Source organism: Cryptomeria japonica, chromosome 3, assembly GCF_030272615.1.
Source record: "Cryptomeria japonica chromosome 3, Sugi_1.0, whole genome shotgun sequence".
Lineage (NCBI taxonomy): Eukaryota > Viridiplantae > Streptophyta > Pinopsida > Cupressales > Cupressaceae > Cryptomeria > Cryptomeria japonica.
Window position 1 is genome coordinate 293146887 of NC_081407.1, and position 72089 is coordinate 293218975.

General features: G+C 36.6%; 1 protein-coding gene across 1 annotated transcript; it reads right to left on the bottom strand.

Moving 5' to 3' along the window:
• Nucleotides 1-17961: 17961 nt before the first annotated feature.
• On the bottom strand, nt 17962-47398 carry LOC131062669 (uncharacterized). Its single transcript, XM_057996377.1, has 2 exons — nt 47212-47398; nt 17962-18134 (listed from the first exon to the last, which is right to left on the bottom strand). The coding sequence occupies exons 1-2, from the start codon at nt 47396-47398 to the stop codon at nt 17962-17964; spliced, it is 360 nt and encodes a 119-aa protein (XP_057852360.1).
• Nucleotides 47399-72089: the final 24691 nt, after the last annotated feature.

A 72089-nucleotide genomic window follows, 5' to 3' on the forward strand; every position in this document is an offset into this window, starting at 1 on the left:
GTGCATAACCTTTGTAGACTAATCTTGCCTTATTGCGAACTACAACACCATCTTCATTTTACTTGTTTCTAAACACCCATTTAGTACCTATAACATTCTTTTTTATTGGTTGGGGTACCAAGGTCCAAGTGTTGTTCTTCTCAATTTGATCCAATTCCTCCTCCATAGCTTTAACCCAATGATCATCACCAAATGCCTCTTAGCACTTCTAGGTTCAAAGGTGGAGATCATGCAAGAGTTCTCTATTATTCTCCTTCTAGTTAGTACTCTAGCATCCTTATCCCCAATAATCTATTCAAGACTATGATTCAATCTCACATACCTAGGAATAACATGACCATTCTCTTTAGGTTCAACTTCTTCATTATCATCTTCTTTTGTAATTATTTTTTTGGGTTGAACAAGTACATTAGGATTTGCTATACTGGTTCCTAATTTAATAGTTTCAGGTTCCAAAATCAAAATTCAAGGATCTTCATCCTTTTTCTCAGAACTAGTTTCTTCCGAGACTTCAGGACATTCATCTACACAAACATCAACACTCTCAACAATTCTCTGTGTCTAGTTGTTGAATCACCTCTTTTAATAAAACAATTTCTTCCAAATATCTTAAAATAGCTAAGATCAAGTGATATCCCATACTAGTATTAATAAGGGGTCTAGTCCTTACCTCTTTTCACCAGAACTCGGTTCATTATGTAGATAGTTGTGCTTAGAGATTCTTTCCAAAAACAAATATCTACACCTCCTTGTATCAACATAGTCCTAGCTGCTTCAACTAGTGATCAGTTGTTTCTCTCTGCTATACCATTCTATTGTGGTGTCCTTGGTGCAGAAAGCTTCCGCTTGATACCATTCTCATCACAGTACATAGTGAATTATTCAAAAGTAAATTCACCTCCTTGATTTGTTCTTAGATATTTCATATTTTTTCCACTCTCTTTCTCAGCTAAGGCCCCAAATGCCTTGAATTTACCCAAAGATTCATTCTTATCCTTCAAGAATGTGACCCACATCATCCTTGAATAATCATTAGTGAATATCATGAAATATATGTCACCTTGAATGCTTCTTGTTCTTATTGGTCCACATAGATCTGTATGAACCAAATCTAACAAGTGCTCTATTGAGAAGCACTTTCTCTTGAAAGTTGAAGAAGACATCTTTCCTAACTGACATTCTTTACAAAGAGAATTCACCGGTTTCTCTAGTTGAGGCAGACCTCTTACTGTCAAAATTTATATGACAAAATATCCTATTCCAAAGCCCACTATCATCTATTTTTTCAATCAAATAGTTTCTAAATTTAGGATTAAGATGAAATAGATTACCTTTGGTCTCTTTCCCAGTTGCAATCAATTCACCTTTATTGTAAAAAATTTTGCACATACCATTTCTAAACTCCAGTGGGTATCCTTTATCGTTAAGTTGTGCCACACTCAAAAGATTGTGCTTTAGGCCTTCAACCCAATAGACATCATCAGCACTACTATTCCCATTAAGAGAAATAACTCCCTTACCTTTAACCATATAGGGTGAGTCATTGCCAAATCTGACAACACCACCATCAAATTCCTTCAGGGAAAGAATTTTTCTCTGATCACCTATCATGTGATGTGAACAACCACTATCAATGATCCAATCATTAGAGTTATCCATCTTGGATACTAGTGCCTTCTGATCTGATATTTCTTCCTTAATAGCTACAAAAACAATATCTTCACTAGCATCATCATCAGATTCTTCATCAGTAATACTAGTGTCAAAAGCTACTAGACAATCTCTCTTTCCTTTACCCTTATGCTTCTTAAATTTGTCTCTCTTGTATTCATTTTCACCATTAGGGAAATTAGCTTCTATATGACCAATCTTGTTGCATGCAAAATATTTTAAAGGTAGCTTACCTCTATATTTACTGGTGCCTCTAGGCAATCATTTTGCCAACAATGCTTCAAGTTCCACTAAGTTGTCTTCATCATCAGCATCTTAGTTGGATCTATATTCATAGCTATTGTCGGTATCTCTACTTCTTCTCGCAGATGGGTTAGAGACAGAAGCTTTGAATGCAGATTCTAATTTTTGTACACTACTATCATAGCCATTTAATTCAAAGGCAATAAGTTTGTCAATAATAGAGTCAAGAGTTACCTTTGTCTTGTCAATGGATTTCAGCTCCTAAATATCTGCAACTTGGATAGCATAGACTGGTAGCAGGGTTCTCAGTACCTTACTAATCACTATGGCATCCTCCACTTTCCCTCCTACACTCTTTATTTCACCAACTATCTCTTTTATCCTTTGACCATAATTCTTGATATTCTCACCTTCAAACATACTTACATCATCAAACTTTCCTCTTAGACTCTCCTCTTTAGCAATCTTAACATGTTCATCACCACTATAAATCTCTTCAAGTTTTTTCCATACTTCATATGTAGTTTCATGGTCATGAACATCTACATATTTAGCATCAAACATGGAACTAATAATAGCCTCTAATTCTTGATGATTTTCTTGTTGTTCTTTCTTCTGATCATTAGTGAGGGTTCTAGTCGGTGTAATATACTTAGTTTCTATATGATGCGAATATTGACTACCAAGACTCTTAATGTAAATCTTCATTCTCTCACTCCATATTCTATAGTTATCTTTGTTGAACTTCAGACCTTCTTTCTTCATCATGATCGACAAGATCTTTTCCTCTAGATGTTAGGCTTTTAGATTAAAGAGGACGTGAGTCGCTCTGATACCAATTGATGGTATGATGGAAGAATAAGTATCTGGTAGAATACTAAGAGGGGGGGGCATGAATTAGTATACTGAAAAATTGATACAAATTTTCCAAACTCAAATTCAATCACACAATGTAAACATATTACAGTCAAGATCAATATTCATAAGAAGACTTGACATCAACCGGTTTGATTGTTATGACAACTTAACAGTAAACAACTCCAATCTTGTGAACATCAACAATTCTTAATCATATCTCAACATATTCATCTCTCAATGCTTCTAGTTATCATGCCTTATCATAAGTTAATCAAATCAACAAATAAGATCATAACCACAAAAACATTCACCACTTGACACAAATGTTTATACATGGAAAACCCAAATAGGTAAATCCATGGTGAGATGAGACTCACAAGGATAGCTATTTGAACTCTTCTGATGTTTCCCCTGTTAGGAGCCAAGCTTGTTAAGAACTAATTCCGGTTAGGAATCACCTGGTTAAGGGATTTACAAATATGCCTTGATGAAAAGCACAATACCTTGTTATGAGTAACCTTGCCAGAGGATTTAAGAATCCAAGCTAATGGACCACCTTATTAGAGGATTTAATAAGTAACAAAGCTTGTTAGAGCTTACCTGGTTAAGGGATTTCACTTCTGCTATAATTCTTAGAAAGCAACAGGTTTTCTTGATTTGTCTGAATAGCACTATATTTGCTTGATCAGATCCTTTTAAGCTTCAATCTACCTTTACTCAAAGTGCAGATCCATTCACCGGTTAGGCAACTACACACTCAATGGGTTTTTGCCAATCTTGTCAACAACTTTTACAAACACCTTCATCGACCTTAAATACAAATCAATAAGGTCGGTAACACAATAAAAACCTAATTCTCATCATCAAGATTACAAACAAGTCAGTATAATCTTGACCATTATAAATCATAACAATCTCTTCACATTCTTCAAGAAAATTCCACCCGCTCCATGATCACCGCTTCATCGGACTTTGTAACTCATCACGCATTGTGCAGTAGATGCAATCCACTTTGCTCCTTCCCTAGACAACAAACAAACATGCCAAAATAATATGAAATTATCCTTATACAATGATCACATGTGTCTCCATCATTACCGCTCATCAGATAATAAACCAACAAACTTGATCAGTTAGGGTTTAACAACTGATGGGGTTTACCTATTACATTACATAGAAAGGTTGAACCCTTTACAACGGTTTACTGGTTCAACTCACAAACTTAACATACCGGTTTACAACATCTTCCACAAATCTCTTCCTACTAGTTACTAGCCAATATCAAAAACAACAATATCAACAATAACATGAATACCATTACTAGTTGAATTGATATCAATGACAACATATCATTAATGCAATCTATATAAAAATTGCCAACAAACTAAAAAATGCCAACAATTTATATTGTAGGTTTAAAAGGTACCATTCTCAAACTTTGGCTATGCTCAACCATTTTAGGCACTTTTTAAAGATGAATTTTCTTTCTATAATTTCTCTCCCCTTTCTTATTCAGTTGTGGTGGCCTAGTGAAAACATAATGTGTTATCCCTTCATCATGGATTTTCCCTCAAATGACAATCATCAATGCACTACCAAAATAAAAAAATATTGAAACCCCTACTCAGTCTTAGAAGGGGGAGAGTGTTGTTGCTATTATGGATGAGGAAGTCATTTAAAATGACACTTCTTCCTCTTGGTCCACTTCCTTTGAATGGAACCTTGATGATTCCATTCCTAATGCATCTAGGTTGGCCACCAATCCTTTTTCATTGGTCTGAGTCTCCTCTCCTCATTCCCTTATTTTTTCTTTCAAAGAGCTTGGTTTAGAAGAGATTTATAATAAGATGAATGAGTTATGCATTTTATATAATAAATTTAATGAGATCATTAAATGGCTATTGGCTCAATTAACTACTATGAAAGATAATATCAATAAGCTAGAGGCTATGGCTAAAGAAGATTCTAGGTCTATGGATGGGTCCTTTGAGGATAAAGATGAGGTGGTGTGGGATATGGATAATGATCTTGTCGAGAGACTCAATATATGGGAATCCTTGGAAGAAGATGTTAATTCTCTAAAAGTGATAAAGAAAGAATATGGAGAGGTCTATCTTTGTTCTTAAGGATATTGAAGATGCACTAAAGAATAATTTGGATGAGATTGTTTCCTTTATCAAGTATTTGGTGAATATGACAAAGGCATTGATACGGATTCTATAGTAGGAGCTAGATAGGAAACATTCCAAGAGAAAGAGGTCTATTGATATTGGTGCTAGAATTTTGGAGTTGTCTAGTAAAAAAGATTATGAAATGGTGATTTCATAGTTGTTACTTTTTCCAAGGAGGTCACTAAATTAAAAAGGCTCTCTTTTGGGGATAATCTTAATATACTTAGCCACGAATGAAAAGTTGTGAGATCCCCTAGTTTGTAAGAAAATCTATTTGTGTCTCCTGGGGGATATTTTTTTTGTTTCGATTCTCAGTCCATTTTTTGGTTTTTGTCTTGTTGTAGCTTTTTTGCTTGTCCTAGGCCTTAGTGTTGGTCTATCTCATAGCTTGTGAGACCCCTCTTTTATACTACTAGGTTGCTATGTAAGGGTTCAAGCCCTTTCCCAGTTAAATTGATCAAAACAACATAATGTAAATATTGCAAATCTAATCATTAACCAAAAAAAATTGATATCTATTTTTGACAAAAAGATACTATTATCTCTTTTTTCGTCAAAACACCATGTATTGTATATTTGTCTTATTTTTTCTCATTCATTAAAATTTGGAAGAAATTTTAATATTTTAAACTAGACTCTATTTTTTTTACATTCAAAATATTTTTTAAGTTATTTTTATTAGTTCCCAAAGTATTGAGGGGGTATATGTCTCTTTTTATTTTATTTTTCAGGATGTATCGAAATTAAAATTTTAGTAAAAACTTATGTATTCATTGAAATATTAGAAAACAATCAAGCATAAAATGCATGGTGTTAGCTAGTTTTTCATTAAAGAGATTTTTGAAATATAAAAAAGGTTAATATTTAAAAATGGGGTCCATACTAGATGCAATGATATATTTCTACTTATAAAACATCAGAGCACTTTTTATGGTATTTGAACCCCTTGATCTCACCATTACAAAACATATTAGTTGATAAAGAAGTTCTACAGAAATACAACTCTTGTTATTATTGTACATCTCAAATTGTGTGCATAACTATCCTCAATTTCTTATCAAAGATTGTTTTTTTTTTAAATGGCTATTTAAGACCCTCTTTTGGTCCCTTATTTCCATGCCCATACCCTTTTACAATATTTAACACTTATGCCAATGTTATGGTATCTCCCTTGGTGATTCTCTAATGAGGTGGTAACTTCCAAAACTAAAAATAATAATAAAAAATAGGGCTACTTGTAGTACATACATAATGTCCTTGCATCAAACTCCTAGGGTTTTAAAAATGTGAGTGATTTCTCTTTATCAATATTATTCAATTACAATTCATATATTTGATGCTACAAGTTATCTTGTAGTTGAATGTCTTGCATTCTTCTTTTCACTTTTGTTCTTTCAACACAAGTTACTTCTTTTTTTAGTCTTCTTCATATATCCTATATACTTTATATAGTCAATGATCATGAATTTATTTGTTCCCCTTTATCACATGCATATGATAAACAACTGATCATAAATGTCTTCAATTTAGCCAAAAGATTAAGTCAAATTTCTCCCTCATCCATTCTTGATTCACCTTACTTTATACATTATTTTATAATGGTTTATGATATTAAAACTACCAAATAGTTTCTCCTCTTGGATACCTTTTCCCTTTTTTGCAACATTGCAAATAGCTCTATATATCAATTACAAACATTGAACTTCCTTTTTCTATTATTTAATCTATATCACTTCCTAGACTATAGTAGTTTTCTCACGATGAATTATTTCCTTACGATAAATTTTTAATTTATTTCTCATTTATTCAACTCCATTTAGCACTTCATTTCTTATACATTTCTTCTCTATGTATTTTCTTAGTTTCTATAACACATCCCTTCAACCTAAAATCATTTTCTTGACTTAATATTAAAAGCATTATAAACTTAAACAACCTATCTATTAAATCTAATTTCTCACCACTAATTTTTGTTGCATCACTACACTTGTTAGTGTCGTCCAAATTGAGCACCTTTTTCTGAATGTGTGCCCCCCTAAATTTAACACGTGTTCACAATTCTCATCATTGCATTCTTCCAACCATAGGTTTTCCATTATTGAAACAACAACTTGCATTTTTATTTTGCTCTTCCCCAACTTATTCAAGTTTCACCTATCAAATTTTCTATATTAGAAAGTCCATTTCTAATATAACGTATCTTGTCTACCTATAGCATCATCCCACCATCACACTTTCCCCTTACTTCTACCACTTCTTTTTTAGCATATACTATAATTATTTGTAACACCTTATACAAATCATCATGCATCCTCTCCTCTTTTTGCTCAACACTTAGTAGTTCTTTATTTCTTATTGTATCTACTTGCAACATTATCCTTATGGCAATTTTCTCACCCTTATAAATTACATCAACTATAAATATGATTTCATTACCACTCACTACTCCCACTTGTAGCACAATGGAGGTCCAATTATCAACATGTCAATCTTCATAGTTCGCTTCATTTATTACATGCACTTGGAATCTGCTTAACTCTAAACTCCACTCAAACATAATCTATTATCAAAATTTCTATAGTTCTTTTGTAATCTTACTAGTATCAACATCATTCTATGATTTTCTACCACTCCAACTCGTAGCACCTTTGTAACTACATCAAATTCATTTATATATTGATGATTTCATTTTTCCTTTGTTACACCTCTTTGTATCATCTTTTGCATCATATCTAAACCCTATTCTCTTTGTTTCATTCATTTGCAAGAAAATTTATGCACCATTCATCATGTCTGTATTGCTCTTTTGTAACTTCCTCATGAAACTCTTTCTTGCCTTTCTCCTCAAGTGGAAAGATCTATTGGAAAATACTAGCAACTTGTATAATTTCCCTAGTTGTTACTTCTCTTTCATGCTCCTCTATCTGCATAATTATCTACTCCTTTTTTGTCAAATATCTCTCCATCAGATCAGTACCCACATGTGCCCCATTTTAAAACATAATTTAAATCTTTAGAATTTATAATAATATTTTAAAATTAATTTAAATATTTAATTTTTAAAATTGTAGACTATCTTATTATTCAAAACTAATTTTAATATTTGATCTTATATTGCATGTTTGGAACATTTTTAAAATTTAAGTTGTAGACTATCTTATTATTCAAAACTAAATTTAATATTTGATCTTATATTGTATGTTTGGAACATTTTTAAAATAAATTTTAACGCTTATCTGACATCACTGGAAGCCTACTTTCGTGAAGACATTGATTATGATGTCAGAGCCTACTTTCAGGAAGACATTGCTTATGATGTCAGAGCCTACTTTCAAGAAGACATTGCCTATGAGGTCTGAACCTACTTTTAAGAAGGCATTGCTTATGATGTCAAAGCCTACTTTTAAGAAGGCATTGCTTATGATGTCAGAGATTACTTCGGGAAGACATTGCTTATGATGTCAGAGCCTACTTGGGGAAGTCATTGCTTATGATGTCAGAGCATACTTTTAGGGAACATCACTTATGATGTTAGACCCTACTTTTGGAAGACACGACTTATGTTGTCAAGAGCTTGTACTCGGGTAGACTTGATCCCTAGTGGATTCATTAAAAAAAAAATCCAGTTCACCTTTTGAAACCAAGGGCCCATTGACTAAAGTAATTTTAACATTTAAACTTAGAATGCACATGTGGACTCTCTCATTTTTTTATGTTGTGAATCTCCATATTATTCAAAACTCATTTAAACATTTAATTGTAGGATGGACATGTCATATTTAATGTTGTGGCCTATCTAGTTATTTAAAGTAAATTTTAATACTTAATCTTAGAATGTACTATGGACCATATCATTATTACTACTTGTGTTAGCTAGTACTATTGCAATCACTTTTTATTAACTAAAAAATTTATTTTAACCAATTAGAATGTATTATTTTTTTATATTTCATTATTAAATTAATTTTTTGTATAGTATATATGCATATTTTTAAGTTTTAAAATTGGCAAAAATAATTTGTGGCTATTTGATTGGCCAAAACAATTAGATCCTAAGTGAATTTCATGGATCTACTACCAATGTGTAGTTTATTAGGCAAACACTATTGATGCAAAGTTAAATGAATGAGTATAACTCACAATGGGAAATTTTTCTTAATTCCCAGTTTGATTGGTTTCTTGTGCATTTAAGTGGATATATACTTGCATTTGAGTGTTTAGAATAATATATCATTGTATTATATTACATAATATACTATTTTTTTTTTTAAATAAATATTTTTATATAGAACTTTATTATTTATTTTGATAATTATAATTTATTATAGTCCAATTATTTTTTCATTTAAACATAAAAAAAATTGATATGTAAAACATGCAATAAAAATATTTGAAAATAAATAACATATAATTAATATAAATATAATTTGATTAAAATATTAAATTAAATATTACATATTATTATTATTTACTAGGAAAAAAATGGAGAGCAAAAAAGTAGAAGACCTTGTGAATCACCAAAAGGAAAAAAAACATACGAATTCACAAAAGATAGAAGATTGAGCTTGTGAAACTATCAAAATGGGAGGAGGAAGAGGCAAACCACAAAGAAATGAGGAATGCTCAAGGTCAGAACACACTAGTTATGAAACAATTTGTTTGATAGATGAAATCTCTATAGATCTGGAATCTCTAGAAGATTTGATAATCATTTGTAGGTTTATTGGGCCTAAAATAAATCATACAAAAATAAGGGTTTGTATCTGTTGGGCCCATATAAAATTTCCATTCCATATGCATCCTTGTTTGAAGTAATGCTTATCTAATTCGCTGGTCAAGAAATTTGCTTAAATTTTGCTCATATAATTCGGTCATGGTTAAGTTTCACTCCATTGAACTTGAACCTTGAAATTGAACCTTTTTCGTTCAAGGTTCAAAGTTCAACAGGCGTTGTTTTGAAAGTTTTTCCTCCCACGCGATTTTAAGCTTTACTAGTTCTTGTCGGCATTTTGCATTCTTTGAACCTTGAACTTGAACCTTTTTGGTTCAAGGTTCAAGGTTCAAGATTTGTCATGTTAGTGTTGTGTTGTGATGGTTTCACAAGGCACGGAGTTTTATGTATAGGTTTCTTGGAAGACATGTGACTTGCCACATGGTGATGGCGTGGACTTTTAGAACATGATAAATGGCCACCGAGGAGAGGAATATTATTTCTCCAATTATTTGAAATTTTCCATTTATGGCAAATATGTGTGAGGATCTATTGTGTCAGAAGTGATTTGACTTAATATTTAAGGCATGCTTTAGTGCAATCATTTCAAATTAAGGTCACACGAACAAGGAGTAATGAAGGCAGCTTTAGTAATGATTGGTAAGATTTTCTTGGCTTTAAAACTAAGTGGTTGTCTCATCAAGGTTATTATTTTCTTGAGAAGATTTTGAGAAGGAGTTTTCAAAGAGGGATAAATAGGCTACGATAGAGGTTTACAGAGGACAAAGGAAGGTATGTTCAACAACTTTCTAAATTGTTGCAGTTTGTTTTAAAGATCTGGGTATTCTGTTAGCTTCTTGTTTCTATTTTCACTTTCCTTCTTCGCCTGGGATTAATTTGGGAAAACCATGAACTAAACATGAGGCCTTTTTTTCCCAAATTGATGAGCTCATCTTCCCTTGTAAGCTCTTTACTAGAGTTAGGTGATACAGCGTTGGTTCAACTAGATTTAGATGTCTTTCTGGAGAGAGTTAAGAATTCAACCGCAGACCCCTTGATGAAAGATGTAGCATAGACTAGATTATTAGAAGCGGTCACCTTTCCCACAGCTGCTCCTTGCCCTGAGCTAGTCTTAGAATGTATGAATCATTATGACAAGGGTAATAGATGCATAAGGAAAAATGATGGTGAAGTCTTGTTGTCCATTGATAGATAGATAGTAATGGCAGCCATGGGTATTCCACACCGGGAACCCTATGAAGATTGGACCATTGGTAAATCCTACGGAATTTTCTCTGAGAAAAAGCAGTATTATAGAACTGTTATTGCACGAAATTGGCTCCTAATATTTCAAAAAGGGGGCTCGAGGCTGCCAAGACCTCTAACCCATGAACATTTAATTCCTGCAATCTGAGACTTGGTAATACTGTTGAGCAGGGTAAAGGGTAATTCCCACTCTTTTTATTGGGAGGATTGGATGTATTTCTTCATCTAGGTCACTCTGGATAGAAGTCGATTCATTGACTAGGGAACTGTCATTGTAGAAAGGTTACATGAAGGTTTGAGTAATTATCTGGGAATGCCTAATTTTTATATGTCATCCTATTTGTTATATATGCTTTCCTATGTGAGAGAATGGTCTGGGTTGTCTCATGTAAAATGGGTTCAAGGCATGAGAATTTATGAGTATCATCCTAATCTGACTTTGAAAGGGCATGTTGATGATTATCTCCATTGGAATAATGTTTTCGCTGGAAGGTTGACCTTTGAGTTATAGGGTAATTTGCATAGAAGAATGTCTGCAGAAGCAGTTGAGCTTGTTAACATATATGGTAGTTTCTTTATACAGTTCAGCCACTTCACTTACCTAAGAGTTGGAGGATTTAAAGGCAAACCCTTTATACTTCCCAGGTATGTTTCAGACTCCTGCATTTTGATCAAAGTTTCTAGACAGCTTGCTTATGTCGCAAAATATTATGGTGAGGACTCCGACACAAGTGGGATTTTTCCCATTGATTTAGGCCCTTATAGTTGTAGGTCAATCTTTGATGCACTGAATCTTGAACTGGAATTTAAAAGGTTTCATTTGAAGACCTATGTAAAAAGGGATAACTTTGATAGTAAGGGTTTCATTGCTTAGTATGTGAAGAAGATGGTGCCTAATTAGCATGTTCCTCAATTGGGGGATTATTGGGAGGGTTGCCAGGATGAATTTGAAGTACAGAGAAGGAGTTGGTCTAGATTAACTTTGAAACAAATTCATGACATGAAATTGCCAATGGATACCTCAAGTGTCACCACCGATGAGGAAGACATACTTGATTCAGAGTTTATGAAGTAGGTCCATGATGAACCTCTTCCAGAAGTGGATTGGAGAAAGAAGATGGGGGATAGTATGCAGACACACACCTTCAATGTAATTCATAGGATGCAAAATTGGCTTAGGAGTTGCCGATTTCATCCGACATGAGCAACCAGTTCAAGAAGAAAAAGCGGGAAGAGGAGTACCGCAAGTAAAACTTCTGTTTTGACTAACATTCCCATTTCTTATGCAAGAAAAGGACAGGCAAGGATTAAAGAAGAGAAACTTGACATTGGGGTTGAGCTTTCTATTGCTGGTCGAGTTACCAGGTCAAGGTCCAGAAGAGTTTCTAGCCACCGACTTCTCATCTCATTCTAGATTTGGATGCAGAGGAAACACTGAGAAAGATGACATCCCCTATTTCCGAAGCAGACAAGGTTGCAATTAACATAGATACTATTTTCCAGGACCCAGGGACACTCGAAATCTAGTCCCATATAGATCATGCCACACCACCATCCTCAGCAGGATTTCCACCCATGCCTTCAAAGGAACTGACCCTTGCACCAAAATGGTTAAGTGATTGGATCACCAGGAAAAGGAATGTGGTTCCAATTTTAGTATCAATGAAGGACACTGTGAGTAAATGTCTGGGAAGGTCTACAAACCCCATAAAGTTAAAAACAGAGGCAATGATTGATTTTGATGAGAGCACGAAGCATTGGACTGCAGACATTACTAGACCCGAGTCCAACAAAGATGCTGTTACAACTTCAGAAGAAGACTATGCTATTGAATGAATTGATTTGGGGGTTGCAACCAAAGCCATAGATGTGAAGCATCTGGAGACTTCCACTAAACAAATTATCTCCCATACTTGGAAGGATGAGAGAGACAAGGCTAAGTTGAAACAAAGTTTAACACAAATGGCCCAGTATATTCATGCTTTGCAGAACAGCCCGTTGCCATTGTCCCAACATTCAGGACCTTTTAGTCCAAAATCACCTACCAATCAAAAATTCTTCGATGAAGTTCAGCGAAACAAGATAATTGCTGAGCTAAAGCTTGGATAAAAGGTCTCACCCCCAAAATCATTTTTTTCTTCTAGACTATCCTCCAAAATAAGATCCTTACCATTGACAACCTAAAAGGCAAAGGTTTTTCCCTTCTTAATAGGTGTGTGTTGTGCTTTCAAGAGGAAGATACTGTGGACCACCTTGCCCTCCACTATTCCTTCTCAGCCTCAGTTTGGGAAAATTTCCTCAAGAGCTTTAGTTTAGCTTGGGTGTTTCCGAGTAACATCAGAGATTTGTTCTCCTCCTAGAATATTCAATGGACTAACTCTTTTTTGAGATGTATGTGGCAGCTCTCTCTTCCTCACATCTTGTGGGGTCTTTGGAAAGAAAGAAACAACCGAATCTTCAGGGATGTTTCCCTGAATCAAGATATTGTATTCCAAAAAATTCAAAGAGCTATTCAGGAAAATATGGGAATCATGGAGGGTCCTTGTTACTCAAATAACTCACTGGAGTCAAATATCTTAAGGGTTTGGAATATGAAGATCACCGATGGTCCTAATCTCAGCTACAATACAAGGCTTGAAGTTAAATGGCAAACCCATTCCCAAGCCTGGCTCAAAATCAATTTTGATGGTGCAGCCAAAGGTAACCCAGGTCCTTTAGGTTGTGGAGCTATTCTTAGAGATCATAGAGGAATTTGCAAATAGATGACTGCTATCCCTATTGGAACCCAAACAAACCATAAAGCTAAAGCTATGGCAGCTCTTCAAGGCATAATCCTAGCCAAAAAATGGAATTGCCCCTATCTATGGATAGAAGGGGACTCAAATAATATAATAAAGTACCTCAATGGGACCTCAAAACCTTCATGGTCGATTCACAACATAATCACTTCCGCTATTGATATTATTAGAACCTTTAAAAAATGTCACATCTCTATATCGAGAGGCCAACTGTTTTACTGATTGGGCTGCCAATGTGGCAGTTAAAAGTGAGACAATTACCACGTGGATGGGTGAGAGTGGACTCCCCGAAGATGTCAAACAAATCATAAGCGATGAGCGATATAGGAGTACCCCAAAGACTCTTGAGTGACAGGGTAATAATGAAAAGTACTGATGTGAGCACTTTGAGTTATTTCTATAATGAGAAAATCACTCATTATAACATCAATGCCATCGACTCCCACGCTTGCTAGGTAATTGTTTTAGCTCCGAAAGGCTCTCTGTTTAACCAGCTCTGCAAGTTTCAAAATTTGGCTGTGAAAAGAGACATCATGGGTGGAAATAGGAGACGTTATGAGCCAAGTAGCTGCAAAGAGTGGAAACAGAAGGAAGAGGTGTGGGGTATTTTGTAGAAGGGCGGTCTCTCAAACTTCATAGAGAGACTCCACAGCTGTGATGGAATGGTAACTAGCCTTTTCTACAAAAACTAGAAGAAGGGCATGTTAAAAATGGGTGACCAGATGGTGGAAATTGATGAAGATTTAATTGCTAAAGCTATGGGTCTCAACAGGGAAGGCTGCAACTTCTACAGAGATAGGAAGTTTAGCAGGGAAGCCATTGAAAGGTACCTAGTTACTGAGAAAGAGAAAAAATGACTGGTAAAGTTGAGAAAAACCTACTACCCACCTGGGGCTTTTGCCAAACCCTGGTGAGAAATTCTTTTTGTTTTAATGCAATATATAACTCTAGATGGTAGGTTTACGAAAGTCTATGGGTATCATTTTGTTTTGTTAAACCGTTTTAGGCATAATGATAAGGTGAATTTTCCTTATTTCTTGCTTTGCTCAATGAATGCTTCCCTTAAAGCCTACAAAGAGAATCCTCTGGGCGATACAACAATGCACCAAGGCCTAATGGTCTTAATTTATGACTATTTAAAGGCCAATCAAATTAACTGGATGTAGCCCTCTGTGGATTCTGAGGAAGAGATGTCTGATTCTGCTTTTTCGGAGGAGGAGGAATCCAAAAATAATTCCTCATCTAATACTAAGGATAGCTCTAATGATTCAGAGTATGAGAGTAGTAAGAAGAGGAAAACAAGACCCTCATCTTCCAAGGGCAAAAAACTTCAAACCAAACCCTTGATCAGCATCTCTTCGGAAGAAGAGGATTTAGATTATTTTGAGGAGAAGAAGAACCCTAAAGGGTTGCTGAAGAAGAAAATCAAAAACCAAGCCCAGATCCAGAAAAAGTATAAGAAAAAAGAGGAGACTGGCAAGGAACCGGAAGCAGACAAGCAAGCTAGGACCCTGGAAGCCGAGCACAACCTGGAAAAGGAGGCAATGGAAGAGACTCTCAGGGCTGCCAACACTATCTTCACCCTCCATATCCCTAAATATGAACAGGTAACCCTTGGAAAAGTGACTCCCCCAGAAGGCCCCCCTCCTGAGGGCTTGCATGGTTTTATGAAAACTATGGAATGGCTCATTAATGGTTACAAGAAAGCTGTGGATGAGTATAAAAAACTATGCAACAGAGTCCTTATTCTGGAGACCATTAATATAGGGGAGGGGAATACAATGGCTGACTCCATTAAGGATCTGAAAAACACTATTGCTAAAGCAGAAGATATTAGAGATGCTTTCAACCCCAGGTTTGAGAAGTTAAAAAAGGAGATGCTGGATAGAAAAAGCCTTGTGGAAACTAGTGAAAAAACACTCTCGGATACTGTCACTAAAGTGGGAAAAGTTGAGGAGTGCCTTAAGAATATCATGGAGCAGAGCCTTAGTATCCTGAAAGTCTCGGCCAATAATACTCATACCCTCATCAGTAAGCTTGATGATGACAAGGAAATCTAGGAAATTGACTTGGATGCTAAAGGTACAGGGGAAGCTCAAGGTCCCAGAACCCGCACCAGAAGCAAGAGGAAGGAAAAGAAAATGAACAAGGATCTGGAAGAGCTGAAAGCTGTAGGGGCTACCTATGATGAGTTGGTGATAAAGGAAGAGGACCTGCTAAAGAAAATTGCTGAGTAGCGTTTCCCTGGTTTCTTTGCTATGTTTTGTTGTTTTGTTCCTTTGTTGTTCTTTTTGTTCGCTGGTCTTCTGGCCAGTTGTTATGTATGCAGACTTTTAATCCTTTTGCTACTCTTTATCTTCCTATGATGTAAAGGTTTTGGGTCCTTAAAACCTATTTTTTAATCAATCAGAACAGGATAATTGCTGAGGTTTTCTCATAATGGCTCACCTCGATCATGCATCAGGAAACTAATTACATAACGGATTTGGTCGAGATTTTCAAAGATGCCAGTGAGGTTACCAAAGCATTGGACTCTGACTTGGTCTCATGGCAGAAGGAGAAATCTAAGTGGGTTGTGATTTCAAAGCAGATGCATGATATTCAGCGTTATGGTCTAATGAACTTTCTTTCTGAAAATCAAGTGTCAGCACTAAATGAAGATGTAATGTTCATTTGCAAGGAGAGTATTGAGTGGCGCAACCAGATTATTGAACAGGGTTATAATGTGTTGGCCAGTCTGCATGGTGAATTAAAGGCCTTGAGGGCAACCATGCAGAAGGACTTACACTGCGTGGACGTTCAATTACTTAAAGAGGACAGCGAAACTCTAGAAGACCTATGGAGATGATTAACCAGTTTGGCAGCCACATCAGACAAATCAAGATGGAGAAATCCTTGTCCGTGGAAGACTTTACGAGGATCTCTAAGGTAGAATTGATGCTCACTGTTTGCCTCGATCACCTGGATTCCCACAGAGATAAAGTGCAGATGGTAAAGAGAAAGAAGGAGCTCTAGAAGTAGAGTAATTCATATTAGTTTGCCACACGTAACTGTAATCCAGGAGTTTTCAAAAGTGCATCAAGATTGGAGCATGGCCAAGGTAGTGATGGTGTCTGTCCAAGACACCAACCCAAGTGCTCACACCGGAACTGAGCAGATGACATGACTAGCGCTACTGGCAGTTGTTTGCCAGCGAATCTAGTTATTCTCTTTAAGTTTCAGTTATATAGTTAGGGTTGCTTTCTATTAACTCTTACGAGTTAATTTTACTTTGGTTAAAAAAAGAACTATTGGGTCTGGTGACCTATAAATATCTTTTGTAATGACTTTGAACAGGTTCACTAAGTTTTAAGAAAAGACTATCTTTAAGATTGGCTAAAGACATTTTGTGTATGTAGAAAGTGGATGACCATCGATGAATGCAAAATCATGTTAACAGCTATTTTCAGTTTCAAATATGTGTGTTTGATATTTGAAGTTTGATTTCTATGTAAATCTATTTCGAAGAAGGGGTTGTTATACTTTCTATGTGTGCAGAAATCTATTGGCAAATTTTATCTTGATAAGCTTTTTCATTTTGTTTTAGTGTTCGTATGAAGTCTCTCGGCTTTATATAAAAAGTTATATATGGATCAGTGCTTGCATTCATTTTGTATTTATCTTGATAAGATCTTCATTTTGGCTTTATATAAAAAGTTAAACTAGGAAGAGTAATGCAAATAAAAACTCAAATTTGTATAGTGTTCATATTATGAAGCATTTTGGATTAGGTGGCTTTATATACCTAATACTGTAGATACATTAAAAGAAATTTATGTATTAAAATATAGAATGATTTAAAAAAACTATACAAAATTGTAGTTATATAGGATAAATACAATAATTGATTTTTAATAGAAATAATTGTTATATAAAATAATTTTTTAATTTTCATTTATATTTAATTTAAATTTAATAGTGTAAATCAACTCCTTGTAAAATAGCTAATTCATTTAATTAACTATATTTTTAACTCCTTTTAATCATTTCAAATCAAAATATAACAACATTTTTAATTTTCAATTTATTACTAGATACAATCAAAAGTACTTACTCATTACAATAGTATTGCATAAAAGCAAGTAGTAATAAACAAATATTACTACTGAACAGATTTTCTCAAAATATATATGAACTTAGCTAATGCATGCATGATTGCAAGCATTTCCTTGTCATAGATGGAGTAGGACCTTTCAACACCTCTTCATTTTCTGCTCTCAAACACAATGGGATGCTTGTCTTGCATCAAAACAGCCCCAACACCTTCTCCAGATGCATCACACTGTAACTCGAAGGGCTTGGAGAAATCTGGAATTGCCAAAACTGGACAAGAGCTCATGATCTTCTTAAACTTATCAAAAGTAGTATGAGCCTTTTCTGTCCAACAAAAAGCTCCCTAATAATAAATTGTATGGAAGAGGAAGGTCCAGAACTTGACAGATGATGTATTTCACCACAGGGCCCACTCGAATTGGTAGCACCACAACTCCTTTGGATGAATGCAAACATCAAATCAGGTAACCTGCTCAGCAATTTTCCAATGACTAGTACTTTTTTAGAAGAGGACTTTGTAATCCCTGCCATCACTGGGGCACCCACTATTATCACAGCCGGCCCTCCTAATGCACTCACTGTTATACTCTTGCTTATTTCATTTCATTCCAAATCATCAAATTAACGATATTATTGAATCTGACATTGTGTACCCATAGAATGTATATCAAAGAGGATTGTGAACCAATTAGACAGCCTCAGAGAAGGATTAATCCTTCCTTAAGAGAAATAGTTAAAGAGGAACTGCAAAAATTGCTTCATGCAGGTTTCATCTACCCTATTTCAGATAGTCAATGGGTTTCTCCTCTGGTTATAGTTCCCAAGAAAGGAGTAAAATGGAGAGTTTGTGTGGACTATAGGGAGCTCAACACTGCTACTAAAAAGGATCATTCCCCATTGCCATTTATAGACCAAGTGTTACACTCTTTGGTAGGTAAGCAGTACTTTTCATTTTTGGATGGATTTAGTGGTTATAACATGTCCATGTATGTACAAAAGAGCCAATTTATCCTTAAATAAAAGATTTAAAATCAAATAAAAGAGTTTCTTTATATAAAGGAAGATCTATAACTATTAATAATATGAATTCCTCATAAATAAATGTAAGGATAAACAACGAGGAGAGAACCTGGTTTATCGGGGCAAATTACCATCACCCTTATAAAATAAAATAGGATTATACAATATTTAGTTACTAGATGCCTGTTACAATTGTGAATTGTCACCAAATATTGTTGAATTGTTAAATAAGTCATCTACTATAAATATGTCATGTACTATAAAGTAAATAACTTCATGTGCTTTCCCAAATTCTACCTCTACTCAAATATATAAATGCGAACCACTGTACACTTCAAGACACTCAAAAATTCTATCTCTGCTCAAATATATAAATCCATACTATTGTACACTTCAAAACTCGTAAGGACTTGTGTTCTGCTGTTTTAAATGTCGACATGGATGGGGAAGTAGATCTTGAGGAAGAAATCATTTGTGCCTTAAGTGAAATCAAGAAGCTTAAGAAAAGAAATTTCAAACAAAAGTTTAAGTTATAGAAATATGAAGAAGAGGATAGTGATTCAAGAGCAAAGCAAAGATGTCATTCAAGAGCAAAGATGAGTGTATGCAATTTCTTTTAAGTGCTTTCTGGTGAAAAGCATTCTATTGATTGTATGTAATTTGGAGCTGAATGAATATTTACTAGAGGGAGTTGTACCTTAATTCAGAGGTTAATCAATTAAATGATTTTCCAACTATTTGGTAGAAATTTTATCTGCCTTTCTATGACCCACAATGCTTAAAGATTAAAAAAATAAGGAAAGACAAATCTGTTTACCAACAATATCAAAAAAAATTTGAAGATATAAGTGATAACCAAATTTATGTCAAAAAGATTCTTTATTGTTATTTTTGCTAATAAGGAAGAATGGGAGAAGGTAAGTAGGATTGAGGTCGATTGAAATTACCCATTGTATATGCAAAAGTGGTTCCCTAATTTTAACCCACTCACTTAGATCCTTATCACTCCCCAATTTGGATTCGATTGCATAATTTGCCTATAGAATATTGGTCTATAGAATGTTTGGAAAAGGTCAATAGATCATTGGGATATTAATCGACATTTATGTACACCTAGTTGATGATGATGCATACCTCTATGTAAACATCAAGGTGGCAACAATAAGGTGAATACCAAGTGATGTTAGGTTTGTTTGATGATAAACATTGGATTAAAAAAATTGAAATTGAAAAGGAAACATTGTTTTGTCTTTGGTGTAGTCAAATAGATCATAAGATAAATGATTGTAAAATAATCCCAAAGACAATAGAGAAATGGATTCCTAAAAACAAAAATCTTAACAAAAATTTGGGACCCAATATAGTAAAAGAAAGAGTAGTTCAAAAGGGAAAGGAAAAGTTTATACAAATAGGTTTGGGTGGAACAAAGAAAGTTGATGAAACTAATGGGAGAAATAGACAAGATAAAGATGCATGTCCTAAGGATTAAAGGATAAAACCATTAATTAGGAAAAAAACAATATAGATTTATGGGAGGGGAAGGATAGTGCTAGCAAGGAACAATGAGGAACAGATGAAGAAGGAACATAAAATGCTTCATAGTTGGCAATTATGGATCCAAGATGTATTAGTCACATGATGACACAATTGCTAGGGAAAGAAAATGGAGGAAGAGGAAGGAAAGCCAATAAATAGAAAAGAGAGGATGAAATAGGGGAGACAGGATTGGAGAGCATCTAAGCAGTTTTGACAAAATCCAATAGTGCAAAGGCCTCCCTTGGAAATAAATGGGGCTCCTCACGTGGAATGTTAGGGGCCTTTTGGCCCCTAAAAAATGACACTTAATCAAGCACCATTTGGATAAAGTTGTAGTGGATGTTGCAATACTCTAAGAAACCAAAATTTTCTTAGAAAAAGGGCCCAAATTTGTTAAATATTATTGTAGATGGGAATGATCATTTGTGAATGCACGAGGAAACTCTAGAGGCATGGGTTTTTTTTATAGAATTTAGATACAATGTTGGTAAATGTGGAGATGGCAGAATATAACTAGATGATGTGTAAGGTCAGGTGTCAGGTTTCAAATGAGGGATTCTCATTAATTAATATCTAACATCTCACTAAAATAAAAGAAAAAATATTGTTGTGGCAACCCATCCTACATGGCTTTGAGGATTAGAAAAAAGGTAAAATGATCCTTTGTGGGGAATTCAATGCCATTATGGATTAGTGTTAAAAAGTGAATGATTTAAAAAACTAAATCGATCTATGATGGATTTTAGAACATGTATTGAGAAAGTGGAAGTTGTTGACTCCAGCAGGGATAACTTTAAGAAACCACCCCTCGGGCAACTGTGTAAAATCCTGGCGAATCGGACATTATTTTTAGGGGAAGAATTTTCATAATTGATGGCAAATTTTTTTTTTAAATAGGGAAAACAATTATTTCGTATTGGTGATTTTTTTCTAGGGTACGAAAATTCCATAAATTTCAGGAGAATAATACCTTATTCTATGGGAAAAATATTTATTGTGGGAGGCAAATATTTTTGTTAAAAGGAACAAATATATAATTGTATGAGCAAAAATGTTTACTTCAAAGGAAAAATTATTTAAATGTATTGGCGATTTTTATCCACCGCTTGAAAATTATTTAAATGTATTGGTGATTTTTATCCACCGCTTTAAAATTATTGAATTTGTTTTGGCAAATATTTTGTTATTTATGAAAAAATCTATAGTTTATTGGCAATTTGATGAATTCATTGCCATTAATAGCAAGGCGCATCACATCAGATCAGTACATCACATCACATAAATTCTTAATACGTTGAGTCCGAACTCTGCACGATGTATCAATAACCATGGCCTCTTTGACATGTGAAGGGTGACACATACCTAAAATCTATCAATGATTTTAAACCATTTGATGATCGTAGATCAATGGCTGAAGTTTTATTTCGACCCAATTTTCTGAAGAAAACATAGCTCACCAAAAGGTGCCCGGAATGGAATTGGATTTAATAGACACGTATCAAATGTCATGAATCACGGTCAGTAATTTCATTCATTTAATAAATATCTTTTCAATAATTGCAATCCACTTTGTCCCCACAACTTCCAATGTGATACTTGCCAACTTGGTACTGGTTTATAGCTGTTTCCATTTTCACACAATAGTGCATTTATGGGAAAGATTTACAGAGATAAGAAATATTTTTAAAAATTTAAAGCAATTAATACAGTTAAAGAAGTAATTATTACAATCAAGAGCTTCAACTATTTACAATACGATCTCTTCTTCTTTCATCTTCAATTAGCCTTTGCCATTTGGTAGATAAATTGTTAGAGTTGTATTTAAATTCTTGCTCTGGTTTACATTTATAGGCTCAGGTTGTTTAATTTGTTAATCTATTTTCTCAAGATGGACACTCCCATCCACTTGAGAAGCACTTCTGCAGAGGACCAGAGGGCCTTTCTAGGCTCTGTTAGAGACCCAACCCTCCAATCAGTCTGCAAGGAGGTTAGGTCATTCACCAATGAGGCTTTGCAGATGGTGCTGGGCAGAGAGTTTCTGCGAAACAAAAATAGGTATCGTGTTAACATGGACATTACATCTCATTTCTTAGTGTCTCTTCTGGACCTCAGAGGAGACAAGGTGGATATGCTGATGCAGTTGAGGAAGGTTTTTAAGGAAGACTTCCTTGGAGATGACATTACTATTGTCGTCCTTGTAGAAGTAGGGGTGGGGATCCCTTGGGCAAGTGAATTATCCAAGCTTCTCCTCCCTGACCAAATAGTGTTAATGGCCAGGAAACTGTTTCTCCTAAACCTAAATGTGGAGCAGTTGATGCATCACAGGAAATGGGCGTGGATTGGCAGGGACTTCCTCTAGAAATAGTTGCTCCTAGATGACTTTCCAAACTACAATTGGCTTGAAGAATTCTCGCAGCTTATGTTGTCTAAATAATTCTATATGGAAGGAGGGTCAGATTCTTAGTACAAAGTTGTAAATCATCCACTACATGTGCCCTAGCCCTACCCCCTGGGCCCCTAGTAGTTTTTTTTTCCTATGTCCTCGAAACCTAACAAGCTCAGTGGCTTACACATTTCGGCTTTTAAGTTTTTGAGTGTCTCAGACTTGAGACAAAAAAATTGTAAATTTCCAAAGCATAAATATTAATGATAATTTTTCAAATTCCAATTTGTTTCAGTTTGCCTCTTAGAGTCTTATGGATATAAAAATGATTTCTATAATTCTATTTCATTTTTATTAATTAATTTCTTTCAAATTCTTTTTGTATATGAGCTACGTTATTTCAATTATTTTTTAAACAATGGAAATAAATTTAATACTATGATCTTTTTTATGTAATGCTATTAAAAAAATAATCAGTTTGTTCCATTAATTATTAATTATAATTTTATAAATATATAGTCATTCAAAATACAAAATTTCAAAAGTTTCAAGATACAAAAGTTTATCGATAAAGGTTTTTTTATTATATTAATTCAAAAGTTTCAAGATACAAAATTTGTAGTCATTCATACATAAACAAAGATAGAGAGAAAACCATACTGCCCACAGCTTATAGCAAGCAGACAAAAAAACCAGTTCATTGCTGGTTATCCATAACAAATGTTTCAACAGTAATAAATCATTTAGAAGCAAATTAAAAAAGATTGGCCGATACAATAGGCCGCTCACTCACTATCCCCCTGGGTCGCCTCCTCCCAGTCCCTTCCCTCCTCGAAGGTTGATGCTTTCCCTTTTGCCACTTCAACTTTCATTTTTGGAATGCAGTTTAGGCACCCAAAGTCAGGGTCGCCCTCCAAGATTGCCAATAGCTCTATGGCCCTTCCTTCTTTAGCCCTATCTCTCAATTTCCTACCAACCTCCATCCTTGCCACCACATGCAAAGCCTTCAGGAATTCATCCACCCTAGTTAATTTCACAATGAGTTTCATCGCTTCCCACCTCACTCGGGCACGTTCACAACACTGGTATTTGATTTCATCCTCTAGGCCATGAATAAAAGGAAGCAACTCCTCCTAGTCATCCCCTTCCTTAATTTGAATGCCAACGCTCGGCACCACCCACTCCAAGATTGAATCCAGGTTAATAAAAAACTCCACATCAATCAATATATTTAAATGATCCATACATCAATAAAGTACAACTTAAAAAATCAGTTAATAATACAATTTACAATATCCTTACAATAGAAAAACTCCTTCCTTTCCCTTCTTATCTTTTCAAGAAAAAAAATACAATATTACATTCTTTTTTTTCTGCGACTAAAGTAATTCCAGCAACTCCTAGCTTTCCTTTCCAAGCAACCTGCATTCAAACTTAAGGCTGTGACCATGGGGTGCTCACCTCCTAGCCTAGGCTTACTAGAAGCCACCCCCGAGCTTGGAGGGCCATGTCATAGATGGGTTACACTCAAGAAACACAAACAAGCAAGGCAAAAAAAAAACTCAACAAACACATTCCCATACCAAGGCTGAAACTTCATCACATAATATTGTAAAGCGGAAAATCGCGATCGAACACTAGTTGCTCTCCCCTCTTCCAACTCCAAGGAGAGAGAAGGGAGATTCACTAGGGTTGATGGTTTTCACTTAGGGGAGAGACTTTACATTCAAAAGAGGGGTTGAAACCCACAAGATCCAATCCCACGCAATGCAAGATTGGATGCTAAATGTGTTTCAAGGGTTAAGAAAGCAAGGCTACCCTCTTTTGTAAAGAATGTTGATAGAAGAATTAAGCTAGGAATGCGGAGAAAGTGACAAAGATTCATTTATAAACTGAGATAGGGATATAGGATGAAGCTGCGGACCTGGCATTAGCAGTAAAATGTCGATACGACGCTGTCCTGCAAATTTGAGCAAAAGTTGCCGGGACGATGGCGCCCGAGCGCCATGGTCCTCTGAAAAATCCGCGAAACGAAGGGGGATCTGTTCGTCTCTGCACAAGGATTCCAGATCTTCAATTTCAGCCGCGTACCTGCAACCTACACATAGAAAAGCGAAGATGATTGGGGGGTTAGGGATTAGGGGTTTGCCTTTAGGTCAAACCCCGGTTTTGGAATTAACCAAGAAATGAGCAAGTGCTGTAAATGTAAATGTCTGTAATGTAAAACAAGTACTAATACCTTGTTGTAAGGATGTTTGTATCCTTATGTGCAAAGGTATAGATGTTGTATATTGTATGTTGTAGTAGTATGTTGTATGTAGCATGTAGTATGTAGCATGTAGTATGTGATCTCCTCTTCAATGGTTGAATCCTTGTCTTGAATGCAACACTTAGCCTTGAATGGAGACTTGGAATGAATGCTTGAATGTTTGAATGCTTGAATGCTTGAGTATAGTTTCCATGCTTTTACACATATGTCCTCCTCATGCCAAATGAGAGAGAAAAATGTAGTTTATATACTTGTCAATTAGGGTTAAAAGACTGATTTTCCCGACCTTAGGCCGACCAGGGAATGTAATTTCCAATTTGCAAACAAAAAGACCCGAGACCCCTTAGGAGACCGGGCCCAAAATAGGACTAGGAACTAGGGCGCTGGGCGCCATGGTCCTGGGGGACCAGGGTGCTGGGCGCCCTAGTCCTGAAGGACCAGGGCGCTGGGCGCTCTGGTCCCACCTCCCGGGATAGCAGGGTGCAAAGGAGGTTCAGGCCAGGGTGCAAGAAAATGTAGTTTTCAGTGTCATAATCAGGTTTCGAGGTCTCCATTCAAGTTGTGTGTTGCATCGCCATCGTGAAGACCGAAATGCAGTTGAAATTGCAAGTGTCGCAATTTTAGGATGCTACATTTAGCCCCCACTTTAGCGGGAGTATGTATGCTCATACTTCCGGTAAAGTACAAGGAACAATCATTGAAAGACTTTCACCACGTTAAGGAGGCAAGACACACCAAGCCCCTAGTGGACTAAGGATCTTACTACTTCGATTGACAAAGTAAAAGGGAAGATCATGAGGGAGAACCATGACTGTCAGTAGTAAGGTTCCCTCACTATGAGTCATGCAAGAGAGATATCGAAAATTTTCAAGGCAAAGCTAAATTTGCCAAGAAATTCTCAAGTATCTTGAAAAGATATGAACGGGATGTATGCCCGCCTACGTTAAAGCGATCGCACACGCCTCACCGGGGGTGATTGCTTTAAGGTAGTGATACATATAAGAAATGAGAAAGGAGCACGTTATCACAAGGATTTAGCCCCCAAGTGTGAGATAAGCCCAAGGATAATAGACACAAAACACAAAGCACAAGGTGACTTCGCTTTCCTCAGGGTCAGTATGCTGTATGATAATTCATGTATATATATCATATGTATGTATGCATAATTGTTCTTCATTCCCCAATCAAGGAAGGTCACCTAGAAGAAGGGAACACATGTGTCTTTTGAGTCAACATGAGAGAGACCAAAAGAGATCTCAATGCTTTGCATCATCCTCAAGTAGACAACACCAAGGACAACAAATAGAAGAATGAGAATAACGTATAGAAGAAGTAACACAAGAGAGGAGGAGAGAATCTGCTATGCTAATGTAACTAGTCTAGCACGTCATCTACCCCCCGATCTTGCTGATCAATGTTTCGGGAAGGCAGGGAACACGCTAGAGGAGGAACATTCAACACAGCAGATGGAGCTATCACAAGATCCAAACAAGGGCTATGTTCATGTTCCAAGCCACGTTGTTCTTGTCTAGGAGCTAGGATAACTGCTTTAGAAAATTCATTAGATAAATGGTTATCAATATCAACAAGTTCATATTCACTATCAGAAGCAAAAGGAGTAACATTTTCATCATGAATAACATTTTCATCTATAGCATCATCAAGATTTATAAAAATAGGGTCTTTAATTCGCACAGGATCAAGACCATCATGCATCTTATGTTTAGGAGATTTAGGCTCAATGTCCGGCTGAGGAGAAAATGGAATAATGCTTGTTGAAGGTGTCTTTGGAGATTGCAAAGTTTGAGAAGCGGCTGCTTGAGCCCTAAGACGACGCTTTCATCAACGTTCACGTGCCGAACGATTTCGTCTAGTCTTAGTAGGAAGTGGAGAAGATTGAGGAGGAGGAATGTTCTCATCCTTATCACTTGGGTGTTTAGGTTGTGGTCTCTTAGGCTGGATAATAGGAGAAGAAGAAGGTCTCTTCTCTCTATAAAAAGAAGGAGGAGGGACTGCTCCATACAAAGGAGGAATATTTGGTTTAGGAAGAAGACCAAGTCCATCATGACGAGGAGGTATAGGTCTACTTTTAGAAGGTTTATTAGGCATAGACATAGTCACATCCATAGGAATGGGTTGGGAATCTTCTTGAGGAAAGACATTAGTTTTATCTTTCAAAGGAAGAACTTCCTTCTCAAGAATGATAGGAATATCAAGTTTAGGTGTTCTAGGTTCACTTAGAGATAGGATCATATCTGTTTTCCACTTTTGATAAGATTTGAAAAGATGATCACTTCGCGGAGGAAGAGATTGGAATTGTTTAGGCCAAAAGTAATCAAGAGGAACGCTATAAGTTCTTTCAGCTGGTTTAAAGAGACTATGATTGACAGTAACAACTTCACCATTATGGGGAAATTTCAAACACTTATGAATAGGAGAAGCAATAGCTTTCATGGAAGATAGCCAAGGATAGCCAAGCTTCACATGAAATTGTTCGGAAGATGGAATAATAGCAAAGTTCACATCAAGGGATTTGTTATGGACCTCAATAGGCAATGTAATAGAACCAATTGCAGGAGAAGAAAATGCATCAAATAGTTTCACAATCACATCTATTTTGTCATAGATCACTTGATTCAATTGCAAAGTAAAAAGAAATTCTTCAGTAATAACATTAACCATGCACGAAGGATCAATAAGCACTCCACGGCAAGGTGTATTCTTGACTTTTGCAACTATGTATAAAGGACCATCAGGTGCCCTAATGGTTTCACTGGAATCAAATGTGATGGAAGGTTCTTTAGGGTTTTCTTGCTGCTCTACAAAGTTAATCACATTCGGAGTCATAGACACAAGACCATCAGATGAGAGAGAGGAATCATTAGCCTCAATTGCATTAGAGGTATGAGAAGGTAATGGATCAGTGAAAATCTGAAGATTTTGATTAGGAGGAGCTACAGATGTATTGACTTTATCATTCACTCCAGAAACAGAAATAGTATTATTATCAATCAAATCTTGAATTTTACCCTTTAAAGAAAAACATTTTTCAGTATCATGCCCAGGCTGACGATGAAATTGACAAAAAGCTTTGTTATCAAAATAAGGTGAAGTAATCTTTGCAGGATCAATTTGTCTTATAGGAGGAAGAGTAAGCACATTTTGTTCCAATAACTTATTCATAATACTATGCAATGATTCATTCAAAGGAGTATACTTTCTTTCTTTCTTGAAAAATTTAGAAATAGGAGGCACACCTTATGCTGCATTCACATTGTTGTTGATTATGTTTTCATTGAATTTGATGGAATCTCTGTTCAGTTTAAACTTCCCAAATGGTTGTTGACTGCTATCACCCTTATCACTCGGAGCCATAGGATGTGATTGTTCCATTTGACTCACAGTCAGTTGATAATTGTGAAGAGTTGCACACAACTGTTGGAAAGAAGTAAACTCAGAAAACAGAAGTTTGTCTCGGATATCTTTTTGTAAATTAGAAATAAAGATTCTTTGAATATCATTGTCAGGCACTGGAAAAGAAATTTGAGCATACAAATGCTTATATCTACCAATGAAATCAGTCACTTTTTCTTTAATACCTTGTTTACAATGCATTAAATCAATCAAAGTAACTTTAGGACTTATATTGTTTTGAAATTGTTGAATGAAAGCATTTGCAAGTTGTTCAAAAGAAGTAATAGAATAAGAAGGCAACGAGCAATACCATTGTAGGGCTTTGTCTCTTAATGTTCTAGTAAACAGTTTTGCAAGCAATCTTTGGTCATAAGCAAAATCAGTACAAATTGTTTGAAAAGTCTTAACATGTGTTAGAGGATCGCCTTTACCATTATACAGTTCCAAATGCGGGATTTCAACATGTTTAGGAGGGATAGCTCGAACAATGTCAAGAGAAAGTGGGCTCGCAACATCAAATGTGGGCACACTAAACTTAGATTGATTCATAGAGGCAATTTGTTGCTGTAAAGAAGAGACAGTTTGTGCAAGATTGTTAATGGTCGCTTTAGTTGAAGAATTCATATTAGATGTGTTAGATTGAGATGGAGGTGTTATGTTATTGAAAGAAGGTAAAGAGTAAGGTGGTGGGACTCTATGATAGTTAGTCATAGGAGATGATTGGACAGGAGGAACACTACAAGGAGGAATGGAATGGTTAAACGAATTGCCCCCTTGCGTCATGTTCATTTGTGGAGATATAATAGGGACACTCATTGAAGTAATGAATGAAGAAGTCAGATTAAATGAAGGAAGAGGGTTAATTGAAGAAGAAGGGTTGCCCCCATGACTGGTGATCACAGGAGGAATTTCTTGTGTAGAAGTAGCCATTATGTTTGATGTAAAGGTAGGTATGCTAGCAATAGAAGTCATCAAAGGAATAGAATGATTGACTTGAGTAGGAGGTTGTGTATAACCCAAATTTTCAGCACAACTCTTCATAGGCATCACATTCGAATCCACAATGTGTGCAATACCATGCAAAATATCAATTCCATTCTTATCACTTTGAAGCATACGTTTTAGACCCTCAATTAAAGGAAGAGCTTGACTATCGGGGTATTCTTGAGACATCCATTGTCGAAAATCATCAAATTGGTTATCCAATTTTGAAAGTTGTTCTTCAGAAACCTCATGGAGAACTTCTTCATCATTAGGAGGATTAGAGGAATTACCCATGTCCTCGTTAAAAAGGCTATTCAAATTAGGTTCCATCTCCTCAGTAGTTAAACCTCGGAAAGACTTAATTCCACGGCTTCGTCTAACGGGAATAGTGTAAGTAGGGCTTATTGTTGTAAAACTCATGCACTAGAGAGAGAGAGAGAAAGTTTTGATTTTAGAGGTAGCAATTTTCAGTAAAATCAGCCAATCTTTTGGATTTAAGCTGTTAAATGCAATCACGACAGTCTCTTGAAATTTCGGAAAAAATGTCCGGGACCGTGGCGCTCGGAGTGCAACACAGTCCTTGCAACTTTTTTCGAAATTTGCAGGGATGAAAGGTATGATGATTTTAGAGCTAATCTGAAAAAATTGAGTGATTTTACGATCTGTAGATAGGCCAAATTAAAGTTGCAAATTCAAAATTGAACCCTATCAAGATTGTCGAAAAAATGCAAAATTTAAATTTTGAAAAAGAGAGGGAAACTGAAATTTTGAATTTTATGATTTTAGAGGGAATGTCAAAAGCAATGCAGGTTTTGAAATTCAAAAATTGACTCAATTTCACGCAAAATTCAATTTTGAAAGCGGAAATTGAAGTTGTTGTAATTAAGCACTTAATTTCAAAAGTCACAAATTGCAAGAATTTGAAGAAAGCACTGAAATTTCGAATGAATGCAAACACACTTTTCAGATTTAGGACAGTAAGAACACAATTTTGACACAAAATTTCAGTTTCGATGATTTTTGAATGTTTAGAAGCTTTAATCCAAGCAATCCCTAGACCAACTTTGACTTTAATTTTGAAGGTGTTAAAATTGATAAAATCAGCCGAAATTCTGGATTTTAGCAGGAAAATACAGTAAGATCTCGCTCCCGAAATTTCGGAAAAAATGTCAGGGACGATGGTGCTCGGAGTGCACACGGTCCTCGCAACTTTTTTCCAAATTTTCAGGGATGAAAGATATTGTGATTTTATTGCGGAATCCAAAGTTACAGCTGATTTGGAGATGTTTTGATCAGTGAAATTGTCGGACAAAGGTTGAATCAAGAGGGTTTCAAAAATTAGGGTTTTGACACTTAACCACTTAATTTTCAAAATTAAAGCACAAATATGAATTGATAATTTGTAATAGAAGGGTAGATCTGAAACAAGCATTAATAATTAAACATTTCACAAGTTTAATTACTAAAAAGAAAATTTAGGGTTTTTATGCAATTAACCTCTAAAATTTTGCAAAAGATCAACATGGAAATGTAATCAAGGAATCAAATTTTTCAGATCTAACCATGAATAATCAGAAAGGATGTTCACGTCGGGTTCACCAAAATGTAAAGCGGAAAATCGCAATCGAACCCTAGTTGCTCTCCCCTCTTCCAACTCCAAGGAGAGAGAAGGGAGATTCACTAGGGTTGATGGTTTTCACTTAGGGGAGAGACTTTACATTCAAAAGAGGGGTTGAAACCCACAAGATCCAATCCCACGCAATGCAAGATTGGATGCTAAATGTGTTTCAAGGGTTAAGAAAGCAAGGCTACCCTCTTTTGTAAAGAATGTTGATAGAAGAATTAAGCTAGGAATGCATAGAAAGTGACAAAGATTCGTTTATAAACTAAGATAGGGATATAGGATGAAGCTGCGGACCTGGCATTAGCAGTAAAATGTCGATACGGCATTGTCCTGCAAATTTGAGTAAAAGTTGCCGGGACGATGGCACCCGAGCGCCACGGTCCTCCGAAAAATCTGCAAAACGAAGGGGGATCTGTTCGTCTCTGCACAAGGATTCCAAATCTTCAATTTCAGCCGCGTACCTGCAACCTACACACAGAAAAGTGAAGACGATTGGGGGGTTAGGGATTAGGGGTTTGCCTTTAGGTCAAACCCCGGTTTTGGAATTAACCAAGAAATGACCAAGTGCTGTAAATGTAAATGTCTGTAATGTAAAACAAGTACTAATACCTTGTTGTAAGGATGTTTGTATCCTTATGTGCGAAGGTATAGATGTTGTATATTGTATGTTGTAGTAGTATGTTGTATGTAGCATGTAGTATGTGATCTCCTCTTCAATGGTTGAATCCTTGTCTTGAATGCAACACTTAGCCTTGAATGGAGACTTGGAATGAATGCTTGAATGTTTGAATGCTTGAATGCTTCAGTATAGTTTCCACGCTTTTACACATATGTCCTCCTCATGCCAAATGAGAGAGAAAAAGGTAGTTTATATACTTGTCAATTAGGGTTAAAAGACTGATTTTCCTGACCTTAGGCCGACCAGGGAATGTAATTTCCAATTTGCAAACAAAAAGACCCGAGACCCCTTAGGAGACCGGGCCCAAAATAGGCCCAGGGACCAGGGCGCTGGGTGCCATGGTCTTGGGGGACCAGGGCGCTGGGTGCCCTGGTCCTGAAGGACCAGGGCACTGGGCGCTCTAGTCCCACCTCCCGGGACAGCAGGGTGCAAAGGAGGTTCAGGCCAGGGTGCAAGAAAATGCAGTTTTCAGTGTCATAATCAGGTTTCGGGGTCTCCATTCAGGTTGCGTGTTGCATCGCCATCGTGAAGATGGAAATGTAGTCAAAATTGCAAGTGTCACAATTTTAGGACGCTACAAATATGATGTTTACAAGGGTGGAAGTGGACCAAATACCTTGAGGAGATCTGCAAGATAATATATCATAGCCAAATCATGGTAAACAAGAACACAATATAAACCCATCTCAACCCAACATCCTTACGACCCCCAACGCATACATGCCATATTTTCTCCCCTTATGATCCCCGAATGCATAAACAAAATTATGCAGCAAGGGTCACATGAACAAACCCTTGAGATCACTCTCATAATGAGAGCCTCTTACTCTAAGGTTGTCAAACTCCTTCCACCCCCAAGACCATTCTACCCTCCCAAGGGTAGAAGGCCTTGGATACTCCCAAAACACAAGAAAATGCATAATAGAATGGGAGAAGAATTCACATAAAAATTTTCACAAATAAAATACAAGGGAAAGAACATCTACATTCAAGCAATCTTTTAAGAGAAAATTTTCAACATGCAATGTAAGAAATGATCCAACCTTGAATCTGCTCAAGGGTTCACTAGGGATAGCTTGGAGAAGAGCAGCCCACTTCCTCCATTTTTTTTTGCAACACTTAGCCAAAATTCTATTATAACTAGTTTCAAAACTGCAAAATCTCATCTCCAAAGGTGGAGAGTGGGTGATTAGCTCACTAAGCTTCAATCTCTAGCCTAAGAAGGCTTCTCTCACTCCTTCCAACCTCTTGGTTAGAGTGAGGGACTCCCATTGGTTGGTCTTCCCTAGGTCTTACACACGTCCTACCCAAGGCACCTCAAGAAGAGGAATGAAATGGGGAAGAGAAATTACACCTATCAAGAAGGTTATCTAACCAAGGATGGCACTCCTATAGATGGAATTCGTCCATCTTGGGAAAACCACGTTTTTGGGTGGTTAATCAAGCCCTAGGGGAAAGAAACATGGCCAAATTTGGCCTTCACCCATAGGTACCCCATGAGGCCTAAAAAAAATGCTCTAAAATAGATTCTAGGAGTTGATTTAACCCTTAGAAATTCCACCTAAAGTTAACCTACGGGTCAACTTTGAGTTGACCCTACTTGTGGCTCACTATCCTAGGTTTCTTGGTACCCTTAAGGATAATTAGGAAAGAAAATAATTGAACAAAAACTAATCTCTCGAAAAAGGTGACATGACAATTGCCAACACAACATACAACATAGGTGTCAAGTGACACTACAAAATAATTCCACATCACAAATACACACATGGCAATTGTCTCTTGAATGATTTAAACAATTCAATAAATACAATTTACACTCATGCAACATTTTACATTTACAAATAAAATACAATTACGAATAAAATACAATACAATGGGGTGTTATCTCCCCAAATAGACAACCCCTTGTTTTACGAACGCACATAGGCCTAGGCTTGATTCTCCATAATGTTTCCATGGTCACATGGATAATTTTCCTGCGCATCTCAATTACACATTAGTAATTCCCAAATAGCCTCATATAATATTAAACACATTAATAAGAATACAAATCAATCACTTTGCATATAATTGACATCATATAAATCAATTTACCATAAAACCAATGCAATCCATATAAAGCAATTATCATAATCCTCATAAATTCCAACCATTCGTAAGGCATGCATCATAATTCCTAACATCATAATAAGGTCCTGCAAATTCAGATATAGCTGACATACATCAGATCAAGATTATCCAATCAGTGGATTATATAGGATTTCAAATCTATAACACATCAAAATATACACCACAAGGTGAAAAGATTCTGTAACGTGGTTAAATCACTTTCTCACCAATCTATCTGTCTAACATAGCCTATCCTATTAAAATAGTTATTAATAAGGTCAACCATGGTCAACTAAGTTAACCAGAGCTTGATCTGGGAGGAGCTCTACATCCTCCTCCCCTAGAGTTCAACTTACTCTTGGAAGTCGCAAGTGTAGAATAGAAAATAGGGACATGAAATTTCCCAAAATCTCACTAAGTTACTCTAAATCTTATCTTGCCTACTAGAATGATGCATTACCAAACCCAACTTATTATTGTAATTAGCTTACTATCTTCATAAGGTTAAATTCTTAGCATTTTTATTACATTTCCCTTCAATCTCAGGTAGGTGTTTACCAAATTCTATCTTTCAACAATCTACATTAATGCACCATCCAAATCTTATCAATAACACACATCAACTCCCAAAATCAAGGTTACACATAAAAGTTTTCTTATTAAATTTTCAAGATTCGTACTTGTTTAGGATTCATTTTAAAACATTTTTATCCCACTGCAATGCTCATCCATGCATGTTACTTAAGAAAATTGACATCACACTTAATCCAAAATGAATTTGCTTATTTTACATCAAGGTGCCTCATAAGGGTGTTAATTACATATTTGTTAAACCACCCTAGGTGCATGATTTCTTCCAATAGCCTTAGGCAACAAGGCATAATCAAATTTAAGCTCTTCAAATCCACCCCTATATAGGGTATTTTTCTACCTCTAGGGCTTACAATATTTATATTTCTAGTCTCCAAGGTTTAAGCTACATAGAGTATATTACTCACAACACCAAACATTAAGGTATATAACCATCCCGTTTTAAGGGAGTGATGAAAAAATGATAATACTAAACTTAGATATCATCCACGCAAACATCTCTATACACATGCCAAATTAACAACTCTGAAATTATCATCACTTTTATAATTCATTAGGGCTAGATCACTCCCTTTTTTTTGGTTATAACTTTTCTCGCTTAGATTACTCGCATATAATTTTATTTAGGAGGATATTCCTTCCTTTATATTAATTTGATAAAATATTCTTTGTTAATTCTTTGTGCCTAATTTGACTCCTTGCGGTATTCTCCCTTGACACACTATCAGTGGTTCAACGAACATGATAGACATTACACAAATCACATCACTAGGGCTAGCTATATCAACCATCGAAATGAAAGTTACTTTTGCCAAGTCCAATCAAAAGAAGAAAAATGCTGGCAATTGAAAAAAATATTAAAATTAGCAACATGGCAAGTGCCATAGCTCCAATAAAAAGAAACATAAATTTAGTGTTCCTTTAATCATAAAAAAAATATATATATAAAATAAAGTACTATCCCCTAGGTCACAATATACTTTTCAAAGAAAGTTGAAAACACTAACAAATCATAACTTGAAACAAGATGACCATATTAGACATACTATAGGGAGTAACTACAACACATCACCCAAGATCACACGTCCTGAGCATGTTAGGAAGTGATTATTAGACTCTTAAGGTTCTTAGATTATTTATATTCCTTTATAATTTATGAAATATCTTCCACACAAGAGATTGCAATCATTTTATAGATCATGTTCCATTTTAACCTTCATGTGATTGCTATTAGAAGAAACACTTTCCGATATAATCTTCTATCTATCTAGGGTTATTAACATCCATAATTATATTCTAATAGGTGATTGCACTAACTCAACCATTCTCCATCCATTCTTCTTAGACTTCCATTAAATATCTTAATATGTTAAACCTTGGTTCAATGTTACGTGGGAACTCATGCACCAACACTTTCATGTCTTACTTACACATGCGGTTGCTAATTCGGTACAAAATTGTCACTTGTATACTTAGAACCACTAGGGTTTGTAAAATGTAATCATATAATTTTACTAGGGACATCATTTGTCTTCTTAGCACTTTATTCTAGCTCCTTGAATTTTTACCTCTAACATTTACCTGACTTCATTAAGTAGGAGCTTGTTGCCAAATTACTAACACTTATGTTTAAGAACCACTTGGGATGGAATAATTGTCAAGTAAAACCAATAACTGTTAACAACTAATTCCTACCCACACATTTCATGACATATTTGAAATAATGCGGGGGGTTGACTTATTCTCTCCTACTTCACTTATGCAACTTGTGAATTCAAGGGGGTGCGCACTCGAGAGGTGACCAACACCCACCGTGTTAATTTAGAATTTGGTAAAAAGTGGTTATCTCTTTCCATATTACTTATTTATATTTACTTACTAGCCAATTATGACATATCACAACTTATGATTTCCTTCAATCTACACAAACCACCTTATCATCATAATATCCTGTTACCCAATTACGGCATAATATAAAGGTGTCCAATAGTTACCAACGTCTTAAGACTCCCATAATTTCTAAGTTCTCCCTTAGCTACCCATATAATTCAGCTCCTTATCATTGTTCTCATAAAATATTATATACTACCAACCGATTTTCAATAAAACGTTGGTATTATAATACTGCTATACTATCTCTCCCTAAGGCCCTACTCATCTGCATGTTGTTTCATCCATACTTTCACCCTTGAGTGCCATAATTTACAAACCTACTTTGGATATGCCAAGTAGTTAAATTGTATTTCCTATTGTCTTGCATCTAGCTACCAGTCATGCTTGGGTTGTACCTTTCTCCTTAGGTTCTGAACGAGTATAAATTAATCATTTCTAGATTATAAGATTCTAATACTTTTACACCCCTTTCACTTCAATAGGGATTTTTGTATGATTCCCAAATCATCTCTACTCTCTTTGCCATTATTTAATTTCTCCAAGATTTATCTTCCCATGAAGGAACTAGTTTGAGGCTTTACTTGCTTATTTCCCCAATTATAACCACATATGAACTTAGGGTTTATAGCAATTATGTGTTTTAACCCAAGAAGTTCATGTCTCCTTTGTTCTTATTCGATCCATCTATAGTTTTACTAGGGTTCACTTATCAAGGAGATTTCCATTCATCATATTAGCCCCTATCTTCAGGGTTATTCAACACTCGCTTTTCTGCATTGCTATATGAATCGTCTAACAAATGTCCTTAATAAGAAACCTAGCATGACCACATGCTTAAGGTACCTATCCATTAGGATAGGTTAATGCTTCTTTCTAAGATTCACAAGATGGTGCAGTATCACCCTTCAAAGGGCTCCCACCATTTGATTTTGTTATGTTCTTGCTTCTTTAAGAAGCCATTGTAAATATAAGAAGAGCCATGTGCTCATTGGTCTTATTTAGGTCCTAGTTTAGGTCCTAGGTTCATAAGTCTAGGTTGAGTTTTCTTGTGGAGTAGAGGGTATCCATCCCTTTGATCTATTTATGGTCCTTCTTAGCATGGTGGTGTCCATAGGATAGCCCAATGTGGGCCTAGGAGTCAAGAAAAGCAACATTGAGAAAGTTGATCAAAAGTTGCAAAAATTGCATGACAACTTTTGAAAGTTGTCAAGCAACTTTTCCACCTAGTGGGTCAAAACCCTTAGCTTAGCATGGACAACCCTAATGTGAGCACATAGACTAAGGAAAGGGTACTAAATGTAGTTACAAACCCTAAGATGATGGGTTGGATGTTAGTTTTGTATGGCCCAAGGAAAGTGACTTGACTGTGACTGTAATTTTGTTGCAATTCGGCACTAATGAAGCAATGAAGGATTGATAATGGATTGATCTTAAAACAAAACTATGTTGGGACTCTTATATGGTGTATATACCATCATTTTGAGTATTTAGGTTAGGTTTTGTTTTGCAAGTGTTGTGTGTTTGTAAATATTTTGTAAACTTTCTTCTCACTATCTAGTTTTAGACTAATTTGTGTCAATGGGTTCACAACTCCTTTCCCCATTGTGGAATCACCATGAAACCATGGGGAATAGGAGTACAAACCCTATATATTACTTTAAAGAAAGCAGGGCCTTGAAGATGCATGGAAGCCAACCAAAGACCCACTCCTAGGCGAGACTAGACAGTGCCCGGCTAGGAAGGGTTAAAGTTGCAGAGGTCCAGGAAAGCAAGGAAGGTCAGAGGAGGATGCACCCTTTGAAGGAGTTGTAGAGGGGTGTGTGGAGCACCATTGGTGAGAAGGAGGAGCTTCCACTAATCCAGAAAAGGTGGTAAAAACATCAAACCAACACTGTGACCCTGGCAGGCCTTAAAAACCCTCTTTAAAACCCTTAAAAACCTCAAAATTCACCTAGGGTAGTGTACGGACACTTGGAGGCTGAAAACTAGAAAAATCCTTGAGCCCTTGCCAAATGAATAGCATTTATTTTGGGAAGTTTCACAAATATATGCATCGTCTGCAAGAGGGAGCCCTAAAATTCTGGATAGGAGGCCTAATTGGGCACATTCTTTGTAGCCCTATTTTGTAGGAAAAAGGCAAAATAGTGAAATTGGTAAGGGGTTCAGAGGTTGAAACCTCTCGGGGGAACATAAATGAATGAAAAACCATGTCGAAGACCTTTCCTATCCTTTCTAGGACCTAAGAAGATGTGGGACAAGCCAAACCCTTATTAGCCTATGTAAGGGTTCTTTGAATCTCATGAGTAGGTGAGACCTTAGGAGAAGTAATTCAAGTTGTTGGTGGGTGGATTGGGCAAGGTCAGGGGATTCCACAAGCAGGGGAAGTCCTAGAGACCCTAGGGTATGGTTAGAACACCTATGTATCCAAGGAAAGGATCTAAGAGCATAGACTAGGCTAGTCTATCCCATATCCTATCCCATCAGATTGGTATCAGAGCAAGTTAAAGATTTGGTGGACCGTGCATGTCTCTATATTCTGGTGAATCAGTAGCGGAGAACAAAATGGTCACTAATGCAGAGCTGGCTAGGCAGGTATAAGAGCAAAAGGAGAAGAACAGACTCCTTGAAGAAGCTATGAGCGAGATAAGGGACAAGCTGCAAGAAGTGGTGGATCAAAGGACGCATGGACCTTGGGGTGAGGACACCAAGGATAAAGGAAAGAAAACTATTGATATAGATGACATTATACCTAAACCGGACCCCTTGGTCAATTAAGAACCCTTTGTAAAGGCCATTAAGGCTTTGAATACCAAAGCTTTTGAAGGATTGCCATATTTTAGTGGAAGGATGGACATTGACACCGTCATGGAATGGATTGAGGGTATGGAGAACCACTTTGAGTGTGAGTGAGTGACAGAAGCTCAAAAGGTTAAGGTTACCAAATCAAGACTAAGGGGAGCAGCGTTGACATGGTGGAAGTACCTGCAAGAAGAGATAGTTAGCATGGGGAAGCTACCTATTGCAAATTGGAAGGCCATGGTGAGTAAGATCAAGGAGAACTACTTACCAAAGGATTATGAAGTCCAACTTCATAAGAAGAGATAGGGATTGAAGCAAAAAGACCTTGATGTGACCTCCTACACCGAAGAGTTTCGAAAGCTTTGTCTTAGATCCAAAGTCCAAGAACAGGAATCTATCAAGGTGGCTAGGTATCTAAGAAGCCTAAAGTGGAACATTCAAGAGGAAATAAGCCTATGGACTCCCACCATTATCCAAAAATGTCATCAGCTTGCTACCAAGGTGGAAGAGAGGATCAAAAGGAAAGGAGACTCTAATAACAGGGGTAGAGGCAGAAGTAGAGATAAAATGAATCATCGAGGTGGTTACCAAAGCAAGGAAAATGAGCAAAGGAACCAAGGAGAATCCAAGTTGATTGAACATAGCAGTGAAGCCAATCTTAGAGGAGACCATTCTAGAGGAAGAGGGGCACAAGGGGATCCAAGTAGGGGTAGAGGTACTGGTAGTGGTAACTCCTACTTTGCAACTATGAAATATTACAACTATGGTCAATTAGGACACCTGGCCTGTAGATGCCTTGACAAGCCTACCTCATCAAACAATGGAAAGAGGGTTGCTTATGCTCATGAAGACACATCAAGTAGAAAGACACCTGAGGTGGACCATATTGAATCAGAGATTGGAGAAAATATGATGTTCAATAGGGTCTTGATAAGACAATCAGTTAAGAATGAACCTAAGCATAGGAGAGCATTGTTTAGGGTGAGATGCAAGATCCTTGGAAAGGTTTTCAAGGTGATAGTTGATTCAGGGTCAACTGATAACATAATTTCAGATGAGGCAGCCAAGAAGTTGAAACTCACAAGGTGACATGGTTGAATCAAGAGCAGAGTGTGCTTGTCAATGAATAGACTTGGGTAGAGTTCTCTATTGGAGGATGCAAGGATAAGATCCTTTGTGATGTGTTACCCATGGATGCCTATCACCTATTGCTAGGTAGACCTTGGCAATTTGATAGGAAGGTGATCTATGATGGAGAGGAGAACTCCATTTCCTTCAAGAAGGATAGCAAAACCTTTAAGATTCAGTCTTTGATAGAGAATGAAGAGGGAACCTCAACAACACCTAGTGTCTTATTGGCTACTGGTAAAGAGTTATTACACTTGCTACATGAGGAGGAGATAGTGAGGTGTGCCATCTTTGTGAAGCCAAAGGAGGAGGAAGACAAGTTGCAGGTAGAGGTACCCAAGGAGGTAAAGTAAATGTTGCAAGGGTATAAGGACATAGTGAGTGATGGAGCACCTGCAGCACTCCCACCAAGAAGGTCTATAAGCCATCAAATAGACTTTGTTCCCGGTGCATCCCTACCTAATAAAGCTGCATATAAGCTCACCCCTGACCAAAACAAGGAGGTGGCAAGGCAAGTGCAGGAGTTGTTGGAACAAGGACTAATCAAGAAGAGCATCAACCCATGTGTAGTCCTGGTAGTGCTAGCATCAAAGAAGGGAGGCAAGTGGAGAATTTGCACTGATTCAAGGGAAATCAATAGGATCACCATAAGGTACAGATTTCCTATTCCAAGAATAGAGGATCTGATGGACTGTTTAGGAGGTGCTATGTATTTTACCAAGTTGGACCTTAAAAGTGGTTATCACCAGATTAGAATTAAGGAGGGTGATGAGTGGAAGACTGCTTTAAAGACCACAGAAGGATTGTATGAGTGGCTTGTGATGCCATTTGGACTCACCAATGCCCCAAGCATCTTCATGAGGTTGATGAATGAGGTGTTAAAGGACTTCACAGGCAGGTTTGTGGTGGTGTACTTAGATGACATACTCATGTATAGCAGAACCAAAGAGGATCACCTTGAGCATTTGAGGTTAGTCCTAGAGAGGTTGCATGAAGAGAAGTTGGCAATTAACCTAGAGAAGTGTGACTTCTTGAAGAAAGAGTTGGTCTACTTGGGATTTGTGGTGTCTAAGTGAATCTTGACGATGGATCCAAGAAAAGTGGAGGCAATCTTGAATTGGCCTACCCCTAGAATAGGGACTGAAGTTAGGAGTTTCCATGGTTTAGCTCAATTATATAGGAAGTTTGTGAGGAACATCAGTGGCATATGTGCACCAGTCCTTGACACCATAAAAGGAGGCCTTAAAAATAAGTTCAAATGGACTGAACCGGCTGATAAAGCATTCCAATTGTTGAAGCAAGAAGTAGCCACAAAACCCATCCTACTCTTACCTACTTTTGACAAGCTATTCACTTTAGAGTGTGATGCAAGTGGAATTGCAGTAGGGGTGTATTGAGTCAAGAGGGAAGGCCTGTGGGATTCTTCAGTGAGAATCTTAATAAGGCAAAGAAGAAGTACTCAGCCTATGACCTAGAGTTGTATGCACTAGTTCAGTCTCTCAAAAAGTGGAGGCATTACCTACTCCCAAAGGAATTTGTGGTGTTCACAGATAACCAGGCTTTGAGTTACATTAACACTCAAGAGAAGCTTAGCAATAGACATTTGAAATGGATGGAATACCTCCAATCCTTCACCTTCACCATTAAGCATAAAAAGGGGCAACTCAACAAGGTGGCAGATGCTTTAAGCAGGAAGTTGTTGACAGTTCAAGAGTTACAGTTGCAGAGCATAGGAATAGAAGGTTTCAAGGACCTCTATGAAGGAGATGAAGACTTCTCATCAGCCTACAAGGTTTGCAAGGAGTTTGAGAATCATTTTCATGGTGAGTATGCATATTACACTCTCCAAAATGGTCTCTTGTTCAAAGGTAATCAGTTATGTGTGCCTAGAGGATCCATGAGGGAAAACGTCATCCAAGAAAAACACAATGGCAGTCTAAGTGGACACTTTGGAGTCAACAAAACTTTGGATCTAGTACAGAGGTACTACTATTGGCCCAAGTTGCCAAGAGATGTGAAAAGGTATGTGGAGCAATGTGGTGTGTGTCAAAGGGAAAAAGGAGGATCCAGTAATGCAGGCCTCTATCAACCACTACCGGTCCCAAATAGGCCTTGGGAATGTGTAAGCATGGACTTTGTAGTAGGACTCCCCAAGACAAAGATAGGTGTGGATAGCATCTATGTGGTAGTAGATAGGTTTTCCAAGATGAGCCATTTCATTCCATGTAGAACTACACATGATGCTAGCTATATTGCACATCTCTTCTTTAAGGAGATTGTAAGGATTCATGGACTCCCATTAAACATTGTTTCGGATAGGGATAGCAAGTTTATGGGCCATTTTTGGAAAACTTTGTGGAGGAGACTAGGACCTAATTTATCATTTAGCTCATCTTACCATCCACAAACTGATGGTCAAATTGAAGTCATTAATAGGGTGTTAGGCAACTTGTTGAGGTATCTAACCAAGGAGTATGGGAAGACATGGGATCTAGTCATTCCACAAGTGGAGTATGCCTACAATGATAGTGTAAATAGGACAACTGGAAGGAGTCCTTTTGAGGTTGTCTATGGTAGACACCTAAGGGGAGTGTGTGAACTCGAGGAACTTGGTTCCATGGAGATGAAGAGTGGTCAAGCAGAGGATTTCACTCATACCATCAAGGAGATCCAAGAGCAGGTCAAGAAATCCATCCTAGAATCTACTCAAAAACTGAAGGCCAAAGTGGATGAAAGAAGGAGAGAGGTTCAGTTCAAAGTGGGTGACTATGTGATGGTCCATCTGAGAAAAGCTAGAATGCAAAGTGGCAAGCGTACTAAACTAAAAATGAAGAGGGTAGGACCTTGTAGAATTTTATCAAAATATGGTGAGAATGCCTACAAGGTTGATCTTCCTTCAGACTTAGCCATTTCACTAGTCTTGAATGTTGTTGAACTGATAATGTACAAGGGTGAAATAGCAGGGCACTGAGAATCAAGCCAAAGTACTACAAGACTTGGATGTCAATGCCTTACCTCAAGTGAAGCAGCCCATAGCAGAGGAGATCTTGGAGTCAAGGGTGAAGAAGTCTACTAGACACTAGGTCTACATGGAGCACTTGGTGAAGTGGGCAGGTCAACTTGTGTTAAAGAGAGCAGCTTCAAGAAGCTTGGCATTGATTCGGCTCTTCTCACTCCCCTAGTTCCTTAGTTTGTTGCAGAGGGGGAGTATGGTGTAGGATCACCATTCAAAGGGCTCCCACCATTTGATTTTGTTTTGTTATTACTTCTTTAAGAAGCCATTGTAAATATAAGAAGAGCCATGTACTCATTGGTCTTATTTAGGTCCTAGTTTAGGTCCTAGTTTAGGTCCTAGGTTCATAAGTCTAGGTTGAGTTTTCTTATTGAGTAGAGGGTATGTGTGCCTTTGATGTGTTTAGAGTCCTTATTATCATGGTGGTGTCCATAGGATAGCCCAATGTGGTCCTAGGAGTCAAGAAAAGCAACATTGAGAAAGTTGCTCAAAAGTTGCAAAAGTTGCATGAAAACTTTTCAAAGTTGTCAAGCAACTTTTCCACCTAGTGGGTCAAAACCCTTAGCTTAGCGTGGAAAACCCTAATGTGGGCACATATACCAAGGAAAGGGTACTATATGTAGTTGCAAACCCTAAGATGATGGGTTGGATGTTAATTTTGTACAGCCCAAGGAAAGTGACTTGACTGTGACTGTAATTTTCTTGCCAGTCAGCACTAGTGGAGGAATGAAGGATTGATAATGGATTGATCTTCAAAAAAAACTATGTTGAGACTCTTATATGGTGTATATACCTTCATTTTGAGCATTTAAGTTAGGTTTTTTTTTTCAGGTGTTGTGTGTTTGTAAATATTTTGTAAACTTTCTTCTCACTATCCAGTTTTGGACTGGTTTGTGTCAATGGGTTGACAACTCCTTTCCCCATTGTGGAATCACCATGAAACCATGTGGAATAGGAGTACAGACCCTGTACATTACTTCAAAGCAAGAAAGGCCCTTGAAGATGCAGGGAAGCCAACCAAAGACCCACTCCTAGGCGAGACTAGATAGTGCCCGGTTAGTAAGGGTTAAAGTTACAGAGGTCCAAGAGAGCAAGGAAGGTCAGAGGAGGATGCACCCTTTGGAGGAGTTGTAGTGGGGTGTGTGGAGAAACATTAGTGAGAAGGAGGAGCTTCCACCAATCCAGAAAAGGTGGTAAAAACATCAAACCAACACTATGACCCTGGCAGGCCTAAAAAACCCTCTTTAAAACCCTTAAAAATCTCAAAATTCACCTAGGGTAGTGTACGGACACTTGGAGGCCCAAAACTAGAAAAATCCTTGAGCCCTTGCCAAATGAATAGTAGTTCTTTTGGGAAGTTTCACAAGTATATGCATCATCTGCAAGAGGGAGCCCTAAAAGTCTGGATAGGAGGCCTAATTGGGCACATTCCTTGTAGCTCTATTTTGTAGGAAAAAGACAAAATAGTGAAATTGGTAAGGGGTTCGGAGGTTGAAACCTCTTGGGGGAACATGAATGGATGGAAAACTATGTCTAAGACCTATCCTATCCTTGCTAGGACCTAAGAAGATGTGGGACAAACCAAACCCTTATTGGCCTAAGTAAGGGTTCTTTGAATCTCATGAGTAGGTGAGACCTTAGGAGAAGTAATTCAAGTTTTTGGTGGGTGGATTGGCCAAGGTCAGGGGATTCCAGAAGTAGGGGAAGTCCTAGAGACCCTAGGGTGTGGTTAGAACACCTGGTTATCCAAGGAAACGATCTAAGAGCATAGACTAGGCTAGTCCATCCCATACCCTATCTCATCACAAAAGTACTTCATATCTTTTCTTCATTGGTGCCTCAAATGGTGGTCCTGGTTCTTGGACCACCAAAATTTTTGTATAGCCAAAAAGGTTAAGAAGAAATATCTCTATCTTAATTATCGTGCCTTCATCTCATGTCTAATTAGCTTGCTTGACTTGCCATGTCAAGAACAAACCTCGATGGATGGTATTCTCTTAGTTACCAGCAAAGGTATTTTATTATAGGATTAACTCCTCATACTTGATTTGATTAGGGAAATTATTGCGTTTAGGTTCCAATTGAATGGTAACCTCATAAGTAATATTGATCTAAATTCCATTATTAAACACCCAAATATACTTTCATATAAATAAATAATTTTAAAATTTCGTAGCCTTTGGGGTCTTATTATGCCATAAACATTATGACTAATAAGTTTCAAATTTCAGGGCTTTTAGTGACTCTTGGAACCCCTTGAATTGATATATGTTGATTTGTTGGTTTACAAGAATTTTCACTTATGTTTCACTTAGTTATTTCTCAAGTTTCCACCTAGGTGTTATACTTTGAAGTTATAATTTGGTTAAACTAAGTTATGAATGTAGCCCATGTTCACTAGTGTATGAACCTAGGGCTCTAATACCAAAATGTCATGCCCAATCTTTTTGGGCAAAAACACAACTACAAATTTTTTCTTTTTGGACACTTAATTACATGCAACCCATACCTAAATAGTTGTGACAACTTAACAAGTTGTTCCAACAAAACCTTAATAGATAATAAATTGGGTTTCTAAAGTGAGTGATGAATTAAGATTTAACTAGAAGCCTTAGGTTTCGATAAAACTCCTAGACGGAAGAATTAAAATATTACTTACGTAATAATTACGATAACTCCAACTATCAAGTGGAACAAATTGATTTAAAAAAAAGGGACAATAATAAATTCACTCAAATGTCCTCTCCATTTTAGTTGCGAAATATAATACTTAATTAGATAAAATTCTACTACATAGACATTAATATAATTACTTGATTCAATAATTATTCTTCCAGGTAGAGGTATATCAAGCATTCCCCAATACATTTCTATTGTAATCCTCTTCATTTATAACTTAATTAATTCTTAAATCTATTAATTCAATATTATCACGATTTCAATGTATTAATATTAATTATTAGAGCAAATAAATTTAAAGTGCCAAACGTTATTATAATAATTAAATTATCAAATAGAAAGTTTCGCTTGGGATAAATAAATCCACAAGATCAAGTTCATTGGCTTATTTTAGAAATATATATAAATCCACTACAATATCCTCTTTCAAATAAACATTTAATAAACTATATTAAATCCCTTCGTTTAATTATAAATATCATTAAAAATATCTAAAAAGTATTTATATAACTTAAATCAAATTGCAATATATATATTAATCCTCCAATCAATAGGTATTAGATATTTAATACTCATCATTTAAATTACCTCTAGATTTTAAATTTAATCATTAAATTTTACGGGAACCCGTCAATAAAACCCTTTTTTTTTAATAATTTTACTCAAAAGAGTATATTGATTTCCCTATAAATTAATCACTTCCCAAATTTGATAAATAATAATATTCAACAATAGACATTTAAAAAAATACATCTTAAGCTAAATTTTAATCACCATACTTATTTACACTTTTCATTAATAAGCTTTCAAAATATATTTACCCAAATATGATAATAATAATGCTATAAAAATAATTCATTATATTTTCCATTAAAACTCCAAACTAACCTACTAACTAAATAATAACTTAAGTTAAATGGATAATTCTATTTGAAATACTTAGAGGAACATTTTCCCTCCTCTTTTCTCATTATTTAATAATTTATAATTTTTTTTAAAACCCTAACTAGGGTTTGTTTTCCTTAAAACTTATCCCTTAAATCTTATAATTTTCAATATCTAACCCTAACCCGAGATTGGGTTAGGGCATATCATTTTTTCTAACATATTTTTCCTTGTGTGGAAAGTGTGTGTGTGCAGGTGGGATGGCTCGGAGGGCCGAAGAGGTGGCAATCTGCAGAGAAAAAGTGATAACATAGGGGCCAAGGAGGTTTTTCTTAACCCTCAACCACGTTATTTGTTTTAAGGGAGCCAAGACAGGGAGCCGCGACGCTCACCAGTGAGATGCCCCACTGGGTGGGTCGCGGCCCATGCAGCGGCCTTGGCCACTGTGTGGGTCACGGCCCACATAGTGGGGTTGCGGTCCCCTTGGTGGCCGCGACACCCACAGTGGGGTCGCGGTCCCCTTGGTGGTCGTGGCGCCCACGGTGAGGTTGCGGTCCCCTTGGTGGCTGCGGCACCCATAGTGGGGTCATGGTCCCCTTGGTGGCCGCGACGCCCACAGTGGGGTCTACCAGACCCCAAACTTGCTCGAAGGTTTTTATTTAATATTTTTTATTTTTTATTTTATTAGTTTATTTCAAACGCTTTTTAAATAACTATATATATATATATATATATAAGTTTGGACAACAGGCTGCATAAAAATATAAAATAATCAGAGTACTAAAGTAAAACAAATGCATTTTTAATTCCAGCTTAATAATAGTCTCTCTTTATTTTTATTTTTATTTGTAAGTATAAAACTCTTTTTTTTTATATATGTATTTGTAAATCTACATTTACCCTTATCTTAGAGCCAGTTATTTCAATAGAAACAGATTAGATTAAATTTTATTTTCTATTATTGCATATAATTTTCTTTTGCTTCAAAAGTAACAATACTTAGATTTATTTACTTTCCACTAATATGTAGAAACTGCAATTTACTTTCTCTAAAATCCATTTAAACAATAAACAGCAAGATATAATGTATATCTTTCTCTTTAGCAAAGGCATATAGTTAACTTTAGAGTTAGATTGATTTTCTAGATTAATTTTCTGCAATATTTAAAAAGAAACAAAAATGACAGCTTTAAATAATTTACAGCAACATCAATATAGCCTAAAATTCATTTAAAACTATATCATCAAGTTGAATGCAACATTTAATGTTCATACTAAAACCTGTTTATCTGTATTTGTATTCGAAATAAATAAATCACTAGGGATAAATATTTACTTTTATCATACTAACATTCCAGCTTTTCTAATTACTAATATCTCCATTTAACTTTCTGCATTTTATTTTTTTTGTTAAATAAATGACAGAGATAGATAAATGATAGATTTCAATATGAGACAGATGTAAATGTTGGCATACTATGAACCAGTATGATGACTTGATGATATTGTATGTTGCCATTAATATCAATACCCTAAAGAGTGAACCGGTATATTGAAGTAAGCAACTCGCAAGAGAACCAGTATGATGTTGTGAACCGGTATATGTGAAATAGTGAAGCGGTATGTTGGAGTGAGAACTGGAACTGGTATATGGTATGACTACCGGTTGGCAGTCTCGGCCTCGGGGTTTCCGGCTGAAGTGTTTCAAGCCTGTGTGATTCAACAAATGACATTGTGTGATGAGTTAGCATTGTAACAAAGAATAGATCGAATTGCTATGTCAGCCTTGTGCACGTGAAGAAGCCTGCATAAAGGAGATTTCTCCTATCTACCTCGGGAATGTGCAAAATCTGTAAACGGTGAAAATGCATGACAGGTTATCAGCTGCCATGCAAATGGTGGAGAATGAATGATGGTGAATGTCTTGAGATCGGTTTAATGCAATGTGCTCAACGGTCAAGATTGAACTATTTGAATTGTCTAAACCTAAATGTTTAGGGTTTAGGGTTTTGCTACCGACCTATCTATTCCGTATAAGCTTGATGTTGTGTTTCTTTTTGAGGTTGTTGGCAAATGTTGTATATGTGTATCCAAGTAAAGAGATATGTGATTCTTGCCAAACCAGAGGAGTGAAGTGATACCTGTAGAGTGTGAGTGTAGAAGGAGAAAAGGAACTAAAGTGGATTTGTTTTGGCATTGAGTGCCATTACCAGATCATTGTAATACCTGTTGATCTTTAATCACTTCAACAGTTGGAAATCCCTTAATAGGGTAGCCTTAACCGGCTTGGTGTAAATCCTTTAACAGGGTGACTCAAAACCATTGAGTTCTGGAAATCCTCTAACAAGGTAACCTTTAACAAGGTTCAACCCTTAACTGGGTATTCTAGCCATCCCTTAACCGGGTGATCCCTAGTAGGATCAGTTCCTAACAGAACCTATTGTAATGAGTCTTTAACCAGACTAGGCTCCTAACAGAGCAGACTTCTAAAGAGTTCAAAAAAAGCTTATGAGTATACATCCCCACCGTGGTTTTTCCTAGCTATGTTTCCACGTGAAAAACATTTGTGTGTCATTTGTGATGTTTTTCATGTGATGGTTTAAGTGATTTGTGTCTGAAGGTAAATCATGTTGAACTAGTTGTTATTATATTTCTGATGATAGATTATCTATTCATGTATAAGGGCAAAATGGAAGTGTAGTATTAAGTTGAGTGGAAAGCTAAGTCATTAACCAGTTAATGCTTGTTACAGTCATTCTTAGCTTTATTGGTTGTACTCTGTTTCCGATCGGTGTTACTATTCGCTAGCCATTTGCAGTGTTTGTTGTCTAACCGGTTTTAGGAAAGTGTTTTTGACTGTACTGATTCATCCCCCACCCTCTCAGTACTGGTCCGGTACTAACTATTTATCATTAATCAACAATTGGTATCAGAGCAATCCTCCAGGGCCTCTGTGTTATAAGCTTAACCATTTGGGGAAAAGATCCTATTTCTAATGATGAAGAGGGAAGGTCCAAAGTTCAACAGAGATAATTTCAATATATGGAAAGACCGAATGAAGATATACATCAGAAGCATGGGTGCTCAACACTAGAGCTATGTTGAGAATGCTTATGTTTCCCCTACTGGTACTCTCACCGATGACCAAAAGACAAAGATGCAGGAGAATGGGCAAGTCATGGAAGCCCTAATTAGTAGTTTATTTGACATTGAGTTTATTGATGTCCAAGATAAAGTAAATCCCAAAGAAGTATGGGATACTCTTGAAAATATCTATGGCGGAGATGAGCATGTAAAACAGGCTAAAGAAGAAAGCCTTAGGGGTAAGTTTGAAGACATGCGGATGGTTGAAGGACAGACCATTCAACAATATGGAATAAGAATCAAAACCATTGTTGGAGACATCAAGAGTGCAAGAGGCAAAATAGAAGACTCCACTGTTGTAAGTAAAGTCTTGAGATCCTTATTACCAGTCTATGCAATAAGGGTTGCAGCTATTCAGGAGTTGAGATCAATAGACAAGACTAAGGTATTCCTAGACTCCATAATTGCAAAGTTGACTGCTTATGAGTTAAACAGTTTTGATGGTAGTATGCAGAAGACTGAATCAACCTTTAGAGCATCAGCTGCACCATCTAGAAAAGGCAAAGAAGCAAGCACCAACGGCGAACCAAGATAGAGTAGAGAAATGGATGATGAGGAGATTCTGATGGAATTTGAAGCTCTTCTTGCCAATAGACTTCCTAAGGGAACCCGTAAATAAAGAGGTAAACTCCCTTTGAAATGTTTTTCTTGTAACCGGATAGGACATATTGCTGTAAATTGTCCTAATGTTGACAACAAGGACAAACTGGAAAGGTTCAAGAAATTTAAAGGAGGAAACTGGAGAAATTGTTTTGTGGCAGTTTATGAAGGTGTTATTGATGAGGAATCAGAAGATGAAGAAAATGAAGATACTGTGTTTGTTGCTGTCAAGAAAGATGTGTCAGACAAGAAGGCTCTTGTCTTCTGCTTTGATAATTCTAATGAGTGGATTATTGATAGTGGTTGTTCTCACCATATGACTGGTGACTGGAGCAAGTTTCTATCCTTGGAAGAGTATGATGGTGGTGTGGTTTGCTTTGGTAATGATGCACCATGTATGGTCAAAGGAAGAGGGTCCATCTCTCTGAATGGAAAGAGCAGTGCTGACAATGTGTATTGGGTTGATGGTCTCAAACACAACCTTTTGAGTGTTGCCCAGCTGAATGATAGTGGACTCACTCTGGAATTCAAGAATGGAGTGTGCAAAATCAAAGGAAAGAATGGTGAATTGGTGGCCACCGGTATGCAGACCAAAGGTAACCTATTTCAGCTAAATGAAAATACCAGTACCTATCTTTTGGCTAAGTTTGATGATAGCTAGATATGGCATAGGAGACTCTGCCATGTAAACTTTGATAACATTGTCAAGGCCAGTAAGATCAAGGCAGTTAGAGGATTGTCAGTGCTAAAAAAACTGAAAAATCCTTTGTGTAGAGAATGTCAACTGGGGAAAATGTCTTCCTCAACCTTCAGAGGTAAATCTTTCACTACAGACAATTTACTTGATCTTGTGCATACTGATTTGTGTGGTCCTATGAAAACCAGGAGTGTGTAGGGAGATAGGTATTTTATGGTACTTACAGATGATTGCTCAAGAATGATGTGGGTCACATTCTTGAAGGACAAGTCTAAAGCCTTTGGAAAGTTCAAAGATTTCAGAGCACTGGTATAAAAGGAAAGCAGTAGAAGAATCAAATGCCTTAGAACTGATCAAGGAGGGGAATTCACTTCTGATGAATTCAACAAGTACTGTGAAGAGAATGGCATTAGGAGGCAACTGTCTACCCCCCGGACTCCTCAGCAGAATGGCTTAGCAGAGAGGAACAACCAGACTATGCTTGAAGTGGCTAGAACTATGTTAATCCAAGGAAAGGTTGCTCACACCTTTTGGAGAGAAGCAGTGAGCATTATAGTCTACACAATGAACCAGGTACTCATCAAGAAAGGAAAGGATAAGACTCCTTATGAGTACTAGAACAGTAAGACACCGGTGGTAAGCTACTTTAAAGTTTTTGGTAGTAAATGCTATATCAAGAGGAGTGAACATCAGAGCAAGTTTGATGCAAAATGTGATGAAGGAATATTTCTAGGATATTCCACCAAAAGTAAAGCTCTCAAATGTTTCAATAATAGGACTCAGAGAATCGTTGAAAGCATCAATGTTAGAGTTGATGAAAACTCTGAGAAACCAGAGGTAACCGGTAGTGAGCATGTAGGAGATGAACCGGTAGTAACCTTCTGGGAACTAGTTGCAAATCAACCCAGCACTAGTAACAATACTCCTACACTGGTAGATGCTGATGCTGATGAAGATGAGGATGATGGAGAAAAACAAGAGGAAGCTGTTAAGAACATACCTAGTTATGTCAAACTCAATCATGATCCAAAGCAGATCATAGGAGATAAAGATGCTAGAATTCTTACAAGAAGAAACGATAGAGAAAACTCATGTATGATCTCTGAATTTGAGCCTAAATCATTCAAAGAGGCATATAAAGATGAAGACTGGATCAAGGCAATGGAAGAAGAACTTGATCAGATAGAAAAGAATGGTACATGGTCCTTGGTACCTAGACTAGAACATAAAAATGTCATTGGAACCAAATGTGTTTTCAGAAATAAGCTGAATGAGGATGGCACAGTGGTAAGGAACAAAGCCAGACTAGTATGTAAAGGATATGCCCAAGAAGAAGGAGAAGACTATGGAGAAACCTTTGCTCCAGTAGCAAGATTGGAAGGAGTCTGTATACTTCTTGCATATGCAGCTTTTAAAGGATTCAAAGTATATCAAATGGATGTAAAATCTACATTCCTAAATGGTGTACTGGAAGAGGAAGTGTATATAGAGAAACCAGATGGGTTTGCCCTATCTAAAGACAGTGACATGGTGTGTAGGCTACATAAAGCCCTGTATGGTCTAAAGCAGGCACCTAGAGCATGGTATGAACGTTTGTACTCCCATCTTGTGAAGATTGGATTTGAGAGAACAAGTGAAGATAGCAATATCTACTTGAAATCGGAAGGAGATCAAATTCTTATCTATGAAGTATTTATTGATGACATAATCTTTGGTGGAGATGACAAGATGAATCATGATTTTGCAGATGAGATGAAGAAAGAGTTTGAGATGTCACTCATAGGAGAGATTAAATTCTTCATTGGACTACAGATTCAACAATTGAAAGATGGAATCTTTATCACTCAGTCCAAGTATGTCAAAGCAGTGTTGAAGACCTTTGGCATGGAAGATAGAAAACTGGTTGGTACACCGATGGTGACTAGCTGCAAATTATCAAAAGAGGATGACTCAGCCTTGATTGTTGAGAAGGAATATCGATCAATGATTCGTAAGCTGCATTATGTAGTGCATATCAAACCAGACATTGCAAATGTAGTGGGCATTACTACAAGGTTCCAGAAAAGCCCAAGAGAATCTCACTTGGTAGCAGTCAAGTAGATTCTCAGATATCTGAAGGGAACTACTGATTATGGGTTGTGGTATCCATACAGTAATGATTTCAACCTGAAAGTGTTTACGGATGCTCATTGCGCAGGTAATGTGGACGATCGAAAGAGCACAACTGGTGGTGCATTCTTTCTTGGTAGAAGATTAGTCTCATGGATGAGCAAGAAGTAGAGTTGCATTCCTCAGTCCACAGCAGAAGTGGAGTATGTTGCAGCCTTCATGAACTGCACCCAGACTATTTGGATGAAGTATGTATTAAAGAGCTTCAAAGTTCCTATATCTGAACCGGTAAGTATATTTTGTGACAATACTAGTGCAATTAACATCTCCAAGAATCTGGTTTTACACTCTAGAACCAAGCACTTTGAACTTAAGTATCATTTCTTGAGGGAAAAGGTTCAAAACAAAGAGATTGCATTGGAACATGTCTCCAGCAAGAAGCAGTTAGCTGACATATTCAGAAAGCCTCTCCCAAAAGCTATATTTACCTATTTGAGAAGTGAATTAGGGGTGCTGCCCCTTCAAGAGGTCAACTAAAGATGTGTGCTCCAGATCAGTAAGATCTTACATTGCTATATCTATTTCGGATTGATGTGCTGACAGATGCTACTCCTCAGGGGGAGCAACATAATGGAACAAGGAATCTTGTGCCTCCACTTTGGCATTGTTGTCAAAGGGGGAGAAGATGAGAAGTAGAGGAGATATTTGCAATATTGGGGGAGAAGATGTGAAGTGGAGAGATATCTTTGAGTATTGCCATCAATGCCAAAGGGGGAGACTATTGTCATACTGTGAACCAGTATGATGACCTGATGATATTGTATGTTGTCATTGATGTGATCAATACGCTGAAGAGTGAACCGATATACTGAAGTAAGCAACTAGAAAGAGAATCGGTATGATGTTGTGAACTGGTATATGTGAAATAGTGAAGTGGTATATTGGAGTGAGATCCGGAACCGATATATGGTATGACTACCAGTTGGCATTCTTAGCCTCAGGGTTTTTGGTTGAAGTATTTCAAGCCTGTGTGATTCAACAGATGACATTGTGTGATGAGTTAGCATTGTAATGAAGAACAAATCAAATTGCCACATCAACCTTGTGCGTGTGAAGAAGCCTGCATAAAGGAGATTTCTCCTATCTACCTCAGGAATGTGCAAAGTTTGTAAACGGTGAAAATGTGTGATGGGTTATCAACCACCATGCAAACGGTGGAGAACAAACGATGGTGAACATCTTGAGATCAGTTTAATGCAATATGCTCAACGGTCAGGATTGAACCATTTGAATTGTCTAAACCTAAATGTTTAGGGTTTAGGGTTTTTCTACCAACCTATCTATTTCCTATAAGGTTGATGTTGTGTTTATTTTTGAGGTTGTTGGAAAATGTTGTGTATGTGTATCCAAGTAAAGAGATACATGATTCTTGCCAGACCAGAGTAGTGAAGTGATACTTGCAGAGTGTGAGTGTAGAAGGAGAAAAGGAACTAAAGCGGATTTGTTTTGGTATTGAGTGTCGTTACCAGATCATTGTAATACCTATTGATCTTTAATCACTTCAATAGGTGGAAATCCCTTAATAGGGTAGCCTTAACCAGCTTGCTGTAAATCCTTTAATAGGGTGACTCAAAACCATTGAGTTCTGGAAATCCTCTAACAAGGTAACCTTTAACAGGGTTCAACCCTTAACTAGGTATTCTAGCCATCCCTTAACCGGGTGATCCCTAGCAAGATCGGTTCCTAATAGAACCTGTTGTAATGAGTCTTTAATTGGATTAGGCTCTTAACAGAGTAGACTTCTAAAGAGTTCAAAATCAGCTTGTGGGTATTCATCCCCACCGTGGTTTTTCCCAGTTGGGTTTCCACATGAAAAAAATCTATCTGTCATGTGTGGTGTTTTTCATGTGATGGTTTAAGTGATTTGTGTCTGAAGGTAAATCAAGTTGAACTAGCTATTATTATATTTTTGATGATAAATTACTTGTTCATGCATAAGGGCGAAATGGAAGTGTAGTATTAAGTTGAGAGGAAGGCTAAGTGATTAACCGGTTAATGCTTGTTACAGTCATTCTTAGCTTTACCGGTTGTACTCTATTTCCGACTGGTGTTACTGTTCACCAGCCATTTGTAGTGTTTGTTGTCTAACCAGTTTTAGGAAAGTGTTTTTGACTGTACTGATTCACCCCCCCTCTCAGTACCAGTGAGGTACTAAATGTTCATCATTAATCAACAGTAAATAAAAGACAACATCATAATACTTTATTTTCTTTTATTTTCCTTGCAACTCATACAAATAGATTCAACCAAATGTACTCCTTTTTTTAATATATATTTACATGATCTGTACATCAATAAAGTATAACTTAAAAACTCAGTTAATAATATAGTTTACAATATCCTTACAACAAAAAAACTCCTTCCTTTCCCTTCTTATCTTTTCAAGAAAAAAAATACAATATTACATTCTTTTTTTTCTACGACTAAAGTAATTCTAGCAACTCCTAGCTTTCCTTTCCAAGCAACCTGCATTCAAACTTAAGGTTGTGACTATGGGGTGCTCACCTCTAAGCCTAGGCTTACTAGACACCACCCCCAAGCTTGGAGAGCCAAGTCCTAGACGGGTTACACTCAAGCAACACAAACAAACAAGGGGAAAAAAAACCTCACTAAACACATTCCCATACCAAGGTTGAAACTTCATCACATAATATGATGTTTACAAGGGTGGAAGTGGATGAAATACCTCGAGGAGATCTACAAGATAATATATCACATCCAACTCATGGTAACCAAGAACACAATATAAACCCATCTCAACCCAACATCCTTATGACCCCTAAGGCATACATGCCATATTTTGTCCCCTTATGACCCCCGAATGCATAAACAAAATTATGCAGCAAGGGTCACATGAACAAACCCTTGAGATCACTCTCATAATGAGAGCCTATCACTCTAAGGCTGTCAAACTCCTTCCACCCCCAATACCATTCTACCCTCCCAAGGGTAGAAGGCCTTGGATACTCCCAAAACACAAGAAAATGCATAATAGAATGGGAGAAGAATTCACATAAAAAATTTCACAAATAAAATACAAGGGAAAGAACATCTACATTCAAGCAATCTTTTAAGAGAAGATTTTCAACATGCAAAGTAAGAAATGATCCAACCTTGAATCTGCTCAAGGGTTCACTAGGGATAGCTTGGAGAAGAGCAGCCCACTTCCTCCAATTTTTTTTGCAACACTTAGCCAAAATTCTATTCTAACTAGTTTCAAAACTACAAAATCTCATCTCCAAAGGTGGAGAGTGGGTGATTAGCTTACTAAGCTTCAATCTCTAGAAGAAGGATTCTCTCACTCCTTCCAACCTCTTGGTTAGAGTGAGGGACTCCCATTGGTCGGTCTTCCCTAGGTCTTACACACTCCCTTCCCAAGGCACCTCAAGAAGAGGAATGAAATGGGGAAGAGGAATTACACCTATCAAGAAGGTTATCTAACCAAGGATGACACTCCTATAGATGGAATTCGTCCATCTTGGGAAAACCACTTTTTTGGGTGGTTAAACAAGCCCTAGGGGAAAGACACATGGCCAAATTTGGCCTTCACCCATAGGTACCCCATGAGGCCTAATAAAAATGCTCTAAAACTGACTCTAGGAGTTGATTTAACCCTTAGAAAGTCCACCTAAATTTAACCTACGGGTCAACTCTGAGTTGACCCTCCTTGTGGCTCACTATCCTAGGTTTCTTGGTACCTTCAAGGATAATTAGGAAATAAAATAATTGAACAAAAACAAATCTCTCCAAAACCGTGACATGACAATTGCCAACACAACATACAACATAGGTGTCAAGTGACACTACAAAATAATTCCACATCACAAATACACACATGGCATTTGTCCCTTGAATTATTTAAACAATTCAATAAATACAATTTACACTCATGCAACATTTTAAGTTTACGAATAAAATAGAATACATACGGGGTGTTGTCTCTCCAAATAGACAACCCCTAGTTTTACAAATGCACATAGGCCTAGGCTTGATTCTCCATAATGTTTCCATGGTCACATGGATAATTTTCCTGCGCATCTCAATTACACATTAGTAATTCCCAAATAGCCTCATATAATATTAAACACCTTAATAAGAATACAAATCAATCACTTTGCATACAATTGACATCATATAAATCAATTTAACATAGAACCAATGCTATCCATATAAAGCAATTATCATAATCCTCATAAATTCCAACCATTTGTAAGGCATGCATCATAATTCCTAAAATCATATTAAGGTCCTACAAATTCAGATATAGCTAACATATGTCAGATCAAGATTATCCAATTAGTGGATTATATAGGATTTCAAATCTATAAGACATCAAAATGTACACCGCAAGGTGAAAAGATTCTGTAACTTGGTTAATTTACTTTCTCACCAATCTATCCGTCTAACATAGCCTATCCTATTAAAACGGTTATTAATAAGGTCTACCATGGTCAACTAAGTTAACCAGAGCTTGATCAGGGAGGGGCTCTACAACATGCCTATAGGTGAATTAAGGTCATCTATTAAGGCAACCTCGGAGAGTGTAGGAGAAAAAATTAAATTTACTGTGTGTCCACCATATATTGCATTAGCGAAATCATCATATAGAAACATTTAATTGCATAAAACATATGGCGATCGGGCCGTGACTTTGACAGAAATTGATAATGTTCTGGCAACATCGCCACCCCCAGTCGGTACAAAATATTTTCCATTTCCCAGGTCGCCGATGTGAAAAATTTGTCATTGGTGAATATTCGCCACTAAAGTAATCTCTTGACTCCCTTTCACAAAATGGATGTTACACATGGAAAAATAGAAGAGAAGGGTTCACCAACATATTAGAAAGGTTGGATAGGTTTTTAATTGGAGGTAGTTGGCTAAAATATGATATTGCATGGGCTTCATATATCCTTCCATTATCAATCTTTGACCATTATCTGGTGTAGCTAGAACTAAAAGATAGTAGGAAACGAAAGAAAGGGTATTTTAAATTTTAAAATATTTATTGGTGAGATATTACATTGAAGGGTAGAGTTGAGAATTAGTTGAAGGAGAGAAACACTTTTCAGGGAATAGTTAGCTTATTTATTGAAAATATTAGGGGTCATTAAAAACAAATTGAAACAATGGAGTTGTGAATGCTTCGAAAATATATTCCAAGAAAAAGAATTGGTAGAGAAGGAAATGGAGGAATTGAATGATAAAGTAATTAAATACTCTATATCCACGGATGATTTTTTTTAAGAAAAAGAGATTAAGGGTAGACATATGGAGCTATTAGCAAGAGATGAAGTATATTAGCGAGACATAGTTTGAGAGAATTGACTCTTTGCTGGTGACAAAATCAAAGTGTTTTTCATGTATCAGTTAGTGGTAGGAGGGAAAGGAATAGAATCGAAGAGCTAAAAATCTCTAATGGTGAGTGCCATATTGATGTGACAAAAATTGAAGAGGAATTTGTTAGTTTTTTCCAAGCATTATTAGACAACAAAGATAATGGGATCTTGAATTAGAATGATGACATCTTCTTGGTTATACCAAAGTGAGTAAGTGAATAAAATAATAAGATTCTAATTAAAGAGTTCATAATGGATAAAATTAAAGTAGCAATGTTTCAATTGTTGGGAAAATGGTGTCTCAACCTTGTATTTACATGTGGTTACTATTTATAGTAAGTTTTAATTTGAGCATGAAATGGTGTGAAATTATCCCCAATTATTCTAGTTGGCTAGATAAGCATATTGGTAAAGTTTCATCGCAAGAGCACAATTACTTTTGAAGATATTAAAGTTTCCATTCTGAAGAGGTACAATGAAAGGTTTAGACTTAATTTTGACAAATTTAGACCCTCCAAAATGCCCTAGAAAGTGGGTGTAATATAATAGCAGTTTACAAGGTGATAGAGCACTTCATGAGCTTTCCAACATTTCAAACAGTTTGTCAATTGGACACACGATACATAAGTTATGGCCTCCAAAAGTTTGTACTCTTGAAATAAAAAATATAATTTGCATCGGGCACATAAATGAGTTGTAAAAGGGAGGGAAACATGTTCATGTTAGGATAACCAGTGAACAACTAAGAGCGAGGGGGGCATGAATAAGTTGTTAACAAATTATAACATTTAATCTACAATATAACCTAAAATAAATCAAGTACCGGTAAAGCACAAATAGATGCCGGTAGGAACAAATACCGGTAAACAATAAAACTTAGAATGGGAAAAACCATGGTGGGAAGCCTACCCAAAGTCAGATGATACTTCTGTAGAAAGTATGTGTTACAATGAGGGGCCTGCACTTGTAGGAAGGTACACTACCTAGAGCATATTGCTCATTACAAAAGAGTCTCACTGACTATAGATATTAAAACCACCTCAAGAAGAATGGACAACAATCCAATAAAGTGAACTACAAGAGATAGCATCTACCATGCCTGATTATAGTCCCGATTAAGCCTAATGTCGGAGGACTAAATCCTCTTCTGAATCCAATTTGATCACCAATGATCGACCAACTCGTCTTCTTGAGTGATATTACAATATTCGCACACTACAATCCTTGACCATGACCTTTTCCACAACCATGATGCTCTACAAAGAGTTTCTACCTTTTATTTATACAAACCCTAAGGCCAAAACCAATTAGGTCAGCCACCTAAAAGATATTACAATATAAATCCACATTACAATGACATGCCATGTCGGATTAAGACCAAAACAATGATAAAAAATCCATAGAACATCCCAAAACATCCCAGTAACGTGTAGAGTATACATTCACATGATACCAATCTATAACCTAGATAGGTACGAGACCTATTCCGAGTCCACCACACCAAAGCAATGTCTTCAAGAAGTTAAAGCATAATCTTTAGCATCCTAAAAGTCATCTAAATGCCGTACCAACACCACTTATGCATACTGTCAAGATTCCTCACTGAAATTTTTGTCTATAAAGTCTTGAACCAATGCCGGTAAGGGTTTACCAGAGTGTGTGACAACATCTGATTACTAAGTCCATACCACCTAACCAAGACATGCTCCAGGAGGATGTACCACATGAAATAAAACATATCCCATAGATCCAAACATGTCGGAAGTGTCCAACAGATAGTCTCATCTATCGGTAACACTAGATCTACTACCAGTAACCAAAACCTATCTATCGGTAACCAATCATAGTAGCTAGTGTTGACATTAATGACAAAACATCAATACAACACATAATAAATTCATCCATAATGCCAACAATCTCCCCCTTTGGCATTTATGGCAACACTAGATGTGAAAAACATCTAAGTACCAAGAAATGCCAAACAAGTCTCCCCCTGTGGAAGACAACCAACAATCAATAGCTCTCCCCCTATGAATGATATCTCTATAAGGTTTTGAATGACTTTTCATATTACTATCACTCTCCCTTTGACATCAATGCCATAAATCTAACAAAATTATCAAAGCAATGATCAATATAAACCTCTGAATTTGAAAGTTGACCACTCCCCCTGAGTAGTAGCACCACTCATTAGTGCCGAAAGGAATAGTATCTCTAATAATACATGCCAGACTAATGACAAACTTCATCAATCAAGTCTCTGTCAGAGGGGCAGAAACCCCTAACCTGTCTCTCAAATACTCAAATGATTCCTTATATAGTGGTTTAGTGAATATGTTTGCAATCCATTCTTTAGTGTTCATATAAACTAATTTGACTTCTTTTGATTCAACCTTGTCCTTTAGAAAGTTATACTTTATTGAAATATGCTTAGTCTTAGAGTGAAATACTAGATTCTTAGACATGTCAATAGCTACAGATTTATCATAATAGCTAACTACCAGTTCACAATAATTTACCCTGGTATCCTTCAACATTTGATTCATCCACAAGATCTGAGTGCAATTAGTTGTTGCAACATACTCAGCTTCTACAGTAGATAAATAAATGCATGACTATTTTTTGCTGATCCATGAAACTAATTTATTTCCAAGAAAGAAATCTCCACCAGAAGTGCTCTTCCTATCATCAGTATCACCTACCCAATCTAAATCTGTATATGCACATAAAGTGAAGTTATCATTCCTAGAATACCATAAACCATATTCTGTTGTTCCTTGCAAATACCAAAATATCCTCTTTACTGCACATTCATGATTTTCTTTAAGATTACTTTGATATCTTGAAATAATACTTACTGCATTCATAATATTTGGTCTAGTCTATGTCAAATATAACAAACCACCAATAATAGATTTATACCTTGTCGGATTTATCGATGAAGAGGTATCCTTGATAGATAATTTCTCACTTGTCACCATAGGAGTACTTACGAGTTTGGAATTATCCATACCAAACTTGTTCAATAGTTCCCTCATATACTTAGTTTGACAGATAAAAATGTCTTTATCAGTTTGAGTAATCTACAAACCTAAGAAAAATATCATTTCACCAATCATGGACATTTCAAATTCCTTCTTCATATTGTTAGCAAATTCCATGTACAATTTATCTTCTCCTCCAAAAATGATATCATCAACAAAAACTTCAATAATCAAAATATTATTGTCAGTGATCTTATAATATAAATTACTATCAGCACTACCTTTAGTAAAACCAAGCTTCAAAAGATATTTATCCAACCTTGCATACCAAGCTCTAGGAGCCTGTCTCAATCCAAATAATGCTTTCTTCAATCTACAAACCATATCTTTATCATCTATCAATGAAAATCCATCAGGTTGCTTAATGTATACTTCTTCTTCAAGTTCACCATTCAAAAATGCACATTTGACATCCATTTGATAAACCGTATAGTTCTTATAAGCTGCATAGGTAAGAAATAGTCTAACAGCTTCAATTCTAGCTATAGGTGCAAAAGTCTCGCCAAAATCAAATCCTTCCATTTGATAATATCCTTTACAAACCAATCTAGCCTTGTTTCTTACAACTTTACCATCCTCATTCGGTTTATTTCTAAAAACCCATTTAGTTCCAATAACATTCTTATTTTTAGGTTGGGGAACTAAAGTCCAAGTTTCATTCTTCTCTATCTGATCTAATTCCTCATCCATATCCTTTAACCAATGTTTATCCTTACAAGCTTCAATAACACTTGTCAGTTCAATTTGAGAAATAAGACATACCTCATCATTTTCCAGTCTCCTTGTCATAGCTCCCTTGTTCCTATCTCCAATAATTTGATCTTCAGAATGATTTAATCTTACATACTTTGGTGTCTTGTGAATTTCAGGTTCACTGCTCTGAAACATCAGTCACAGTTGAATTTTTTGATATTGCCGATGTAACTATCTCAAATTCTTGTACCGGTTGAGTCATTATCAGTTCTATTATGATCATTTGCACTACCGGTTCCCTGTCATGTGATATAGATTGATTTCTATAATTTTCATCCACTTTCACATTAGCACTCTCCACAATTTTTTGCAATCTTTTATTGTAACATCTATATACTTTTCTTTGAATTGAATAACCAAGAAATATCCATTCATCACATCTAGGATCAAACTTTCCAATTGAATCATCTCTTTTTATATAGCATTTACTTCCAAAAATTCTAAAATAATTAATAGTAGGTGTATGTCCAAAACATAATTCATAAGGGGTCTTATCGGTTTCACCTTTGATATGAACTCTATTAAATGTGTAGACTATTGTACTCACTGCTTCTCTCCAGTAGATATGAGGCAATTTATCTTCCATTATCATAGATCGTGTTGCATCCAAAATAGTTATTTTCTTTCTTTCCACTACTCCACTCTATTGAGGAGTCCAGGGTGCAAATAACTATCTCCTTATGCCATTTATCTCACAGTAATTGTTAAATTCATGAGAAGTGAATTCACCACCATGATTTGATGTCAGACATTTTATTTTCAATCTAGATTCTATTTCAACCTTTTCCTTAAAGATCTTGAATTTCTCAAAGGCTTTAGACTTCTCCCTAAGAAAAGTCACCCACATCATTCTAGAATAGTCATCAATAATCAAAATGAAATACCTATCACCTTGAAAACTTCCAGTCCTTGCTGGATCACATAAGTTAGTCTGAATTAAATCAATTACATCATTAGATTTATCATGTATGCTCTTAAAAGAACTTCTGACTTGCTTTCCCAATTGACATTCCTTACATACCGGATTATGAGGCTTCACAATCCTAAGTATATCTCTAATTGCCTTAGTTGAACTGATTTTGACAATACAATCAAAATTAACATGACACAATGTCTTATGCCATAACCAACTCTCATCACTATGAGAAATCAAACATGTTTTGTTACCTGTTTTCAAATGAAAGATATTAACTCCAGTTTGAATACTGGTTGCAATCTCCAAACCAGTCTTGTTAATGATTTTGCATTTTTTATCTTTAAATTGAAGTTGGAAACCCTTAACAACCAGTTGACCAACACTCAAAAGATTATGTTTTAAAACTTCTACATAATAGACATTATCAGTGTTATGCTTGCCATCCAAAAAAATAATACCTCTACCTCTGATCATACATGCTTTGTCATCTCCAAATCTAACTTGACCTCCATCGAATTCTTGCAGTGACAAAAATTTACTTTTATCTCCAGTCATATGGTATGAGCATCCACTATCAATTACCCATTCATCCTTATCTTCAACTTTTTTTGTCAGGGATTTCTCCTCATTTTTTATAGCTGGTGTCGTTTCATCTTCCTTCAAAGCATAGAACTACCATTCCTTTCCATTACCCGATGCACTAGAAGAATCTTCTACCAGTTCATCTCCAAAGTCATCACTTACTCCTTCCTCATCCACCATGTAGCATTTTTTATACTTCTTGAATCTATATCTATTCTGGTTAGGCTTAAATGATTTCTTAACTCTTTCTTCAAATCTTGCATTCCTTTCAGGACATCTAGAAGCAAAATGACCAATCTTATTACATGAAAAACATTTAAAGGGTGATTTTCCTTCATACTTACTTCCTGTCGGACCTTTAAGTACTCTTCTAGCAAATAAGGCTTCAAGTTGCTCAAATTCTTCATCTTCTTTCCTCATGTCTTCCAGTTCTTTTGCATATACGACTTTCCAATCACTTTTGCCAATAGATTATGATGATGATGCATGAAAAGCAAGTTCAAACTTCACAACTCCAAAAGATCCAAATTCTTCAAGTTCAAAAGCAGATAATTTCCCAATCAAAAACTAAAAAAATTAGGACACCATATGACCCCTTAGGTGTTGTTAGGGGTCATTTTGTGTCCAAAGGGGTCATATGGTATCCTATGACCCCTTAGGTCATAGAGAGAGGAGGGAGTGAGGAAAAAACTAAGGGAAAGAGGTGAGAGAGGGAATTAGATGGGTGTAAGGATGAAGAGGGAGATATCTCGAGGGATAGGAGAATAAGGGAGTTGTGAGAGCTAGAGAGGGGAGGGACAAAGAAGAGTTTGTATCTATTCCACATTTGGCGTGTGCCAAATAGGGAGAGTGCCAAATGTGTACATAGAAACCCCCATGTCACCTCTCCCTTCTTTATCTCCCTTCCCTCGTAGTTCCATCTCTCTCTATGAACTAGATCTCATATTCTCTCTCTCCCCTTACCTCTTCTAGGGCTCTTCATTCTTATAGATACATACTCTTCTTTGTCCCTCCCCTTTCTAGCTCTCACAATTCCCTTATTCCACTATCCCTTGAGCTATCTCCCCCTTCATCCTTATTTGGCACGTGCCAAATTGAATATCCATTCATCACATTTGGTGCACGCCAAATAGGGTGCTCACCATATTTGGCGAGTGCCAAATGGCCCGCTTTGGGAAACACCAAACCTATGGTTTGGATTTGCCTTGTGATGAATACTAAGAGGGGGGGGCTGAATTAGTATACCAAAAATCTCTACACTTAAACACTTTGCAAGACTAATAGTAAACCAGTAAAACAGTTTAGTAGACAAACCGGTTAACACACATGGAAACCAAATAGCTAATAATGCATTCACCCACAGAAGCAAAAACACCATAACACAAGAGATTTTGATGTGGAAACCCAAATGGGAAAAACCACGGTGAGATGGAACTCACAAGTAACTATCTGCAGAATAGGAACCAGACTAGTTAAGGTCAGACCGGTTAAGGTCTTACAATGTTCTTTACCAGAACAAATCTTGTTAGGAATCTCAATCTCTGTTAGGAGATAAGTCCTATTAAAGACTACCTTTCTAGAGGATTTTAGATCCACAGATGTGAACCACCTTGTTAGAGGATTTACAAAAGGCTTTTTGGCCTACCCGGTTAAGGGCTACAGACTTGTCAAAGATGTGAGTAATCAACAAGTGTTTGATCTAGCTAGTAGCACAGACTGCTTGGTTAGATCCTTGATAGCTCGTTCCTAATGCACTCCAGAATTACTTTAGTCTTCTACACATTCATATTCTCTCCAACTCCTCAATCACCTTAAACCCTAGCAACAACATAAAGTTTCACTATATCCACATCAACAACCTAAAACCTTAGACATGATGTCCTTATAAAGGAATCTGATTTCATGTTGGTCCAATAGGATTACATAACAATATCCTAGGTTCAATGAACCTGGACATACTTGGTACTATGACATAAAAAAGCACCGTTTAGGTGTCGGCACCATCAAACAATCGGTGGATGGTAACTCATCATAAAATGTTGGTTGGTAACTCATCAGAGAGTATTACCGGTTCATACAAAATGCTAATTGCCGGTGGTACAAAAACTAAAGACTGGTAAAAATGTGTTATGCCGCTTTAATCCCTCGTACTGCTTGGGGTCTACGAACCGCTCAAGGTCAACATGCCGCTTCAGACTAGGTAACACATTTTGCAAAACATCAATAGTCTAAAGACTATAATACAACATATCGATTGGAACAAATACCGGTTGTGCTCTAACTCATACATATAAAGGGGATCTCAATGCAAGTGTGTGTCCATCAATGACAATCACAACATAAACATCAAAAATGCCAACAATCGCCCCCTTTGGCATTGATGGCAACACTTAGGAAAATAAAATTTTGACATCTAAGTGTTTTACAACAAAATCATGCCATTAGCAAAATTGCTCCTCCTAAGCATATACACTATCCCTTTGGCAATACAATGTATAACAATTTTGCGTAAAGAGAATAAACATTGAGATATTCAGAGCATATATCAAAATTTTGATTACCAGATACTTATCCCAAATAGAATTCTTCTCCCCCTTTGCCAACAATGACAAAGTACAACCCTGTTTCCATTTGATATTAAAATAATAAAGCTTTATGACATCCAGTGTTGGGAAGACTTGTACCAGGTATCAAACCGGTAAGAGTTTCTATAGCCGCTTGAATTACATCCTGTTCCTTCTTCCTTCGAATAATTTCAAGGCACTCTTGAGCAACCTTGATGCTCTGCATTAGCTCTATTTCACTTGCAGACTGGAGATCGATAGGACTGGTGAGATCAACTGGTTTGGCTTGACTCCTAGTTGCCATTGGAGTCTCCATCTGGGTGCTCTTCTCCGCTTCTCTTGCCTTGTCCTCTTTCGCTTTCTTCTTCTCTGCTTCTCTCCTCTTCTTTGCTTACTTATCCTCCTCTACTTTTTTCTTTTCTGCTTCTTTCCTTTTCTCCTCTTCTTTGTGCTTCTCTTCCTTCTTCCTTTTCTCTGCTTCTCTCCTCTTCTCTTCTTTTTCTTCCTCTTCCTTCTTCTTCTTCTCTGCTTCCTTCTTCTCCTCCTCCTCCTTGTCTTCCTATTCTTTCTTTTTCTTTTCATCTTCTTGCTTCTTTTTATCTTCTTCATCCTTCTTCTTCCTCTCCTCTTCATCTTTCTTCTTCTTCTCTTCTTCATCCTTTTTCCTCTTCTCTTCTTCATCCTTTTTCTTCTTCTCCTCTTCATCCTTCTTCTTCTTCTCTTCTTCATCTTTCTTCTTCTTCTCTTCTTCATCCTTTTTCCTCTTCTCAGCCTCTTCCTTTACTGCTTCCTGTCTGTCCTTGGCTTGCTTATCAACCTTATCAGCCTGTTGCTCCTATCCTGTTGTCAAAGATGGTGTTTCTTGAGTAACATCTGTTGAAATGTGGCGACTGATCAGCAAAGTACTGTACACTTAGCATGTATCCTTGTCGGGGTCTGGGGTTGGGCCAGGCCCCAGGTAGGGGTTCAAGGGCGGCAGCCCTCGAGAAAAGCAGGGGTACAGGGGCGGGAGCCCCCGAGAAATTTTTTTTTGCCATTTTTTGTTGATGAAAACTGACATTGTAATAAAACCCTAAAAAGGCCGACTTTGTTTGTTGCCCTAAAAATTCATGTTATAAGCGGTTGGGATGCTTAAGGCATTGTAATGTTGATGTACTATTTTTGCTGGATAATAAGAAAGATTGGACAGCTGTGTATGGTGGACGTAACCCATTTTGGGTGAACCACGTTAAATCTCTGTGTTATCTATGTCCTATTTTATTTCTTTATCTTTTGTATTTAAATCTACATATAATTGTTAGTTCATATTTGCTTCGGATCTACTTGAAACCCTAACAACATCTTCTACATCTAGGGCATCGACATCAATAGTGTCGACCGATTCATCAACAGGGTATCCTTCATCATCAAATTCTTCATACGGTTTTGTTATAGCCGATTCTTTCTCAACTTACCGGTTGGCTTCAGCTACTCAATGCATCTTCAGAGCTTGTAGAGCATGAGTGTGTGTATCCTTGAGCACTTCCTTATCCTTCCCTTCCAGTAACAAGAGTCTTCTTCTTCTCATGAAGAAAAGACCTTTGTATTTGTTCAATACAACGAACAATTCTGAATTTTATATATCAGGAAAATGTTCAGCAAAAACTTTTTCTCTCATTTCCTATTCCTGCTCTATGGCAATGTGCCATTTATTATCTAAGGACTTATACAAAGAATCTGGTGTTTTAGATCTAATTTCTTAAGGTGACCGGTCATTAGCACATAAATACAAAATTATTTCCTTTTCGACCGCTTCCTTTTCATCATCATTAAAGTCATCAAAATACTCAACTAAATCATCAAACAATTTTCTCCTAATATTCTTTATTGTTCTTTGACAAAGTGTCAAAGGTTTATAGGAGGAGATATCAATATTTACTGGTGCAGATGATGTTAGTTCATTCTTTGTCTTCTTTCTTGTCTGTCTCGCCTTCTTGGGCTGCTCCTCAGACACAGTTTCCTCTGAGTCCAGTGTAGTGCTCTTTGTCTTCCTTTTCCTCTCAAAGACTTTAGTCGATGCTGCTTTTGGTTTCTTCTTGGTCAGTGACCGTTTGGTCACTTTTGGACTTGCTGTTGTAACCAGTGCTGATGCTGTAGGCACTGCCTTTGCCTTCTTCACTACAGGTTCTTTTCCTTTCTTTGCAGTGGGTTCCTTGACTGGTGTAACTCTTTCTAGATAGGTCCCGGTCCTCTTTGCCTTCGGATCAAGCAGCGAGGCAATAAGGGTAGAGGCATACCCTTCCAACATATCATCCATCACCTCATAGCCCATTGGCTCCACTTCTTCCATTCTAGGCTCTGTTGGTATTTTGGTATGGTTTTTTCATTGATGTCAACACCTGCTAAATACACCTACTTTGGAGATCCATCAACATTCACTGGCACTCAGTAAACTATTCAACAATCACCGGTATATGGTTAACCAGTAGGATATAATGTACACCGGTACATACAATGACATGGAAGACACTTGGTTATGTCGAAGACATCATGTGGACACTTTTCCTTGAAGTAATATCATTGGTATACTCTTATTTGCATATTTGCTTTTACTGGTAAATAGGTCCAAGTTATCTAGGGTTACACCAGTAGGTTTATCTTTTCCAGATTAGCATGGCACGCTATGGAGATGATTTATAATTGTTGTAAATGCATTAAGTCGACATGTTCAATCAGTTATTGCATCGGATATTTTATTATTTGTAAAATGTTTTATTGTAATATCTTGTAGAGCCAACCTACTAAAATTGGTCTTAGGGTATGATATAAATGTAAGATCTTATTTGTAAGATCAGATGTGGAATGCGAAAAAATAATTGTAAGAAGGTATATGCAAGATTAAGTAGAGGTATACACGAAGACATCATTTGAAGGTGAAGCTAGGTTTTTGTAGAAGCATATTAGCATTACATCGGTACTGAATCTAGCATATGAAGATGCTATTTTGTGCAGTACATTCTCATTGGATTTAACCATCCAACTGTAGTCAGTGTGACTCCCATTTGTGTTTGAGCAGTGAGCTCTAGGCTGTTGGCCTTTCTGCATGTGTAGACCCCTCTTGTACACTTACTATCTGCAGTAGTATCATCTGATTGTGGGTAAGGTTTCCCACCATGGTTTTTCCCCTTACAGGGTTTCCACGTACAAATATTTGTGTCATGTGTTGTGGTTGACTTTTTGCTTATGTTTCATGCATTAATTCTTACCGGTACAACATTTCCTATTAACATTGTTTACTGGCACAATTAACTGTCTTGCCGGTATTAAGCAATAAGTTGGTTAATAAGATTTTGGTTTGAATTTATTAGACAACTGATTCACCCCCCCCTCTCAGTTGACCTCGGGACCTAAAATTGGTATCAGAGCTTAGTCCTCTTTTTGCAAAAGTTTAACAACTTGAGGAGATCCAATGTCTACTAATTATTTCAGGAAGGATAGTCCTAAACTTGATGGAACCAACTATGGAATATGGAAAATCCGAATGGAGACAAATCTGAATTGCATTGGTAAAGACATCTGGGAAGTTACTAAGAATGGTTATACTACTGTTGTAGTTGGTCAGCCTACTCCTATTACTCTAGGTAAAGATAAAGAAATTGATTGCAAAGCAAGAGAAGCACTTTTGAGCGCATTATTAGATCAACAAATCATGGGATTATCAGATAGATCTACTGCAAAAGCTATTTGGGATCATTTGGAAACACTGATTGAAGGGGATTCCACAATCAAAATTTCAAAACTTGAAAGCTTCCGAGTCAGGTATGAACATCTGAAAATGGAAGAAGATGAAAGAATTTATGCCTTTATGGAAAGAGTAAATGAAATTGTTTTAGGTATCAAATGTTGTGGAGGAACCTTGAGTGAAGATGAGATTGTTTCAAAAATATTAAGAGGTTTTCCACCAGCATATAAAATGAAGGTTACTACTATTAATGAGTTGAGAACAATGCCTAATACATCAGTAACTAGGGATACATTGATTGGAAAACTTTCAACTTTTGAAATAGAGGAATTTGGTCTTGTTGCTATAAAAACTGATTTGGCCTTCAAAGCATCAACATCATCTGCTCAATCTTTTGACAAATCAGACTGGAGAGCCTTTTATGCAAGAGAAATTGAATAAACCAGAAAGGAGAAAGAAGAGCTTGAAGAACTTGAAGCACTATTTGCAAGAAAAATGCCAAAAGGTCCAATTGGAAGTAAGTATGAAGGTAAAGCACCCTTTAAATGTTTCAATTGCAATAAGATTGGTCATATGGCTTCAAGATGCCCGAATAGACATGCTAGACTAAGAGAAGAAGATAGAAGGACATACAAACCTAATCCTGAATATCAGAGATACAGATTTAAGAAAAACAAAGGTAAATCCTGTTACATTACTGATGAAGGTGTGACTGATGATTCTGATGAGGATCCAACAGACAACGGATGGGTCTTTGTTGCTATAACAGAAGATCAACCAGTACCTATTGCTCCATTGGTAGAACAAGCCCTAGCAGCTAAAGTTGAATCAAAGGATGAATGGATTATTGACTCAGGATGCTCACATCACATGACTGGAGACAAAGGCAAATTCTTGAACTTTCAAGAATACAATGGAGGTTTAGTAAGATTCAGAGATGACAAAGCCTATTCAATCAAAGGTAAGGGTTCAATATCACTTGATGGTAAACATAACACTAACAATGTTTACTATGTTGAAGGATTAAAACATAATCTTTTAAGTGTTGGTCAATTAGTTGAAAAAGGTTTTCAGTTACAATTTAAAAATGGAAAATGCAAAATCATGAATAGAACTGGTTTGGAAATTGCAACCGGTAATCAGACTAGAGGTAATATCTTTCATTTGAATAATAGTGAAAAGGCATGCTTAATTGCTCATATAGATGAAAGTTGGCTATGGCATAAAAGACTATGTCATGTAAATTTTGATTGCATGGTAAAAATCAGTACTTCTAAGGCAGTTAGAGATCTACCTAAAATTGTGAAACCTCATAATACAATTTGCAAGGAATGTCAATTTGGAAAACAGGTTAGAGCTAGTTTCAAAAGTATTCCAGAAAAATCCAATAATGCTCTTGATTTAATTCACACTGATTTATGTGGTCTGGCTAGAACTAAAAGCTTACAAGGTGATAGATATTTCATGCTAATTATTGATGATTATTCTAGAATGTGTTGGGTTACTTTTCTCAGAGAAAAGTCAGAAGCACTTGGGAAGTTCAAACTATTCAAAGCAATTGTTGAAAATGAAACCGGTAAGAAAATTAAATGTTTAAGATCAGATCAAGGAGGAGAATTCACATCTAGAGATTTTAATACATTCTGTGAAGTGAATGGAATCAAAAGACAGTTATCAGCACCTTGGACACCACAACAGAATGGAGTTGTTGAAAGGAAAAATAGAACTATTTTGGATGCAG

Bases quoted from the DNA above. Each gene is read 5' to 3' on its own strand.
- LOC131062669 (XM_057996377.1), bottom strand. From the start codon at position 47,398: ATGGGTGCCGCAGCCACCAAGGGGACCGCAACCTCACCGTGGGCGCCA. The intron at 18,135-47,211 runs GTGAGCGTCGCG...TTTGTTGGACAG, and splicing joins CCCAGTGGGGCATCTCACTG to AAAAGGCTCATACTACTTTT.